At 37.5% G+C, this 72,089-nt stretch overlaps 3 protein-coding genes across 3 annotated transcripts; all 3 read right to left on the bottom strand.

Annotated features, from left to right (window-relative positions):
* Positions 1 to 33,361: 33,361 nt before the first annotated feature.
* Positions 33,362 to 42,919, bottom strand: LOC104228693 (ferritin-like catalase Nec2). The gene is made up of 3 exons (XM_070165500.1): positions 42,592 to 42,919; positions 41,678 to 41,903; positions 33,362 to 33,811 (listed from the first exon to the last, which is right to left on the bottom strand). Exons 1-3 carry the CDS (start codon positions 42,888 to 42,890, stop codon positions 33,434 to 33,436), a joined length of 903 nt encoding a protein of 300 aa, XP_070021601.1. The 5' UTR covers positions 42,891 to 42,919; the 3' UTR covers positions 33,362 to 33,433.
* A 2,587-nt stretch (positions 42,920 to 45,506) lies between these two features.
* On the bottom strand, positions 45,507 to 48,593 carry LOC104228692 (small ribosomal subunit protein eS10z-like). The gene is made up of 5 exons (XM_009781216.2): positions 48,396 to 48,593; positions 48,271 to 48,319; positions 47,910 to 48,189; positions 47,650 to 47,785; positions 45,507 to 45,800 (listed from the first exon to the last, which is right to left on the bottom strand). Exons 1-5 carry the CDS (start codon positions 48,396 to 48,398, stop codon positions 45,723 to 45,725), a joined length of 546 nt encoding a protein of 181 aa, XP_009779518.1. The 5' UTR covers positions 48,399 to 48,593; the 3' UTR covers positions 45,507 to 45,722.
* Positions 48,594 to 60,919: 12,326 nt separating this feature from the next.
* Positions 60,920 to 66,635, bottom strand: LOC138883008 (uncharacterized). The gene is made up of 8 exons (XM_070163662.1): positions 66,326 to 66,635; positions 65,203 to 66,272; positions 64,960 to 65,100; positions 63,786 to 64,139; positions 63,034 to 63,263; positions 62,651 to 62,978; positions 62,387 to 62,485; positions 60,920 to 61,003 (listed from the first exon to the last, which is right to left on the bottom strand). The coding sequence occupies exons 1-8, from the start codon at positions 66,633 to 66,635 to the stop codon at positions 60,920 to 60,922; spliced, it is 2,616 nt and encodes an 871-aa protein (XP_070019763.1).
* Between the last annotated feature and the right edge of the window lie 5,454 nt (positions 66,636 to 72,089).

The raw sequence follows: 72,089 nt of genomic DNA, 5'->3' as shown, positions 1-72,089 counted from the left end.
GATAGCCTTTTTGGCCTCATAATATTCCCAAGGAAAGATGGTAATATTGATTTGAAAGTAGCGGGAGTCGTCAGTACCTTGCAAACCATGGGGAAAAGCACTTTAGCACCTATGATCGTGGCTGATATCTTCCGAGCTCTCACTGCGTGCAAAGCTGGGGGAAAATTTTTTGAGGGATGTAACCTGCTGTTACAAATGTGGATGATTGAGCATTTGTGCCCTCGCCTCAGTTATTGAGTTATGGTTCGGTTGAGAAAACTTGTATAGGTGAATTTTACACAAGAATCAAAGGGGCTAGTCTACCTGAAGGAGTCACGGCCTGGGCATTATTATTTCGGAACCTCAATGCCAGCCAGATACAGTGGGTGCTTGGATGGTTGCCTATCGAAGAAGTCATATATATGCCAGCAGCCCGACCGCATTTTTTGTTGATGGGACTCAAAAGCATCCAGCCCTATGCACCATATCGGGTTCTGAGGCAACTCGGGAGGTATCAATTAGTACCGAGAGATGAAGATTTGAGTACCCAGGTGGTCGAAATTAGTACCTGAATATTAATAATTAAATCCCGTTCTGATTGTCCTTTAAATGGAAAAACTCTTTTACGCCTCTTCCGGGGGTGTAGGTGTAAAAAAGGAGGTGTGACATTGGGTAATGCTTGTAATATGGTTGCCAAAGAAATATGACTACAGGCTCAAAGGTGTTAACTACGATATATAACAATTAGGTGGGTAAAAGCATATAACTGGCTCAACAAAGAGATGCATATATCACTTCCTAGACTGGCCGAAACTACTAATTCGCTTTGCAAACACACGGGGCAAGTTCTATATATCAAATTCAATGCACAAAAAAACACACACACCTCACACACGCATGGCACATTACTCACTCAGGATTGGACTCATCAAGACACTCTAGTCAAAGCAGTTAAACAAAGTTAAGATCATATAATTTAAGGTACTTACACAAGAGTCAAAAACTGAGCATAAGTGTCACAACCAAAGTGCTCATTATTCTCAAGGCATAACAAAGTCAAGAGATTTTACTTTAATTCCAATCATAGCACACTGGCTCCTACTTCTAAAAAAATACAACTAACTACACATGATTCAAACAAAATCCTTGGAAAAAAACCACGGCACAAATAAAAATCAAGGGGTAATTGCTATACTACATACAAAAGAAACTCTTTTTATCTTTTTCCCTTAGACTTAAATACCTCAAAGAAACTGTCTAGGAGATCCATCGTCGGGAAAAGTCCTAATTTTTTGATTTTTTTTTTTGCAATCAAAAACTACTACACTAAGTTAAGATAACACAGAAAATCACCCAGACAATCTCCTCACCCTATACTTAAAATTGTAAAATGTCATCAATACACACTATAAATAACAAGAGGGTAAAAGAGACTACCTTGTAGACCAAAGGCCGAAAAATTAGCAGCTCACAGATACTCAGACTTCTCCCGTGTATGGTTCTTTGTGCGGGCACCCTACACTTAGCTTCAACCACCTGCTCGATTTTTCACACGCCTAATGGCTTTATTCCATGCTCCTACTCCTACAAAACACAAAAACAACACTACAACGATAACAAAAAAATAAAATAAAATTGGGTTGCCTCCCAACAAGCGCCTTATTTATAGTCATGACACGACTTACACTACTTTATCACTTTTCCTTCAACTTTGAGGATATGAATTGCGCCCCCAATTTTGCATCAATTTTTCTGTCACGTTCCTTGGGCAGTGGTGTAAAAATAAAGGTACCAAGCAATAGGTATCACATCTTTAACTTCTTGGCCTTTAAGTGAGGGATGTCGTTTTGTCTCCTTAGCATCACAAATTTCAGAATATAAGCACTTTATTCTCCATTCATTTGACTCCTCCATAGGCTCGAATGGTTCTCATGTCACCAACCAATCACAATGTTGAAAAATAGTTAGAATGAGATCCAATGCGCTCCAACTCTAGAATCGCTTCACTTTTGACATCCTCACTTTTGCACACTTCGTCAACCTTGGCATTATTAATAATATTTTGGTCAAGTAGTTAGAATTCCTTTTTCCACTCCACAAGCTGGCTAGTATCTACAAAAATTGGTTGTAGGACATCAGCCTCAAACTTTTTATTCAATTGAGCCTGCAGGTCATGGACATCTGAGCCAAATTGGTCTATCTCTTGTTTGAGCTCAGTTCTTTCCTCTCTCAGCTATTCTGCCATATTTGAAAGACCATTACGTAGAACCTCATGAAATTTTTTCAGTTGAGCTTGTTCCTCTAGCCAAGATTGGCTCACGATACCTGCTTCTTCAAAGTTATCTTCTTGTGGGAACTCGCTCTCTTCGTCGAGTTGAGGTTCTTCTTGAAAATTGGCCATTAATTCGTTCATTCTAGCATGCAGTCCTTTGATAGCTAAGGCAGTCTTTTTGTGAATTTCATCTTGTTGCTCAGCTACTTGCCTCATCACATCTTGTTGCTCGGCTACTTGCCTCATCACAACTTATTGCTCAGCTGCTTGCCTCATCATGTCCATAATACGAGCAACGGATTCCATATCCTCCACTTCATTGCACCTATCAAACTCATAAACATTATTAGAAACATCATAATAAGAGCTCTGAGAAGAATAACAAGAATTAGGAACATCATCCCAATGGCCACCTTGAGCACCACACACATTACAAATATTCCATGCATAAGATTGAGATTCATATTTTTTCCACAAGTGTGGTCCTCCACAATATGGACAAGGATCAACATAATAAGAATAACCAATATTCGACCATGTCACGACCCTAAACCCGGACCCGGTCGTGATGGCGCCTCTCGTGAAGATAAGGCCAGCCGACACACTCCCAATTCATTTTTAAGCAATTAAATAATAAAACTAAGTTTTTAACATAACAATAGTAATCCTAAAATAAGGTGAATAATACAGTATGCGGAAATAGACATAACCCGGCATCGAGGTGTCACCAGTCATGAGCATCTAGCGTAAAACTACAAATCTGAAAGAGTCTACACAACTATTACATAACTAAAACAGGAGAAAACAAGATAGAGGGACAAGCATTGGGCTGTGAACGCCGGGCAGCTACCTAGTGAATCTCCGGAATCTACTGGAAGCTCTCTCAACCCTCGCAAGCAGGACCTGAAGCGCCTGAATCTGCACACGGGGTGTAGGGAGTAAAATGAGTACTCCAACTCAGTGAGTAATAATAATAAATAAAGACTGAGCGATAAGAAATCATGTAAAAGCACATCAACATGCTATAAAGAAACAGTGTAAAACCAGTAAAAGCAATGAAACAATGAAAATATGTAAAAATACTTAGTTCAGAAGAAGCTTTTTTAAAATACCATTTTTAATGGTTAAGCAAGTACTTGACAGACAGCTAGAAAAAATAAACACATAAAGAACCGCACCTCGGGTACAATACCAACAGAATCAGCCCCTCGAGCAACACATGAAATAATACCAGCCCCTCGGGCTATATCTCATATCACAATGGGTACCCACACTCACTAGGGGTGTGTAGACTCCGGGAGGGGACCCTTACGGTCCAAGCGCAATATCAAGCCATCTCGTGGCATAATCAAACAGGCTCTCGGCCTCATATCAACAAGCCACCTCATGGCGTACAATCTTAGGCCCTCGGCGTCAAAATCATGAATTAGCTCGATAACCTCACAACACAGGCCCTCGGCCTTACTCAGTCAAAATCTCATAAGCCACTCAGGCAACAGTAAAAATATGATGCTCAGCCCAAAATATCATTTAAAATATCATTTCAAGTGTTGAAACAGGGTAAACATGGCTGAGTTATGAAAATAGTAGAATACAGTATGATTGAGTACAAGTATAAAGTCAAAACAATGAGGAAATATCAAGAAAAATCCCATAAGGGCTCAAATAGTTGGCATGAGGCCCAAATATAGCATTCAGCCCAAAACATGATGATAACAAACAGTTTTTAGTCAAATACGCGGTAAAACAGTCATTCGAGATGGAATAAGTCACAATCCCCAACGGTGCACGACCTCACGCTCGTCATCTAGAATGTGCGTCACCTCAATATAGCACAACGATGTGCAATCTGGGGTTTTATACCCTCAGGAGAACATTTACAATCATTACTCACCTCAATCTGGTCCAAACTCTAGCCCGCGACGTCTTTGCCCTTCGAATAGACCTCCACTCGCGTCGAATCTCTCCAAAATCAGAATCACGACGTCAGAATATGCTAGGGGAACGAAGCCCAAGCAAAAATAATCAATTTACAACATAAATCCCGAAATTAACCAAAACCCGACCCCCAGCCCACGTCTCGAAATTCGATAAAATTCACATCAATAGATTCCTTATTTCCCCACGACTTCATACATATCAAAAGTCCCAAAATCCGACCACAAATGACCCCTCAAATCCTCAAGTCTAGGTCTCCAATACCAAGCCTTATATTCCCCAATTTAACCCTTAAATTTCCATAATCATAGCTCTAATCCGTGAAATAATACTATAGGATCGATTATTAGACTCAAAAATCTTACCTCCAAACGATACTCCTTGATTCCCTCTTCAAAATCTCCCTAAAAGCTCCAAAACCGACTTGAAATGGTGAAGAACAACTCAAAAATCGCGAAGGAATACTTTTATAACTTCTGGCCCAGGCTTTTCGCACCTGCGGTCTAGATCTCGCTTCTGCGGTCCCAAACGCGCATCTGTGGTCCTCACTTAAGTGGCCAAAATCCGCATCTACGATGCTCAATCCGCACATGCGCCATCGCAAGTGCGGCTACTTAACCGCTTCTGCGGTTCCTGCCTTCTTGGCACTTTTCGCTTCTGCGACTCTCTTCCGCATCTGCGGGGGTCGCACCTGCGGCCTCCCAACCGCAGATGCGGTTATGACAGCAGTTCCAACACTTCAGCTACCATTTCCAATTTCCATTCTTTCTGTTAACCACCCAAAATCACCCCGAGGCCCCCGGGACCTCAACCAAAAGCACAAACACATCATATACCACCTTCCAAACTTATACCAATCTTCAAAACACCTCAAACAACATCGAATCAACCAAAACTCATTGGATTCAAGCCTAAGAATTCCAAAATCTTCCAAATTACGCTTTTGATCAAAAAGTCTATCAAACCACAACCGAATGACCTGAAATTTTGCACACACATCCCAAATGACACAACAGAATTATTGCAACTTCCGGAATTTCATTCCGACCCCTATATCAAAATCCCACTGATCAATCGGAAAACGCCAAAATTCCAATTTCGCCAATTCAAGCCTAAATCTACTCCGGACCTCCGAAACACATTCCGATCATGCTCCTAAGTCCCAAATCACCTCCCGAAGCTATTCGAACCATCAGAACTTACATCCGATCCCTCTAACGCATAAGTCAACATCCGATTGACTTTTCCAACTTAAGCTTCCTCAAAAGAGACTAAGCGTCTCAAACCTTCTCAAAACCTTTCCGAACCTGATCCAACCAACCCGGTTACATATAGAACCGATAAACAAAGCAATAAGAAGCATAAATGGAGGAAACGGAACGGTAACTCATGAGACGACTGGCCGAATCGTCACAGACCAATTCTCATTCCAAGATTCCATGTCAATAAAGATAATAAAATATTAAACTAAGATAAAAAACTTGAATAGACAAAAAAGTAAAAATCTAATCTAGTAGAATATTTAATTTCTAAGTCCCCCGCAACGGCACCAAAAACTTGTTGCTCCCAAACAGCACAAGCAAGTATACGTGGTCGACAAGTAATATAGGATTGTAAGTCCAGATATCGTACCCACGGGGACTTGTGATTAACTACAACCTAAATTAAACTAAGATAATTAATCTATTAAAGCGATTTTCTAAGTATGAATATTTAACTAAAACTAATCTACAGTAACAAACTATGAGATTAAAGGAACAAATTGGTAATATTAGAGACGAATTCAATGAGAGACGATATTCTAGAGCTATGAGTTATCTAACAATCTCATTGAGTTTTTCACTTAAATTGTCTAATTAATTTATCTAGTTTATTGATTGACAGGGTTAATATTGCTCGTAGCCTTCTCCCGAAGTACAACTTGCCTTTCAAGCTAACCTAACTCCTATATTCCTATGGAACTAGGATTAACAAGAAGACATTTATAATTCCTGTATAATAAACAAGCAAGGCGATTAGGTATATTCCTATCCTAACCGCAAATCCGTTACCGATGCTCGAGGTCAAGATCTCGCTCTACTCAATCTTATTTGCAATCTAAAATTCCTTCTCCCGAGTTCAACCCTAAGTTCGTAGATAGTATTCAATTGATGATTAAGCAATCAAATAATTAAGCGCAAGATTGAATAATAAACCAATATGATAAAATAATAAGAATAATTCAAGCTTCAAACTACAACGTTCATGTAGCAACCAAAACTCTAGAACTAATGAACTATGAAATTAAAGAAAGAAAAGAGAAGAAAAACTAGTTAGAAGCTCCTCCAAGCGTGGTGTGTCCCTAGGTCTAAAGTATGTCAAATGTCCGAAAAATAACGTTTTTTCATGTATTTATACCAAGTAGGGTCGGACCTAGGCGAAATCTCCCTTTTCCTAGCCAAAATAAGAAAACTTGCAAATTTAATGCTTTCCATGCGTCGCATTGTGCGTCTCCCAGTGCGTTGCACTAATGCTTTTTCCTGTCATACCACAAAAAAACCCAGTCTCTGAACTTTGGAAATTTCTCACAAAAATTTACACTAATGTGTCGCACAGTGCCTCGCACTAGTGTATTTCTTCAGCAGTTTTTTTTCCTTGAATTTTGACGTGCAGAATTGATCCTCGACCCGCGAACACGATCCCGGCTTAATCCCTTGAACTTTTATTTAGACTTCAAAGCTCCAAATAGCTCGAATTAGTTCCACAACAGCCACATAACTCGGAATCACTCCTACAAGGCATAAAATACACAGTAAGTGCAAAAGACTAACAATTAAAGCTCAAACACAATTAAAGTGTAGTAAAGTAGAGTGCGATAAGTAAGTAAAATACGAAACTATAGCCTACCATCATTACGATGTGTAGATTTTTACTAAATTAGGTTTATTTACAATAATATGAAATTTTTATAATAAATCTTATATAATAACATGATATAGCAACTTGATATATCCAAACTGCACTAATAATAATATTTTTTGGAAAATTCCTAGGGAAATCGTAGTGCTGCCCTTCGGGTGTGCACTGGGCAATCTGGTCACTGTATAATAGCTTACAAATCACATATGAGATGTAAATTACACTAGACAAGCCTAATATAATGAGCTCTGACTGAAAAAATTATTGGTGAGGAGAATCGATCATATGTTTCCTATGTGAAAAATCACTCAACGAACGAACTCAGCCAACTCTTACGGACAATAACAATTAATTATGTGGTGCGGAGGAGATATAACAAATAAAAATGTAGGTCGGTGTTTGCGCGTCCTTAAACTAAATCTTGTCAAGCCAGTTGTATCTCTCGATGTGTTGCTAATAAAATATGCACCCAAAAAAAAAAGTCATGAATGATTAACATATTGATTTTAATCAAATACCCGCAGTAAAGACAACCTTAAAATCGACACAAAGTCAAAAACACAAGTCTCTCTAATTTTCCTCTCTTCCATTCGAATCTTTGTCACTTCCCGCAACTTTATTCAAGTAAAGGAAAGACATTCCCCAACGATTGTCATTATTCCTCTACATTCATCAAGTACGCTTCCTTCACGGTTCACCGGGCCTGCCAACCAAGTGGTGTTCCATTAACCCAAAAATATGAAAAATAAAAAGTCTAATTAAATGGAGAACCATCCATCATAAATGAGGCACAATGGTCAATCAGACGAAATTGTTGTTCCATTCACAGTTCGTAGAGAAGCAAATATTTAACTTTTACCAAGTTCTTCCTTTCCACTTTATTCTGAGTGTCTCCCCTATAGGAAAAAAGAAAAAAAGAAAGAAATTCGTACAGCATTTGAATTTAGATATTTCGATTTTAACTACTACATCCAGAAATTATTGGCTGATTTTCGAAATTAACATTATCTATTTATCCTTTAAGTGAGTTAGTACTGTCTTTTAATAAATTTGTCACGACCCAAAATCACACCATAATCGTAATGACACCTAATCTAACACCAGGTAAGCTAACATTCATAATCAACTAAAGCAATACAAATAAGGGATACTCTGCTGCCACAATATAGATGAAACGTTAATAAGTCTCAAATTATAAACCAAATACGGAAAAGACTATAATAATCTCCCAAAATCCGACAGCATGGAGCCATGAGCTATTTAGATGAAATATAATAGTGCCGTCTGATTTAAGATAATCAATATGAAAAAAAAAAAAAAAGGAACTCCATAAGCTACGAACCAAGTACAACAACTCACTGCGAAGTTTCCAAATCTAGTTACTAAGTGCCCTCCTGAACGACGTTGGAATAGATATCAGGACGTGCACAAAATTTGCAGAAATATAGTATGAGTACAAAAATTAATGTGTACTTAGTAAATATCAAGTCTAATCTCGAAAAACTAATGACGAAATTTTTGATTAAAATATGATATTCACTTTCACAATTTAAACAATTCATAATAGCATGGAGTCACAAAAATTGACCAAGAACAACATATATAATAATAAGGTGCTCAAACCAGAAATAGGATAAGTATGTTTCTCAAAATAAGAGAACAAAAATATAATTTAATTTTCATGCCAATGCACCAAGTAGCACCTACAAGAATGCTTCTACATCAGTCTAGGATATTCATGCTTGCTCAAGACTCAATCATAAACACTACCCAGCATATCTCATATGCTCCAACATGATCTACCACATCACGTATGATCCAACATGATACGTATATCACCTGCACTAACAACGCCAATATAACATAGGTGATCACTTAACTTCGGAGGGATGGATACATATTCAAGCACTACGGAAAACTCATCGTGTCATAATATATCAATCTACTCATAGTATCCCAATTTGCCATAATTATATCAATTCGTATCAAGAAATAACCAACAAGATGTAAATGGACAGAACAAATAGAGATGTGGATGTGTGCTCATGATATAAAGTATGACTACAGCTAAAATCAAGCATATCAACATTTCAAGAATAGCCCATTATGCCGAAATAAGATGTCATAAGTCTAAGCATGATCTCTAGCATGAACAAATAAGCTCACATATCAAACAATCAAATAAAACATAAGTCAAGAAGAGCATACAATCAACTAAGCATAAAGAAGCATAAAACTATCGCAAACATGGTAAAGCCTTAGTATATGTATATATACATTTATTACCTCGCATATACAACACCTCTAAATCACGTAGCTTGTAACACATAAGACTAATTTTTGAGAAGATTTCTTTCTTACATTGTTAGACACTACTTACCTTCTTCCGGAACAACTTTAATCCTCAAATACCATTTTTTTCTTAGAAATTTTCTCCAAATATTTCAAATCTATCCAAACAACACTTAAAGAAGTCAACCAATACCTTATGAATCAATCTCAATCCAAAAAAAACTTTAATCTTTAATGAATTTAGAAAAAGTCAACAAAAGTCAAACCGGATGCACGTGCCGAAAATCTAAAATTGAATAAAATATTTGATTACTCACGACTTCCCGAGTCCAAATAAGCACTTTATTTCCAATCTCAACCTCAAATTGGTGTTCAAAATTTTAAAAAGAAATCTCTTCTGGTGAAACCCATTATTTTTCTTCAAAATTAATAGATTTAAATGTAGAAATCCATGGATATACAATATCTTAAGTCAAATCCAAGTTAGAATTACTAACCTTTAAAGTTTGGTGAAACTCTCCTCAAATATTGCCTTTTTCGAAGTCTAAATCTCAAAAATAGTTAAAACGGTAAAAATCCTTAAATATGGACCTTAAATACCACTAGATCTTGTTCCTAATACGCGATCGTGAAGGTTAACTGGCCTGGCTCCTACGCGATTGCGACCTTCTTCATGTGACTCTATGCACAATCTATCAACACTACACGATCGCAAACCTCCTCCACGCGTTTTGAAGCACAAAATCTCCCCCGATCCTATTTCATCTATGTGATCGCGAGACTTAGCTCCGTGATTGTGATGCACTATCATGCACCAAAAATCCAACAGTTTTATCATGTTCCAAATTCTCTTTTGAAGCTTTTCATATATGTATTTATGGTTTTATGACATTGTGGGGATGGTTAGTTTTGTTTCAGGATAGTGCTGGAATGATTTAGATCTTTTGGTTCTTAGTTTAGAAGCTTAAGTTGGAAATGTAGACCGTGATTTAACTTTTGTGAAAATGACACCAGAATGATTTTTTGAAGATTCCAATGGATTCTTATAGTGATATTGAACTTAGGTGTATACCCGGAATTGGATTCGGAGGTTCCTAGGTCGATTTGGCTTTTTTTGCCGAAGGTTGGCAATATGAAGATTTAGAAATTTCTTAAGTTTGACCGTAGGTTGATTTTATGGCTATCGGAATCGGATTTTTGTTTCAGAACTAGGAATAGGTCCATTTTGTCATTTGAAACTTGTCTGCAAAGTTTGGTATTTTTCTGGGTTGATTTGGTTGGAATCAGGCGCATGGTTGTGTTTCTAGCGATTCTTGAGTTTATTGTAAATTTCTATGCATTTTGGTGTCTAATTTATAGTTCTGGATATTATTTTGATATTTTGATCGCGCGAGCGAGTTCCTATGATATTTTAGACTTATGTGGATGTTTGGTGTGGAGCTGGTGAGTTTCGAACATGTTTCAGATTGGTTGAACTTGTTCCAGGTAGCTAGTGTACTGGCGTTGCAATTTTCGCAATTGCGAGAACCTGAATTATAATTGCGAATAGGGCAGTGGAGGTTCAGATGTCGCAAATGCGATGCCCTTATTGTGTTTGCGAAGTTAGTATTGAGATGGACCAAGTCGCAATTGCGACCATTTAGTCGCTTTTGCGAAGTAGGTTGCAATGGCAATTGTGAAGCCTTTGTCGTAATTGCAACATCCGTGTGGGCTGTCAAGGTTCACTTTTACGATCCCTATGCCGCAATTGCAAGGGATTGCAATTGTGAACCCAGGTTACATTTGGGACACCCGCAGCTGAACAAAAGGATGGGATTTCGAGACTTAGCTTCATTTATCACAATTTTGAACTCTAGACTCGGTGGGAGACGATTTTTAGGATAGATTTTCATACCAAACTATTAGGTAAACTTTGATCCATTTTTGATTATATAACATGATTGTATTTGAGATTTAACATCTAAATCATGAGAATTGAAGAGACTTTTTTGGAAATTTTTAATATGTTTTTAAAAATAAAAAATTGAGATTTTAGGCCGGACGAGCTTGGGATTGACTTTTATTGACTTTTGGAAAATTGTGTAAAGATCTTAACTTTATTAATCGAAATTGGTTTCTCTTGCATTGTTAGATATTATTAAGTTATTTTTGGTTAGATTTGAGCCATGCAGAGGTGAATTTTAAAGGAAAATCTATTTTTGAGTGTTGATTTGGCCTAATTGAGGTAAGTATCTTGCCTACCTTTGTATCGAAAAAGTTTTTCATAAGATTTGGTCTAATTGCATTATTTGAATTATGTGAAATACGTGTACATGAGATGAAGAGTGTGTGCACGAGCTTACAACAACAATAACAACAGCAACAACAACAGCAACAACAACATAGTAGTAGTGGGATTTGTGGAGGGTAGAGTGTACGCAGACCTTACTCCTATCCCGAAGGGATAGAAAGGTTATTTCCGAGATATCCTCAGCTCAAAAATAATAGATTCGTAACACCAACAGAAACCAAAAAAGAGTGTATGCACGAGTTTATATGTGGTAAATGACCGGTTTAGACTCTTAGGCTATTATTGTGACTTGAATTGAAGTTGTTTTTAAATGGAACAAATTTCACTGTTGAGTTATTTCCCGTTTCATTGTGTTGTTAAAATTCTTGTACACATTATTATATTTGAGTTGTGGGCTATGTGTTATCGTGATATTGGTATTGTTGCTTGGGCAATGTTGTGGCATATGTGCATGTGTGGTGCAAGTTGATTTTTGTATTGAGATGAGATGCACATGCTGCGACATAAAGGTGGTATTATTGATGTGCATGCAGAAAGATAAGGGGGTTTATGCGCGTTCGCTAGTACGGGGAATTACTTTATTTTGAAGCACACGCGGTGTGATAAGGGGGCTTATGCGCGTGAAGGTTTTTCGGGAAAAATATTTTAAAAATGTGAGGCTCACGCGACGTTATTAGGAAGATTTATGATTTGTGACTTGTGAATTGTGGTTATGAGGTATGGTACCTCGAGGTGATTCTTATTGTAAATTCTGTGTTGGAACGACTTGATTATTCGAACAATTATTGTTTTTCCTAATTTATGTCACTTGCATTTTAAACTGTGTTTTGGTTATTTTGTTGTTTTATTACATGTTCACTCTTTGTTTCCATTTATTAATTTTGTTTCCGTTTGTTAGATTTACACTTATATTATGCACAAGTTTTTATGTCTAGCAAATGTCTTGAAATGAACCTTATCACCACTCTACCGAGGTTAGTCTTTATAGTTACTGGGTATCGATTGTGGCGTACTCATACTATGCGTTTGCACTTTTTTGTCGAGATCCAAGTACCTCTGAGTGTGACGGTAGTTAGTGAGTTGCTTGAGATTGCCGAGGAGACTTCAAGGTATACCTGTCATTCAGCTCGCAGGCCTCAGAGTCACCTTCTGTTGTCTTTCATTTATACTATCATTTGAATTCCAGAACAATGTTGTATTTAGAGATTTTTAGTGTATTTCAGTAGAGCTTATGACTTCGTACTACCGGATTTTGGAGGATGTATGATCATTATTCAGTTTCAACTATGTTATGTCAGTTGTCTGCTTTATATTTAATAGTTAAGTTGGTTATTTCTTCCAAATCTCATCATGTGTTAGGCGTACCTAGTCTTAGAGACTAGGTGCCAATGTGGGAAGGTCCCTACCGAATTTCAGCTACCACCGGGAAAGATTCATACGAGTTGGAGAACCAGAATGGAGACAAGTTGCCTACCAATTGGAACGTGTCGCACCTCAAAAGATATTATTGCTGATGAACATTATTCAACCAGAAATTATGTGTTGCACTCTTTTTCCCTTCGTTCAGTTTTTGTCCCAATTGGGTTTTTCTAGCAAGGTTTTTAACGAGGTAGTGACAAAAAGCACACTACGAAGACAGCAACAATAAGACCTTTAATAGCAAGGCAAACAAGCAAGTTTCCACTTGGGGACGGTTAGATAATCTTTGGCTCGATTGCAAATTCCCACTAGGAAGTTAAGTTTGCTACCGAGCAAAGGTTACCGACCGTTCGCGAGCACTAACCATAAGAGGATTGTTATAGTCTTTTGCTCGATAGCATAGATTTCTAAGGGGAGGTAAGGTGTGTTACCGAGTTAAGGATTATCTAGCAATTCATTGGTGGAATCTTTGAAGGCACAAGACTTTCAGCGTTCTAATTCGTATTCTTTGCATTCGAACACTGGGGGGAATAATATGAGGATACGACAATAATGACTATCACGTCGACCGGGAAACGAATATCCGGAAATATAAATATGTCATCGGGACTGGGACTGCGCAACCAGCTCTCTAGAAACAAGTTGTACAAGATAGCCACAAGTAATGGCAATTTCTTTTTAGAATAGCAAATGCTTGTGTACTTTTGAAAATAGAAGGAATTAAATAAAATCCTTTTATTTTTATTTTGTTTCTTGTCTAAACGAACTAACTTTGTCACTTGAAAGTTAAACAAGTACTTCAAATACTAGTGCCGTAATGAATAGAAGATGTCCTTTTCAAGAGCACCGTAAACATAAGAGGGCTCTCTCTTATGAAAACCCTCACGTTAAAGGGTTGGTTTCAAAAGAAATTATGCCCGGAATAAAAATGCCTTCGGGGAAAAATGCACCCGAAGATGTACACGAAAGGATGTAAAAAGTAAATTTGTGCAAAAACTTATAGAAACCCTCACATAAAAGGGTTAATGCTCGGAACCAAAGTATTTCGAGGAAAGTGCATCCGAGACTACATATAATAAAGTGCAAACAAAAAAAACGTGCGTAGAATTCTTAAGCAAATGCAAGGTTAAAGATTTGCATGGATATTCAAATAAAAGTGAGACCCGAAGAGTACTTGAGCAAAAGATATGTTTTTATTTACAAAAACGTGCCAAAACGGCAAAGGTACAAGAATGGAAAAAGGGAAAAAAGCTAAATTACAGCATCTCCAGAACTAGGAGGAAGAGAAGTGTCCGCGTCCCCGGGAGAAATAGATGGATCCACCGATGGCCTGACGTTTTCCCCAGTTTGGTCTTCAGCATCATCATCCTCCGATTCCTCATCAGTTCTCGAGAACTCAGAATTGGAACCAGAAGGACCAAGAGCATGAGACTGCACTAGGAGCCCATTTTTAGAATCTAACTTAAGCTCACGGGCCTTAGCAATTTCGGCATCAAAATCAATGATACCTGCTTTGGCCTCTTCCAAGATTTTTTCCTCATGATGTACATGGCGTAAGTTTTCTCAATAACGAGGGAAGCCGCTTGGCACTTAAGTTCCTCTTTGAGTTGGGTTACCTCGGCAGAAAAGGCTTTCCCGGGCGGGCCTAACAGATCTGAGGCTAACACCAAGGTCACGGATAGTTGAACTAAAGAGCCTATTATGTTCGATAGTTTGCTTGTACTTCTCTTATAACTGGGCATGTTTCGCCCCCGCAGCAACAAGCTCTTCGATTTTGGAGTTCAAGGTTGCCTCTAAGTCAGCCATTATTTCAACAGTGGCAGCCTCGCGCTCAGTTGCAGCGAGAATGGCGTCATGGACTTCAGCCCATTTGGCATTGGATTCATCAAATCTAACCCTCAGCGGGCCAATGTCTTGGCTAAGGGTTGCCACCTCTTGCTTACTTTACTGCAAACGAGCCTCCAATGCAACAGCCTCAGCAGCTTTAGCTTCCAATTTCGAAAGGTGAGCGACAGTTTGCTCCCGCTCTGCCAAAAGCTAGTCCCGAGCAGAAGAAAGTTCTTCCTTATCATGAATCAACCTCTGAAGGCCCTCAGACGCAAGAAAGTTGGCCTACAAAACAAGAAAGGTAAAACTCAGAATACATAAAAGTAGAAGAAATAACAAAGGAAGAAAGGAACGTACCGCTGCGGCATTATGCATGGCATAGTTCAATAGACACTCACCCGAGAGTACCCGAACCTTTTCTCAATCATTCTCTGAAGCTAAAGGTTTCAGATAATTAGCAATCTCCACCACCGAGAAAGCAGATTGCACCCTGTAGAGACCAAAAGGGTAACATTCCTCCTCCTTTGTGGATCTTCAGAAGGGGCAGCATAATTTTGCCCCAAATTCCCATGAACTGGGGACTGGGGAAGAGGAACACCCTCTTCATGGTTAGGTGCGGCCAATGAAGATGATGTAGCAGTTGCTGGTGGAAGAGTGGATGAAGATGGAACTAATGTAGTAGTTGCTGGTGTTGGTGAAGATGGAGATGAAACTGATAGTCAAAGGGTGAGAAGCAACTACATTAAATACAGTGCTGGTAGTTGGATGCTCGCCAACCAAAGACGGCAAGGACTCGGTACTCAGCCCCGTAGTAATGGGTGCAGTAGTTGGGACCCAATAGCAGGGGTTGGAATTTACAACTAAATCAAACTCCCCCCCCCCCTAAAGCGTCGAGGCGTCATCCTCAGTTGGTGTAACTAACTCAACAGATTGAGAATTCTGTTGAGTTGATGATAAATGTCACCTTCTATGTAGAGAAGCCCCATCATAACCAACTTCTCCATAATCATCAATTATCATGGCGTCTATGACCGGCCCGAGAGAACGGTTAGTGATCACGACTTCTGAAGATGACTCGGGGGAAATAGTTGACGCCCTCTTATTCTTTTCACCGGCCACAAAAGAACGCCTTCTTTTTGGTTGCTTGTTCTCCGGCCGGGGACTCCATGGTAAAACATATGTGTCCAAAGTAGGCCCGGAGATACATGTTCGTGTCACGACCCAAACTGATGGGCCGCGACGGGCACCCAGTACCTTACTTGACTGAGTACCAACGTAACGTATCTTTCTTATTACATTATCATATACACATGACATATGGACCTAATAGGCCAACGTGATCCTTTATAAACTCAAAACATAGGCCGACAAGGCCGTACAATCTTTTATATATACGACATATGTCTACAAGCCTCTAAGAGTACATGAATGTCATAAAGGTCGGAATAGAGTCCCGCCATACCAAACAATAGACGTCTAAATCATACTAACCAAATACGCAGCTCCGAAGCAAATGGAGCGCACCAATATCTTCCGCCGAGCTGATAGCCTACTTGGAAGGCTCTCGACCTGTCTATCAGGACCTGCGGGCATGAAACGCAGTGTCCCCGGGCAAAAGGGACGTCAGTACGAATAATGTACCGAGTATGTAAGGCACATAAATAAATACATAGGAGACATGGAAGACATATATAGTACATGACTCAACCGGTACGTCTGAATAACTTTGTAAATCATAAATTACTTTCAGCATCATGCATATGCGTATGAATGTCATGTCGTGCATAGGTATATGTTTCATAACATCATCAGCCTCTGAGGGCATCCCATCATATCATATCGGCCACTGTGAGCAAAATCATCATCGTATATCAGCTGATCAGGTGGTGGTGCGTATATAACGCCATAACCTTTCCCATATCCCATATACATATATATACATACATATATACGCGTAAATAATGCCGTTTGAATACATACATATATATATATGCGTATATAATGCCGTTTGAATCATATTTCAACCACTGTGGGCAACATCATCATCATATACCAGTTGATCAGGTGGTGGTGCGTCTATAACGCCATAACTTTTTCCCATATCCCATATACATATATTTACATATATACGCGTATATAACGCCATCTGGTCATGGGTCAATGCACGTGGATGCAATGCATGAAAAGTACGTCAATAAAACCATTCAGAATGTCATAAGACCATTTTGCCCCTTGAGCAATATCACAAAGTAACATCCTTTCAACTTTCGTATTTTTCTGAGACCCATGAACAGATGATAAAATATTATGACACCTGGAAATTAAAGAACATAGATATTTCTATTACTTCTATGAGTAGAGTCACTTTTGGAATTTGTGCATTTGCACGTTTCGTTCATATCGTAGGGATCATGCCAAAAGAAAGAAGGGATAGCCTTAACATACCTTATCGTTAACATATTTAGCCCAAAACCGAGCCATGACTCCTTCATGGGGATCAGTCAAAAGAAATGGATTCAGTGGCCATGTCTTGTCGACGTATTCACGATGACCAGGGATTCACAGACTGGCTTTTTACGAAGGATTAGCACAGGAAGTTTTCTTGTGAATTGGATTGAATTTCAGAAGCAAAGGACTTTTGTTGGACATGTCTTCTTCTATGTATTCATAAGTCATTCCTTTTAGCTTTAGTGCCAATATTACTTTGTATGTGGAAAAAAAACGGAAAGGAGTTCTTATTAACTTCACTGTTTCCGTTTTTAAAGGGTGGAATTCAGTGGAAAATTGAAGGGTGAAAATCTTACTTGTTGTAGTATTTTTGTAATTACTTAGGAAAGGAATGGTTGTTTTTTAAAAGCAAGAAAAATAACGTTTGTCATACATTAGGCTTCCTCTATAACAATTCATTAGCCAAATGAGACAACAAAAGTCTTTAGTCAAATGAGATAAAGTACTTATCTCTTTAAAAGTTGCCATCTTGCAAATTAATTAATGAGTCACTTTCCTTCATTTCTCTTCTTGCCACGTGATGTTCTTACCAATCATTTTAGATAATTACTAATTTAACCATATAATTAAGAATTAACACAAATTACTTAAAATACCACTCGCTTTTAATATACTTTATACACCTTACTATAATATATTTTAGTATCATGATCATGTAGTACCTTGTATTGTACTAGTCCATAAAGATCGAGTATTTTAGCTTGAGCCCTATTTTATCCCAACATGACAAGCTTGGACGAAAGTTCATTTCCTTTGACTTGCTTCCCCTTTCACCTTTACGAATTTACTTTTTACTTGTTTGAAATAGCATAATCCTTATAATTTCCAAATAATCTTTTCCTTGGACTGCTGTCAGTTACCTTATGACAAATTCAACGCATAACACTACATGGTACAACATCGTCGTAATGTAGTACTACGGGACGTGATATCTCACTTCCGGGCTCTCATTAATTTATTTATGGTGTATTTTACATGTACGAAAATATGGGGTGTAACATCATTCCCTCCTTTGGAACATTCATCCTCGAATGTTGACTGATGCGCTTATCATTCTCATATCCTATAGCTCTTGCGAATACTTTAGTAGTCCTTTTGCCAACTTGGCAACTGTTCTGTGAATAAGTCCAAAGGCCAGGGCATTCCTCTCTTGAGGCCTCTTTCCCACGTAATGACTTGTGATCGAATTCCTTCCACTCTTGTAACTGTTGTTACCTTCCATTATGCAGCTTCTACGATACTGACCTTGTAAGTATGCCTAATCTCGTCTCACACTTTATAACTTTTATCCATCCATTGTTGATTCACCTCAATTTCGATCCTTAATCTACCCCTGATAACTTAACCTTTTATGTAATATTGCTACTAGGATTCACGTTTTATCGGGAAATATCTTAAATGATTAGATTGGTCCACCTGGGCGATACCCTACTTTCATAATCGTATCTCACGGCATCCCAATGTGATTCACCTTGCGTGAGTATTTTAATCATGTCTAATTCATGAGATCCCTTTCTTTTATTTGTCAGATCGTTACTCAATCGAAGGCCCAAATGTTTTTTTATAATAATTACACCCTCGTTCTATTAACAGGCAATATTCCATCTCTTCTGAATGTTATTAGCCTTATACTCCTTTGCGTTCATTCAGGTTATACTAAATTTTCTATAACTTAGAGAAATCATTAGCTCTCTTGTATTCATGGGCTTAATCCTGAGGACTTATCCATTTTTGCCACCTTCTCGTTTGCTTATTTCTTATCCTTATTCTTGTTTTCCTAAAACTCTGTTGCTTTACCATACTTTAGCTTGGGACTTACACATATCTATTTATACTACTCGCAACCTTCCTTCAACTTGTTTACACCATATATTTCTTTATATTATTCTAGAACATCAAGTGGGACATCACATAGTCTCTAACTCTTCTTTACTTTCTTAAATAGGCCTCTCGATATCTAGAAACCATAGGCTGGAAGGTATGCCAACTGACGACGCTGCTATCATTCCTGGATATTGAATCCCCGCATTGCTAGCCTTTTACCGAAGTATGGACTATTCACAACCTTCTGCATTTGAGTGTCTCGTATGTTGTTTACTTTTACCTTACTTACCTTAAAATCTCACACCATATCTTCTATCTCTTTCATGACCTCTCTTCCATATAGGTATAATTCACATCTATAACTTGAACATCCATCATAATACTTGCACCTTTTTACATGGTTCGGTTAGAGCTTCGTATTGACTTCTTACGAGGCCGGTACTCTTCTAACTGGCCTCATTGTATAGCAGTTATAAAATATGGCTATTGTACCATCTCTCTTGCACCTCTGATTTTAAGAGCGATTCTGCAATGTTCTCAATCATAATGTCCATAATTTTCTGGGTGCAATAATCAGATTCCTAATTTACTTCGGTGATGTAATTCTTTAGTTCCCTCTTCCTTCTGATCAACCATTACATAGGATTAAGCTATCTTCCGATCTGTGGCTCATGGTATCAGTTTCCTTATCCTTTCATAGGAGTTATGGAATATCCATGATATAATCTTCTTAACAATTCAATCCTTTATCTATGCCCTGGGCTCAATTCTTTCTTTTAACTTATATTAGAGTCTTTTATGGTTGTATGATTATCAACAAACATGCTGCCTAGATAATGCTCCAATATCTTGAGTGTATCCATAACGTGCTAATTCTGGATCATTAGTCGAATAATTCCTTTCGTTCCATCTCAGCTTTCTTTAAACGTGTGCAATTACTTTTTCTGGTCTTTTTTCCCCTTGTTGCGTCTATACTTAACTTATCTTAGTGACCACACTTGCCAGAGTTTTCATACAACTCATATGATCTCGAATATTACTTTTAATTCTTACTTTCTGTTCATTAGCCACGGTAGGTGCCACTTTCCTTTGGAATGCTTACAATGTTATTGCAAGATTGTTGTTACACGACCATTTCCTCTTTAGGTCATTGTGCTTATTGAAGCCTTCTTTCTTATCTCCTCAGCTAGTCTTTTGTTGTAGTATTTAGGGAGAACCCTTGACTATCGTAAAGTTGTGAGCTTATTACGGACCTTTTTGATGTCCTTACTTGCTTGTAATCTTCCGTAGTTGCTTACTTCCATGACCTTGTGTTTGTATGGTTGCTTCTGAACTGATATTTTGACTGCCCTCCCAGTGGCACTTTCTTTTATTCCTGTAACACTCATACAACACATTTAACTACCCCGGCTCTTGTTTGAATATATCTCAAGTATTATAATGATATTCTTCGAGGCTGAACTCTCCATGATGTGTTCTACTATGTTTATCTTACACGATCTGATTACTCGTCTGTAACCTCCTCTTTAGCCATAATTGGGATCTTCTTGGCCAATTACTAACTACTCGTTTGCCCATTCTCATATCAATATTCCTTGTAATCTTTCTCGGTTTATTGACTTTGTCTTAAATTACGTCTCGCACTGGCTCTTTATTTATCCATAACATTCGGGGCAAGAACGCCTCACTTCTTTTCCTTGACGTTGTATTTGCATAATGTTCTAGGATCGTAGCCTATCTGTAGGCTTTGAATAGTGCACTCTCATTCCTTTCTTATTTTTAATGCATTCTTCCTTCACCATTTTGTAGCTACTAGAACCACTTAATTCTTACTTAACACCATATCACTCCATACTCCCCCCTTTAGGGGAGTACTAAGAATTAAAGCCACGAGGATCTACCTATAGATGTTTTACATCTTCATCGTTGGCGTCGTTCCTCAAAATCAATGATCCTTACTCGCCTTGCGGCAATCCTTCTGTACCAAGTGACAAATTCCCTTACTCGCGAGGGTGACACTTGATGTAACTGGTACATATAGTCCTTTAAGCTTAACTTTGCTGACATTGCTTGCTTTAGGGAAGCGTCTCCCTGAATGAATATTTTCTAAATTCATCGTAAATTTTCTTCTGTGGTCCCTTCTATTACCGCCAGAATGAAATCTGAAATTCCCATGATGTCGAGTATTTTCCATTCATTCAGTCCCTAATTTATATTTAGTTTATCTTGTTTACCAGTCCATACTGATTTCTGTTACTTTGAGGATTATCTCTCCTCTCTGGTAGTCGTGTTGGAGTCACGAACTTATTTCTCGAAATGAGGATATAACCTTATGGCCTATACTCTTTCGTTGTCTTAAGGCACATCACCTTTCATCTCTTCCTTCATTTAACTATAGGTTTTGTAATACCCTACTGTTTTTCATCCATGTATCACACCATATTCATAATGCTTCCTTATCTCTCTTCTCATTACTCTGCTAATATTTCTGCATATCCTTTTTCTTGTGAAAACTTCAATACGACATTCTTTCGCTTTTAGCTTCCTTTTGCTCCATCCAATGGCTCTTTGGTTTGCTCTACTAGGGATGAGAGCCACACTTAAGGTAATATTTATCCCATCCAGGCTTTCAGTGCCTATCTTCTGAATGCTAGTATTCACATCTAATCGTAATATTCTAGGGTGTACCATCTGGGTATCTCACAAGAACATCTATTGTCACATTTGTAAAACCCTTTGGAAATGCTAACAAATGAAAGTAATCCATTTCGCAATTTGGGTTACTTTAACTCCAGCTGGATCTTGATATCCCATCCTTCTCTTAACTATACCTGTTAGCCCCCATAGGGCATAACTGAAATGGGTGTGACCAATTGTACATACCTCTGATACTGTTGAATATAACTCAAAAAGCTTATGTTCCTCTGCCTCAATTATAAGCGTTATTAACCTTCATTAACTGGGTACCTCATATCCTTTATCACCTTGCTCCTTTTACTTGCTGAAACATGTACTTATCTTCTTAATCTCTCATTGTCCTTTACCATAAAAATGGATATGCATTCTTACCTTAAAGCTTCTTATCAGGAAGCTTACAAATTTCAGTACATCCATGATCTGCTAAAGACCTCATATTTACTTATCGTAGGCATCATACAGAAATCCAATTCCTCTAACTCAGCTCTTCCACAACTATATCTCTTATCGATCATCTTTCTGAACGTAGGCATCATTTTATTACGAATAAAACAATATAGAAGTTCGGGACATGAATTCTTATAAGTGAGCTCTACCACACGATCTAAAGTAAGAAGAAAGAGTGACAATCCTAAATGCCCTGTAGCCTCCTGCTTATAAGTGTGGTGCATGACACACCCATAAACAAGACTCTACTAGACATGGCTTGTAGACTCCCTAGGATAGAACTGCTCTGATACCACTTTTGTCACAACCCAAACCGATGGGCCGCGACGAGCACCCAGTACCTTACTTTGACTGAGTACCAACGTAATGTATCTTTCTTATTACATTATCATATACACATGACATATGGTCCTAATAGGCGAACATGATCCTTTATAAACTCAAAACATAGGCCGACAAGGCCGTACAATCTTTTATATATACGACATATGTCTACAAGTCTCTAAGAGTACATGAATATCATAAAGGTTGGAACAGAGTCCTGCCAACAATAGACGTCTAAATCATACTAACCAAATACGCAGCTCCGAAGCAAATGGAGCGCACCAACATCTTCCGCTGAGCTGATAGCCTACTTGGAAGGCTCTCGACCTGTCTATCAGGACCTACGGGCATGAAACGCATTGTCCCCAGGCAAAAGGGACGTCAGTACGAATAATGTACCGAGTATGTAAGGCACATAAATAAATACATAGGATACATGGAAGACATATGGAGTACATGACTCAACCCGTACGTCTGAATAACTTTGTAAATCATAAATTACTTTCAGCGTAATGCATATGCGTATGAATGTCATGTCGTGCATAGGTATATGTTTCATAACATCATCAGCCTCTGAGGGCATCCCATCATATCATATCGTCCACTGTGGGCAAAATCATCATCGTATACCAGCTGATCAGGTGGTGGTGCGTATATAACGCCATAACCTTTCCCATATCCCATATACATATATATATACATACATATATACGCGTAAATAACGCTGTTTGAATACATACATATATATGCGTATATAACGCCATTTGAATACATACCATATATGCGTATATAACATCGTTTGAATCATATTTCAGCCGCTGTGGGCAACATCATCATCATATACCAACTGATCAGGTGGTGGTGCGTATATAACGCCATAACCTTTTCCCATATCCCATATACATATATTTACATATATACGCGTATATAACGCCATCTGGTCATGGGTCAATGCACGTGGATGCAATGCATGAAAAGTACGTCAATAAAACCATTCAGAATGTCATAAGACCATTTTGCCCCTTGAGCAATATCACAAAGTAACATCCTTTCAACTTTCGTATTTTTCTGAGACCCATGAACAGATGATAAAATATTATGACACCTGGAAATTAAAGAACATAGATATTTCTATTACTTCTATGAGTAGAGTCACTTTTGGAATTTGTGCATTTGCACGTTTCGTTCATATCGCAGGAATCATGCCAAAAGAAAGAAGGGATAGCCTTAACATACCTTATCGTTAACATATTTAGCCCAAAACCGAGCCATGACTCCTTCATGGGGATCAGTCAAAAGAAATGGATTCAGTGGCCATGTCTTGTCGACGTACTCACGATGACCAGGGATTCACAGACTGACTTTTTACGAAGGATTAGCACATTATTTTTTCTTGTGAATTGGATTGTATTTCAGAAGCAAAGGACTTTTGTTGGACATGTCTTCTTCTATGTATTCATAAGTCATTCCTTTTATCTTTAGTGCCAAAATTACTTTGTATGTGGAAAAAAAACGGAAAGGAGTTCTTATTAACTTCACTGTTTCCGTTTTTAAAGGGTGGAATTCAGTGGAAAATTGAAGGGTGAAAATCTTACTTGTTGTAGTATTTTTGTAATTACCTAGGAAAGGAATGGTTGTTTTCTAAAAGCAAGAAAAACAACGTTTGCCATACATTAGGCTTCCTCCATAACAAATCATTAGCCAAATGAGACAACAAAAGTCTTTAGTCAAATGAGATAAAGTACTTATCTCTTTAAAAGTTGCCATCTTGCAAATTAATTAATGAGTCACTTTCCTTCATTTCTCTTCTTGCCACGTGATGTTCTTACCAATCATTTTAGATAATTACTAATTTAACCATATAATTAAGAATTAACACAAATTACTTAAAATACCACTCGCTTTTAATATACTTTATACACCTTACTATAATATACTTTAGTATCATGATCATGTAGTACCTTGTATTGTACTAGTCCATAAAGATCGAGTATTTTAGCTTGAGCCCTATTTTATCCCAACATGACAAGCTTGGATGAAAGTTCATTTCCTTTGACTTGCTTCCCCTTTCACCTTTACGAATTTACTTATTACTTGTTTGAAATAGCATAATCCTTATAATTTCCAAATAATCTTTTCCTTGGACTGCTGTCAGTTACCTTATGATAAATTCAACGCACAACACTACATGGTGCAACATCGTCGTAATGTAGTACTACGGGACGTGACATCTCACTTTCGGGCTCTCATTAATTTATTTATGGTGTATTTTACATGTACGAAAATATGGGGTGTAACAGTTCGAATAAGTGCCTCCTGAAGCAGCCTCACTGTATCAGCAGGATCAGCCAAGACGTCCTCCTCGAGGACAATAACAAAGCCCATGGGTAGACCTAATTTCATGAGCAAGTCAGAAGGGAGCAACCAAGTTCTTCACATAAAAAATGGAATCAAGTTATGTTTAAATTACCATGAGTTTTGGCCTTCCACCCGTATTTAAGGGCCAGTTCTTTCCACAAATGAGTTTTGGGTATCGTAACGTCCAAGATCTTCTAAACCCACCTATCCAAGCCTTCCACCACCGGTGGGATCCATTGAGCTGCTGCAACATGCCAAGGGTGAACAGTCAATACGGCCATAGAGGAATATTTAGTAAAAAGAAATATTAATTGAAGACTTTACAATTGCGGTTCCAAGCTGCCAGAAAGGATGAAGCCGTTATTAAAATGATATCATTGGTGGCAACAGCAACGAACTGTTCTATCCACCCACGGTCGTTATCAGCATTGATGATTGTCAATAGAGCATGGTGGCCTTGTTTGCAGAGGTTTATCATTCCCCTGCAAAAAATCTTGGGAGAGTAGAGATTCATCATACGAGCTAGGGTTAGCTCTTCTCCAGTCTCCTAGCACAAACGCCAAAGGCAGACGAGCGTCCTCCATACAGAAGGACTTACTTGTGCCAAACACACTTGGTTGAGGAGGCAAAACTCTGCAATCATGGAATCTAGCTCTCCGCTTAAAGAAAACGCACCTAAAGTAAAGGGATATATGTAAAATATGTAAAACCTTCCTTAGGAAGGGTCACTCGCTCCGATAGATCAGAAGCAATAATGTCTAACTCATGGCACCGGCAGTCTTCCTTCACAGCAGAAATACTGGAAGGATGAATGGAAGAAGGGTACCTACTGACAACCCATGTACGAGGGTTAGTTGTGGGGAATTTGTCTTCGAAGTCTTTTGTGGTATTAAGACTTCTAGGGATGATGGAGCCCACCGCTGGAGGAGCATAGTCTTCAGCTTTATTCTTGCTCTTTGAAGAACTGGCACGCTTTGAAGAAGAAGCCATTGAATGGAAGAAGGAAATATTTTTTGTTTGAAGAGAGTTATAGAGAAGATGGGAAACAAATGTGCAAATCAGAAGCTTGGAAACTTATGGAGTACAAGGGAAAAAGGATGATGCGTATAAGTAAAATTTTAGCGGCTAAATTCATGGACATGATTACCTCGATACTCGGCAAAAGTTGTGCTGACTTGTGGGATGACGCGTGTTCGGGGCATTAAATGTGGAGAGACGTGCGTCTAATCAACCGTCAAAAACCTTTAGAGGGAGTTATAATCATTCCCGCCAAAAGAGTGTTTCTACCAACTTTCTGGTAACACAAAGTTATGTCATCGGAAAGCAGGGGAACTATCTGTATAGGGTAAAATATGAAATGACACGTGGTCATCTAAAGGAAGGAAACGTGGAACCCAAGACAGGGATGGCCAAAGACCGAACGCAGCTATTATGCTTGTCGCCGTAAGGGATAACGTTCATAAAGGTGTATTAAATGCTCTGCGTCTGGTAGCATTTAATAAAGAATATTCTGCAGTATTAAAAGCGATGGCCCATTTCAGGGAATTTGGCATTTATGTCCACTGTTACACATTAATGGCCCTCATAATTAACATTAAAGGAGGGAACAATCCTAGGAACTCTTTCCCTAGACACAACTATAAATAGTAAGCTCAGTTATCATTGTAATGGACACGAATTTTCTAGAAAACTTACACTATATTTTATACAAATCTTAGTACAATTTTACTTTCTCGCTTCTTGATTTCAATATCGTTGTTCCCGGAAGCCCTGTTCCTGGACTGTCACTTCTACTGTTTCATCTATATTTTAAGGCTAAGTATTGCATAATTCTTCAATTATTTTATTATTTTTAGGATCAAGTTAGTTCATTTGTCTAGAAAATACTTATAAATTTAACTGTATTATTTTACGGGTGAAAAAAATACAAGTGCAAACAACAAGATGAAGTGAACTTGATTGCGCTTATTTGGATAAGTAAAAGTAAAATGAAACTAGAAATGGTGTGCATTGTATTCAACTTAATAAAATTACCATATGGAAGCAGAAAAGGTTTCTGTATAGGTCAAAATCTGATCAAAGAAATTCTACTTAAGGAAGAATGACCAAGAGTCAACCAAGACGAAATCACATACAAGAAGCAATATATATGCGAATGATTTAGCTACGGTCGAGGTCGAGCACTTAGTTCGGCCTGAATAGCTAGTTCAACACTTAGACATTTCAGAGGAATACTCTAGAGGATATTCCAAGAACTTGGGTACTCCAGTTAAGGACCGCTGGGTAACGGAAGTATTTTGTATAAATATCATGAGAGAGAATAACAAAGGGGGGGGCGATGGGAACACATACATACACATGCATCCCTCAGAAGGAGAGGATGTTCCATCCTCCCAGACTCTTCTCCAAAAGGGGGATAAATCTCAGGATCCTAGCATTTATATGTAGTTTAACTTTGTCAAATGTACGGAGGTCTATCTTGTTCAAGAATGGTGATTCTTTTCCTTTATGTATTCTTCTTTATCATTTGATATTATTGAATCCATCTTCCTTTTCTTACATTATGGAATCCAATCGCGACTGTAATCAAATTTTACGTTCAGTTATGCTTGTTTATTCATGTCTTCTATCTCAGATCTAGAATAAATTATCTCTGGCTAGGATTTACCTCATATCTTCTTATTCAATTAGTTTAATAAAAAAAGGCTTGAAACTTTTTGGTCAAATAATTTGGCGTCGTCTGTGGGGATTTCCTAGCAAAAGTTTTAGTTTCCCCTAGATCTAAACTCGGTTCTACTTCTACTTCACGTTAGTTGTAACATCATCATTTTGCATGTGTGCTTGTGGTGCGGCTTATATTTTCGTATCTTCACGCACTTAGGACTGGATCAGATTGGGACTTGAACTCGAAGATCCCAACGGGCGAAGTAAGTCATCAACCCACAAGTTGCCCAGATTCGACTAACGTCGAAGCCAAGTACGAGGCTGAGATCAGATTTGAAGCTAGCACTCTCAGTTCATTGCCAATCAGACTGAAGGGACTTTCCAGACCCAATAAGCAAAGACGGCAAAAACACCAAGCCAAAGACCCATAAGATGTCATCCGAGTTCGGTGGATATTAGCTCAACCAATGATAGCAGCTACGAAGCATAGCTAAATAAGGGAACATGGTCGCTCCCTTCCACTCGTCAACCAATCAGTCGAGGTAACAAACGATTTCGTTTGGCTTTAACTTGCTATTTCTTTTCAGAGTGGGACAGGAATAGGGGCATCCTCACCGACACGCAAACAGGGAACAAACGCCATCAAAATAGCACACCAAGAAAATACTCCATGCCATATCATCCTGCAGGCAACGGTCAAGCAACCCCCCCCCCTTAATAAGTTGGGTACTCAACGCCATAAAGGAAAAGTTTGTATAGATTGGGACTAGGTCACCAGCCCGGAAAACATAAGAATCTCTCTAACATGCAGATAGAACACAAGTGCGTAAAACCCACCCACGTGCTCGCCAAAGACACTATGCGACGACACAAATAGCTAAAATTCGATCTCGTAGATACATTGAGACGTCCCAAAGATTGAGTGAGACATTCATCGCCCTGCCTATCAACTACCTCTCCAGGCCGAGCGATGAAGGAACTAGATAGACAGGGACTCCTTGAATGTATGTATGGATCATACAACAACATGTAGTATTCTCAAGAAAATTAGTAAGCGAAGCAGCATACAGAATTCTTACACAACTCCACCAAGTTTACACATCACGCCAACACAAGAAATGTACATTCGACCTCATTCGAATTTACAACAAGACAAATTCGACCTCGCTCGAATTAGCAAGACAAATTCGACCTCGTTCGAATTAGCAAGTCAAATTCGACCTCACTCGAATTAGCAAGTCAACTTCGACCTCGCTCGAATTAACAAGTCAAATTCGACCTCCAAATTAGCAAGACAAATTCGAATTCGTCCGAATTAACAAGTCAAACTCGACCTCACACAAATTAGCAAGTCAAATTTGACCTCGATCGAATTAACAAGTCAAATTCGACGTCGCTCAAATTAGCAAGACAAATTAGACCTTGCTCAAATTAGCAAGTCAAATTCGACCTCGCTCGAATTAGCAAGACAAATTCGACCTCGCTCGAATTAGCAAGACAAAATCGACCTCGTTCGAATTAAATATCGAAAGTCAGGGACTTATTGCAAAAAGATCCAAGGAATTCGAAAAGAAAAAAGAAGGAAAGGCCAAAGACATACAATCAAGGACAAATCAACTATTCCATTCAAAGGAAAAATAGCATCTTACAAAGGGCCAAAAAGGGCCCCCCACCCAACTAACTAAGTACAGAAAAACTAAATGCAGGAGGAAAAATTAAGTACAAAAGCTTTACTCAACATTATCCCCATCCATGATAGCATCTCTCTCCCCGCTTGGTTTAGCGGCTTTACCTCCACCGTCACCATCTCCATCAGAATGTTCATCATCAAAGGTAAGCCCGTCCTCAGCCTCATCATCTCCACCGGCCTTCGGTGTCGCGGGATTATAGCTGCAGGCAAGCCGGGCCTCACCCGCTTTAACACGAACTTCTTTGAAAGAGGCTTCAGGAACATTCCTCGCTGTCAACAAGCCCTTATATATATTCCGCTGAGCCTCAGTGTGGATCCATATCTCATACAAAGGGTGAGGAATGTCAACAGAGACGGACACAGGAGGAATCGAAGCCAATAATTGCTCCCTCTCAGGCTCGAGACGTCTCTCTCAAGCTAGCCAATTCGCTCATCAAGCCGCGCGTCCCTCAGGCTACCGTTTCCATCTCAGTTGCACGTTTAGACCTGAGAACGAAGATAGAATCTTCTAATGCCACAGCCCTCGCCAAGGCCGCTATTCGGGCTCCCTCAGCCCTCTCGAGCTCGGTCGCCTTCCTTTCCAACTCGGTCACCTTCTTTGCCAATTCAACACTTAGATCGGTGACTCTAGTGGCACTCTGCTCAAGCTCCGCCCACAGGATCACCACCTTCGCCTGAAGATCAACACACTCAGATGCAACCTCTTTTGCCACCTCGATCTCTTCTTCTTTAGCCCTAAGCAGCCCCTCGAGTTCGTTGCATTTGCCAATAGACCACACCCAGGTCCTCGTCCTTCTGCTCCAATTCCTCTCTAAGGGACTGAAGATTGTTGCCTGCCCTGAGTCGTGCATGCATCTCGCGGCACTTGCCACGGTATCGGTGGTACTTTGAAACCATTTTCTGAAAAGCGGCAGCCCGCCTCTCCTCGCAGCAGATACTCTCAGTCTCCAAAATGGAAGTATGAAGAAAGAAGAGAGAATAGAAAGATAAAGTCAGCAAGAGTGGAAGACGTAAAACGAAGAAAGCAATAAACTCACCCTCAAAGCAATTCCAGTTACGCCCCATGATAAACCAGCATCGCTGATCTCCTAAAGGGCCATGCTTTTGGTAGAGGAACAAACAAAGGCAAATCGGGGAACCAGGATCACCGTGTCCTCCAACAAATCATAATTCGAAGAAATCTCGATCATGCGAGAGGAATCATCCGTTGATGCCTCCACCCGAGTGAACCCCGCCTCAAACATGCTTATGTCCTCGGGGTCAATATCTAAACCGGATTCATAGTCATCTATAACCATGCCCTTTGCCCTCTTACTGGACGGAGAGGGAGCATGGGCATGTTATGAAGTCGATGGACCACTCGAAATGATTGCAGCGACCTCCAAGCTCTTCCCCCTACCACGGTAGACTCCCCCACACCAGAAATAGGCACCACCTTCATGCCCGAGGGTCTCCTCATCTAAATCAACATCACCAGCAGGCTCAGACACTACCAACACGGGATCGCCCCTCGAAGTCCCCTCGATCATGGGTACCCCATCAGCCCTTATTCTCCGCCTCTTTAATGGAGCTTCTCGTCATCGTCCTGAGACGATTCATCCACCAAATGAACTGCTGGAATTAGAGCCTGATGAGCAACCTCACGACGGCCAAGTCCGAGAGGGGACGTAGTCTGTAAAGTAACAGCGGCCTGAATGCTCTCACTTGCAGCCGCAATCGGTTCAGGTCTGATTGAGAGACTCGACTGACGGAAAGCAGGTATGGGAGCCTCGCCCTCCTCATGACCCGCTGACCTACCAACGAGAGAAGCTTAAACCAAAGAGGAAATATGGGGAGGAAAATACAGAACAAAAGGCAAAGTGACCAAGGGCGAGATGAGAGGACTCACCAGCGAAGGTCTACACCAAAATCTCTCATGGAACAGCAAACATTCACGAATGCCCATCGTATGGGGCAAAACCTGGCTCACCCACTCGCGAATATTAGCAACTTGCCGAGGAGGTTCCTTCTCGGCTGCAAAATAGAGAAAAATGGAAAAAGAAGAACAATCAGATCACCGAAAGGGGACAACGAGAAACCGTTTGAGAAAAAATTAAAAATTTATGGGCATAATTCCACTCCTCAAAAAATTCATTAGGATTTGACACCACGTGCTCCATCCTCACAAATAAGAAGTTCTCCCAAAAGTGGTGATTGCTCTTATCATATATCTTCACCATCAAGCCCTTGGTCCCGCAGTGACGAAGATTCATTATAGTACCCTGTAAAAATTGGGTACAAAGAGGTGAAGCAAGTGACGGAGAGAAATCCCTCGGCTGGCCAGTTCCGCATACTTGGTAAGCATGAGGAAGAGCTTGTATATATACGGAGAGAGCTGAGTGGGGCATACCCCATAATAGCGACAGAAGTCCTCCGCCAGGGAAGGAAAGGGAAGTGTGTAACCGATGACAAACAGGTACGCATAAAATGCACAATACCCCGGGTGATGTATCTGCACGACGTCGTTACCTACAGGAATGAGCTCAACATGGTCAGGAATCCTCCACTTAGTCTTAAGCGCAGCAAGCACCGCAGCATCCATTATGAAAATGACAGGCTCAGGATCGGCGTCAGGTAAGTTCTTGAAATCAGTCTTGGCTTTCCCTGAACGTGGAATTATCTCATCCACAGTGGGAAAATTCTCATCTTCTACAATGGTTGTCCCTTCTTCATGGGAGGGCATATCCGTTTCCGACGCAACGGTACCGGTGACTCTACCTGAGTTAGAAGGTGCACTAGCCATGTTTTCTTTGGTTACATAGATGATAAGTGCTAAGGTGGAGGGGATAACAATGGCAAGAAACTTCAAAAGAAGAGAGATGGAGACGTAAGAATTTGAAGAGGGAGGAAAGAAAAGCCTGGAGTTTTTCGAATAATTTATAGGAAACATAGCAACCCAATGGAGAAGTTCTCTTCTCTATTTATAAGAATACAAGCACCCTGAGCGGGAAAACCAAACGCCGCCACATCAACTCCAAAACAGAAGAGGCACAGGAAACGACATAACGTATAGGGAACGTGTGCCATAATGACGCATGACAATTTGACGTCATTTCAAACTGACGTAACGGTTAGGTATGGCTCTCGAAGCATCACGTCGTCATCTTGCTATGAAGGGTTCACCCCTCGACCCAGATGCTCAGATTTCTCAACTCGCAAACTGGCGTAGTCTACTCATCAAGCTCGTCCAAAGGCGACCCCGACAGGTGGAGGGACTAACTGTATAGGTCAAAATCTAATCAAAGGAATTCTACTTAAGGAAGAACGACCAGGAGTCAACCAAGCCGAAGTCACGTACATGAAGCAATATATCAGCGAATGATTCAGCTACGATCGAGGTCGAGCACTCAGTTCGGCCCGAACGACTAGTTTGACACTTAGACATTTCAAAGGAATACTCTAGAGGATATTCCAAGAACTTAGGTACTCCGTTTAAGGACTGCTGGTAAGGGAAGTGTTTTGTATAAATATCATGAGAGGGAATAACAGAAGGGGGGGGGGCTGATGGGAACACATACATACACATACATCCCTCAGAAGGAGAGGATGTTCCATCCCCCAGGCTCTTCGCCAAAAGGGGGATAAATCTCAGGATCCTGGCATTTATCTGTAGTTCAACTTTGTCAAATGTATGAAGGTCTATCTTGTTCAAGAATGGTGATTCCTTTCCTTTATGTATTCGTTATCATTTGATATTATTGAAGCCATCTTCCTTTTCTTACATTATGAAATCCAATCACGATTGTGATCAAATTTTACGTTCAGTTATGTTTGTTTATTTTTGTCTTCTATCTCAGATCTAGAATAAATTATCTCTGGCTAGGATTCACTCCATATCATCTTATTCAATTAATTTAATAAAAAGGCTTGAAACTTTTTGGTCAAACAGTTTCTATATCAGTTCTATTTATTGATTTATCATACAAGTGAAAGGCAAATGATGATTCGTATCACGTGATATTTCATATCATGGATCTTGAAGCAATTCTCTGGCAATCCTCCCATTAGCGCCGTGGGGATAGAATCCACCAGGCATATGCTCACTACCCGTGCTGTGTACAATCCTGAGAATCTCTTGCGGAGTTCTTGGGTAAGAGAGGGAATAATAGTCAGCAGATAAGACGTTACTTTCTGTTCGATTTTCAGCTCCAAGTTCTAAAGGGACATAAATGCCTTCATCTTTGATTCCGCACATTCCCAATCGGTTTCTTAAATTTGAAATGCGATCTGTAAAGTAGGCCACAGTGTATTCATAAGGCCATACTACTTCATCAGCTCTTTCATAAAGGTACATACGAATCACTGCATCTTGCCCTGCTTCAACTCCCAATAGTCCTGCCACAAGCTGTAAAGAGAAAAAGCATGCATGGATTAAGATTTTTGATAATCTACTTTGGCCAAATATAAGAATTTAGAGAACGTGATCAAAGAAACCTTAAATTGCCTAACTGATGCAATGGCCATTTAGAAAAATAGACTAACGAGGTCAGCATATAGCTAACGTGTTCCATTGTGCTCTGTTTTTACCTAAGTAGGTGCTCCTATAATTCTATCTTCTATATATATATCTATATACTATATTAAAAGCACGAAGGCCCTTAGCGAAACGTCGTTCGCTTTTTTTACCCTTTTAAAACTAGAGTTCAGACTAGACAAAATAGTCTTTTAAATATTATCCTAATATTTAAAACTTTTATTTAATTATCTCCCTAATATTTAGGAATTGACATTTAATTGTTTCCTTTATATTTAGGAATAATCATTTAATTATTTTCTTAATATTTAGGACTTCGAAATTAATTAAAATTTTAGATATTAAATCACTCCTTATTCAAACTATATACAAAACTTCTATAATCGAAGAATTTAAAATAAAGAAAAAATTTAGCTTTATAAATTCTTTCCTTTTAAAATTCATTACTTCTAACACCAAAGATTTAAGCAATAACTCTTAGCTAAATATTAAAAACGATTTTACTTAAATATTCTCTTGCCAAATATTTGGAAGTTTGACCCTAGATGTCGTATCAATTTAAAATCTAAGAACTAAAATAAATTCAATTTAAGGAATTTATTTAATAACAAGACAATACTTTAGAATGGAAAAGAATGATTTTCTTAACATAATTTTCTATTATATTTTGATTAAATTAAGTAATATGATATCTTATTTATTAAATGCAAACTGAGATATATTATTCTTAATTTCTTAAGGATTATACAAAGTTCAACCAAGATATTATCATAGTTGGGTAAATACTTACTCAGACCATGTGTTTACACCAAACTATATTAACTCACTATGGTTAATTAATTTAATTAGATGAGAATGAATATAATTTACTATGGTTAAATGATTGAAATCCATATGCAAGACACATGTCATGTATCTATTGGTTAGGTGTAAACATCCGGTGCAGGTAATAATAATATATTTTTAATTATTTTATTACTTTCATATTAAATTAAAATTAAGAAATACAAATTATGAGGAATAATTGGGGTCATTACTTATTTTCCTGAGTAAAATATATGACTTATTGGGGTCTCAAATTAATAAAAATTTATTTATTAGATTTTTTTCTCACTTAAACTATGTAGGAAATTATTTATCTATCTATGCTATATTAAAAGCACGAAATCCCTATTGAAATATTTTTTTTACTATTTAAAAGCTAATTTTACTATAGATAAAATAATCATTTAATTATTTTCCTAATTTAGGACTTCAAATCAACTAGAATTTTACTTACGAAGATCCTAACAATTAGGACTTCAAATTGAATTAAATTTTAACTTATTAAATCATTCCTTATTTGATCAGTTTTTTATAAATATTCTTTTGAAGTTTAGTACATTCCATTAAAGTTATTTTAATTCTTAGCCTATGAGGTATATAATAATATGTTTCTCTCTCTAAATTATCAATAATTGATTGCCTAAAATATGAAACATCCATCAACAATGCATGTTCGCCTTTTTCCTGTTAACATTTAAGAGTTTTGATTATCTCAACTTTAAATTTCTAGAAGATTGAACTAAAATAATGTTAATTTAGAAATAAATTAAGCTACAGTCATACTATGCGAATTTGTAACTACATTTCATTTTTTAAACTTAAGATAAACTAATGCATTTGGAACTCTTGAAATAGCTATATATTTGTCATCCTCCCCCCAATCCCCCCCCCCCCCCATAATTTTAGAAAATTGACCTCAATAATGTGAACTCTTGAAATTTCAAAGTTGTCAATAGCATAGTGCATTTAGAGTGAGTTTAGGATAGTATTAACTTTTATTTGGTGTTGGATAAACGTGCAAAGTAGGGAATTTAGACTTAGATCAATAAGAATCTAGATAATTTGTTTACACAAGAAGAGGTTCATTTGGCTTGTCTATAATTTTGATTAACTTTGAATGAACAATTATTATTTTTATATAATAACATTATGAACGTAGAGTTTACAAAGAGTTGTTAGATGAAATAACAACCTATCATATTTGTATCTTATATAATTAAATATTTATAATTATAAATACTATAGAACTAATTACATTAAATTCTTTCAGAAATGTTGAATTCAACTATATATTGCATCAATGTACTAATATTTATTTTCATCATTTAAACATATATTGCATTGAATTTAACCTTCATCGTTATATTTCTATAATTCATATATATTTTATATTGACTAACGTGATGCACACGTGCAACGCACGTACATTAAAACTATACTATATTAAAAGCACGAAGCCCCTTAGCGAAATGTTGTTCACCTTTTTTATCCTTTAAAAATAGATTTTATATTGGACAAAATAGTAATTAAATAATTTTTTTGATTTTTAAGGCTTTGAAATCAACTAAAATTCTCTTTCCTTATTTGAATTAGGTAGAAACTACTAATATTTAAGACTTTTAACTCAACTAAATTTTACTTAATAATTCCTTCCTTATTTGAAATTACCCATATTTCCTAGAACGTCCAACAAAGTAAATGTTGATTAGTTAGGATTCTAAAGTTTTAGAAGTGATTTAAACCACTTTTTTATTTGTCCTCATTGAAATTAATAACTAAATTTTTATAAACAGTTATAATGCAAAAATCCTATCAACTCAATCAAAATTATCGAAGTCATTATGTAGAGCTCCTTTTTATTTATTTTTATATAATTTTTTAAGGAGTATTTGTTCTAAAGTTCACCTTTAGCTATTGCCTTTTGCTTTCACATAACAAATATTTGTTTGCAAGAAACTATTTTGTCATCTATCATAATATGTTGATGAACTCTGTTTATTTTCAACCTTTGTATATGTTTAAATTTCTTCTTCTGTTAAATTTCGAGCATCCAGATATTTATTGGGGTTCTTTGAATAAAATTTTATATTGGATAAAATTATAATCTAAGTTAATCTTTTTAATATTTAGAACTTTATAATCAACCGAGATTTTCTTACTAAATTATTTCTTACTTGAACTAACATAACCTTAATAAAAGAATGTTACTATATTAGTTTATGGTGCACGTTACAAATTTAGTGATAATATTGCTTCTCTTCATGTTTTCTCCATGCACACGTTGTGTTTTATCTATATTTTCTTTTTCATTAGTTTTAATTAATTATTTTAGACTAAATTAGATTAAAATAAATTTGTTGGTGATAAATATATATGCAATTATAAGAAACAAACATATCAGCATAAATATGCATTGCATATATATAACTATAATTTTCATTAATATTTTAAATGTTGGATATTACAATTTATTTTTAAATATTGAATTAGCTAATATTTTTATTCTATGTATTTTAATTATCTTAGTAAAAAAAAGACTAAGTACGAACTATAACTAAAGCTGATAATTCGTTGCCACTCCTTCTCAATTAAAAATTTATAACTGGTAATACAATTAAAATCAATTAATTTTATATGACTTAATTATCTTAGCAAAAATAAAAAATAAAAAGAAAGAAAGACTATTTATGAAAAAGCATGTTTGATCCTCAGGTTATATAATAGTATGTCCATTGCCTTTTAATCAAATCTATAAATTTTATGTACTAAAATTTAAATACACATTCTAATAGATATTATTATTTGATATAAATTATTTCAATATCCATAATTATCTTACTCTTTAATTCAATATAAAATTCTAAAAATATTTTGGAAATGATACTTAACAATTGTACATAGTTTAATAATTTTTATATGATTAGTAAAGTTTTATACTAATTAATATGAGATATATGCGCAAAGTACAAAGCCCTTTAGTGAAATTGTCTTTTTTATCCTTTAAAAATAGATTTCACGTTAGATAAATTTATAATTTTAAGTTGCTTTTCTAATTTTTAGGTAGAAAATCCCAATATCTAACACATTAAATTTGTTTAACTTTTTACCATATATGAATTTCCTTATTTGAAGTCCCTTATTATTAAAGCTATCTTAAACTATACGATTTTCTTACTTTTAGAAACTTTAAAGTAGTCTATTTAACTATTTGAAATAGGAGTCAAACATGCTTTCTATTTTAAAATCATTGTGCTTTCTATTTTGACTCCTACTTTATTAAAGCACAATGATTTTCTTAGTCAAAAGCACAATGATTCCTGAAGCACAACAATTCAAAATTGACATACTATTTAACTATTTGAAAGTAGAATTTTTATTGAATAAAATTATAATTATAATAAGTATTTAAATTTGGGATGAGCGAATTCAAAATATTGAGAACAAATAATTAAGTCGTTAAATTAACTGATTAGCAAAAGAATTCGATGTAACTATTTTTAAATTCATCGTATAAGTAAAAACAAATTTCAAGTTGATAAAACTCTTAAGGTACATAAATTAATGGTGAAAAAAGTAAAAAAAATTGATTATAATATTAAACTAAGAGTCAAATCGATAACAATGCAAATTTAAAGCAATAAGGACGAAATAGCAGAGGATAAAATGTATTTAAAATGAGTTACCATTTGTTTTTTTCCTTTCTTAAATTCAGTCCAATAGGTGACATATATATATATATATTATAATACATTTTATCCTCTATTTCTTATATATACTAAATATGAGTAATTTATTATAAAATATTATTCAAAATTAGTTATTCTTTAAACCTTACATTATCACTATCAACTTTTAGGAGGTATAGCGCCAATTTTTTCATCCTAAATTTCTAGAAGACCAAAAGATTGAATTTTAATTTTGAAATTCTGATAAGTCCTTTTTAAATGACAAATAAGGCATCTGGAAATTTTTGTAGTATATGGCATCTTTATTTATTGATCTATCTAACTGGGAATAATATTTGTCATTTTCAATTTTTTTTAACTTTTAGTTTATATTTTTACGTAATTTTTAAAAAATTATATATTCGTTGATACGGGTATACGCGCAAAGCACATACCCTAAGACTAGTATATTTTAAAAGTGTGAAGCCCAAAACTAAAAAGTTAATTTACTAAAATATCTTTCTAAATAATTTAGATATTTTACTTATATCAATTTTTTTTTAAAATAAAAAAACTTACCCTATAAAAATCCACAAAATAATGCTTCATACCCCTTCATTAATGGTCACAACCATTGAATTTACAAATCCAAATGAAACAAATCACCACTTCCCAGAGCTAAAGAAACAAATCGTCACTTTCCAAAACTTTAAAAAAAAAAAATCTCATTTTCCATTCTTTTGATTGCTTTCTATAGAATATCCATAAAATTATTTATTATTTTGATAACACCAATATACTAGCAAAAGCAACACATAAATAATCATATGCTTTAAGATTCCTACCTATTATTTTAGAAATGCATGCACTGAATATATTTTTCCACAAGTAAGTATGGATGAACTTTTAAAAAAAAAAAAAAAAATCTCCTTGTCATGGTTTTCTTGTTTCACCTTGGATGCACGATGCTTATGATGTGACTTATTAATTTATAGGATTAGTTTGGTGTTGTTTGTGGTTGATAAAGATGCAGCGGTATAATTTTTTTCAAGCCAATAACTTTGTATTATTTTTTATTATTCACTACTTTTCATGTGTAATACATTAAAAAAACTTTTGTTACTTGGTATACAATAAAGCACACGCTGTTAAAAAACATTTCCTTGCATATGTTTGTTTAGTTTAACATCCACATATTACTACCATAATAACCAATTTTTGTTTCTGTCATTTGACTATTTTTGAGATTAATAAAGATAGATTAATATCATCTTTATGTTGTTTTTTCATGCATTTGCTCACGTGAGGAAAGTACCTGCCATTTTAAATGTACAAACAAAACAATAGAAAGAAATCTATTGTTATGATTGATAGAAAAGCGTCCCTTAATATATTTTATGAAAGAATAATGTAAATGCAATAGAATTAAAAATCTCATAATAAAATATTCTTATAAAAATAAACAAGTCGAGTATTTTCATATAATATCTAAAAATATTTTTAAAACTACGAACAATAAATATAGGTTTTTGATGAAGTCAGGTATTGCTTTTAAAAGATCCCTACTTAAATAAGAATCGATTGTATAAAACAATATAAATAACAAAATAGATGTTTGATGAGGCCAGATTTACTTTTAAAAGATCCCTATTTAAATGAGAGCAGATAATAGACACACTCAAAAACTAAATCATCTTTCAGGATAGCTTCAACGAATAAATTCTAAATTTTTATTTTAATATGAATTTCATATTTTCTATCATTTTAGGATAGGCTTAAGTCTTAACATATTTAGAATCCATCAATGCCAGGTGATTCAAGTATAATCACAGATTTCCGCTTAGAAAAAGGACAATATCTAATGCATTGTTATGTTCTTGGATAGAGGTTATTTGTAAAACAAAGAAAAAAATTACATAGATTAATCAAAATGTAAATGCTGGATTCTGACTTTTCTAATATGTTTAAGATAATTCCGATAGTATTTTTTATAGATTAAATAACTAATATATTTTTTTGTTCGCCGAGAAAAAAGTCATCTTCTCTTAGTTAGTTGATGATGTTTGTGTATTTAAAAATAAATTATAAATAGCTTTCCAAAAGAAGTCACAAGGGCTTTTAACTCTGCAAAGGTTACTAGTGTTATTGCTAACTAGTAAGGAAGCATGATAACTTGTGAAATTGAATTGATGAAATTATAAATTATGAATAAACTTTAAATTTACTATATTGACGGCTAAAAGGCCAAATGTGGCTAAAAACAAAAAGAAGAGATCAAGGAGAGGGAGCTCCTCGAAAAATAATTTCTTTCTTTATATTATTTTATTATTTAAAATAATAGAAAAAGTCGAACCTTACTAAGGAGTGGCTTTCACCGCCTCCCCCTTCTTTCATTCAAGACTTCCAAGGTAGAGTTTTGTTCATTATCCAGTTGGCTAAAAAGAATCAAATAATTATTTTCTTGTACTTAGACATTTGTCTTTCATTTTTATTTTATGGCTCAAACAAAATTTTTTATATATAATATTTTTATGATTTAAACAAAAATCACTCATAGACTCTACACGCACTTTTTTCCATCTCTATAAGTAGAATTTTTGTTTAAATCATAAAAAGATTTTATATAAAAAGATTTTGTGTGTATTCTGCGTCAAAAATATTGAATTATATGATCCTATTGCGGAAGACCAACATACTAGTGGTAACAAATCTACTTTGACTTGGTAACTTAGCCTTGACCAATTATTAGATTTCAGAGAACATGATGAAAGAGAGCTAAATTGCTTAACTTCTCAAATTGAAACTGTAGACGCTTCGCCGGAGATTAGGGTGAATATCATGGCCATAAATAAAAATATATTAACGACGTCAGCATATATCGAACTGTTCCATTGTGCTTTATTGATGCATAACTAGGCACCAGAGGCGATCCCAGATCTAAAGTTGATGGGTTCCATCCTTAAGGTTCTTAGCACTGAATTCATTGTACTTTTAAAATTATGAAAATCTAATATTTATAGAAAATTTTAGTGTATTTATATATACATACAAAAAAAAATCCACGTAAAAAATTATTGGGTTCGATGAACCCATTATATTGTAGAAGAGCTCCATCGGCCGCCGGGGCGGCGGTAGCTAGCCGGTAGGTGTACTCATGCATAAAAAATTATAGAGAAGAAGTAATTTTTTTTCACTTTTTTCGAATATAGAGTGGTGGGGATTATGCAGATTCTTAATTAGAACTCACATGTTTTGCGGCATAGCCTTTGAGCTGTGGATTCATGCCAACATAGCCATTCATTCCAACATATGGAATAACATAGCAAGATAGCATGTAGCTCAAGCTGTCCCTGTAGGGATCAAATGGGGGCTCCAGTTCGTATCCAATTGCTTCATCAAATAATTTTGCGAAGTTTTCACGGCTAAGATCCATCAAAGGTCTTGGAATACCGCCCACTGTTTTGTCAATTGCCCTAAAAACCCACAAATTAAAATAAAAGTTAATCGCATATATCCGCACTTTGAAAAAGGAAAAAAAAAATATGAATCCGGTGACTAGGAGCGGCAAACGGACAGATCGGATCGGATATGGTTCGGGTCGAAAACGGATAATGAAAAAACGGATCAATTATCCGACCTGACCCATATTTAATACGGATAAAAAACAGGTTAACCGGCGTATAATATGGGTAACCATATTATCCATGAATTCTTGCATATGGATCACTTTTGGGAGAATTCTTAGTCTCACTAATTTGAGGAACCCCCAATTTGAGGCTTTACAAATGTAAAAGTTAGACTCATTGGTTACGTTATCCATTTTCTGAATGGATAATATGGTTCTTATCCATATTTGACCCATTTTAAAAAGTTCATTATCCAACCCATTTTTTCGTGGATAATATGGGTGGTTAATTGTTTTCTTTTAACTATTTTACCACCCCTACCGCTGATTAGGAGAGAGGGCATTAATAAAATACAGATATTATCATTTTTAGCCCGCGGCAGAAACTATTTACATTCAGTAACTAGAAAAATATATAAAAATGGTATAATTTTTGTATATAACATATGTAGTGTATATATATACAAAGAATATGCAAAAATATATTTTTTTTCGGCTATTATTTTGAGAGCGGGTATACAGTGGCATTTTCCCACCTTAGATGACCAATTTCTTGGTAGGCAAATTCCTCGATAATCCTGTATGTGAGACTATCAAGATTTGCTTTTTGGGCACCAATGGGAGGAGGTCCTCCTTTGGTTAAATATGGTGCCATTACATCAATACCATGTCCCTTGGAAGCCCACAAAAAATATTCTGCTTCCAAGAACTCCAAGTTCTGTGCAAAATGCACGTTGTCTCTGTCTTCTTTGTACACTGGGATCTCATATTTAGGATAAATTGGTTGACAAACTGGATTGGATTGACAGACAAAAACAAGCTCACTAAAAACCATGGAAATGACAAAGGCTGAAACAAAAGCCATTAATTCTTCGTATGTGTTGATACTCGGTTTTGATTCCATAGACTATTTATAACTGCCTTTTGCCAACAGAAAACGTTGAAATGTCGCTCAGTCATTATTGTTTTGAAGCTGAAGGTTGGCTGATGAAACGTCGCTCTGTCCCTACTACACTTTTTCTTCTATATGCATGGTATGATATTCATTTTTGAGAAACTAGCACTACGTGGGTTATCAAAACTAACTAAATTTGGATCATCATTGAACAGAAAGGGTTAACATTCTCACCATATGCATGTTGCTGAACATCTAAGCTATGCATCTGTTTTTCATTTTTGTTAAAATTTCGCTAAACATTTACCCATGTCTAACATCAATTTGCTACTAATGTTTTGTAGTGTATTGACATGTGCTATGTTAGACAAATTGGAAGTAATCACCTTTTCAAGGAATTTCATTAATCTTCTAGTATCTTAATTAAGGTCAATAAGTTGTAAACCAAATTGCCTTTAGTTATGTAAAACGTGTAGCATATGTAAGTTTTCGTTCGTGATCTGGAAGTTTTTATATTACATTACTGCTGTTTAGCAAGTTTTTCATAGAAAAATGTGTAACAATATCTTTTGCACTTGAAATATAAGGAGATCAAGGACCTCAAATTTCATCGATGTGGGACAACTCAACAACATTATTCATTATTTAGTATTTTTACATTTTTATGTGACCTTTTTGTAACGACCCGACCGGTTGTTTTGAGTATTTAACCTTATTTTTCCTATTTGATGCTTTACATATGTGTATTTATGGTTACATCACTTGCGGGGATTAACCAAGTTATTATCGTTATCCCATCCACCACTATGAAGAATGTAGACATGATAATTTCCATTGCAAGAAAAAAAGGTGAAATTTAAAATTTTTGTGTGTTTTCTTACTTTATCTCGAATAATCTATGTATAAAGTCGACTTCTTTGTTGATTTTTCTTCTAAATCACGAACTTTTAGATTTTTCTTTCCTTGTTAATTTCTCTGCTAAATCAGAAACTTAGAGCAAAATTTTGCTAGTTGGAACTTGGAGAAGAGATTGTAGGGTTTTCAACTAGCATCGCATCTTTTTGCGTTTTTTTAACTGGAATAGAAATGTATAAACTTGGGAAAAAGAAGAAGAAAATCACGAAAATTTTGCTCCTGAAGATCCAAAATAAAAAAAAGGCATTAATGCTCGTTTTTTTCCTGATCTGGCCTACTGATTTTGGGCTACAAATTTGCAAACTTGTAAATGATCCATTCGGTTGCAATGTAGCTGGTAGGCTGTATTATTATGTAATTCTCTCTTTTTTATTCACCTTTTGCCTACTAAATATATGCGTAAGGGGCTCTAACTAACCTTGTTGAAGAAGGTTTTTTTAGGAAAAAGAAAAATCAAGGAAATGTGGAATCTACTACGACAATCATGATATTAAAAGTCGTGCATTAGTTGATAGGTTTAGTGTGGTAGTTTGCATGATGCATTTCAGGAGTAATACATTAATGTTGCAGACATTTATCTTCAAATGTTAAGGTATGTAACAAGTTGCTAAAATATAAGCAACTAGTTAAGGTATGTAAGTGAGAACTAGTGAAATTGAGTCGAGAATAGAAAATCTTGCAAATACGAGTACCAAATTGGACATTAAGCCAAACTAAAAATTGATAGTATGGTTTTGGAGTTACCATTCTACACTAAAAAGGTACGCCATAAAAATATTTGATGCAAATTCATTCTTGTCCACCAAGGGGTCGTTTAGTTTGAATACAAGTTATGCTAGGATTAGTTATGCCAGACTTAGTTATCCTGATATTGTTTTTTATCCACTGTTTGGTACGTTATACTCCCTCCGTTCCAATTTATGTGAATCTGTTTGACTGGACACGAAGTTTAAGAAAAAATGAAGACTTTTAGAATTTGTGGTCCTAAACAAGTCAAAAAGGGACCCAGAGTATTTGTGTGATTATAAAAGTTTCTAACTAAGGATAGAATTGTAAGTTTAAGCTAAATTGTTACCAAGTTTAGAAAGAGGTCATTCTTTTTGGAATGGACCAAAAAAGAAATAGGTTCACAAAAATTGGAACAGAGAGAGTATTAAAAATGACATTTGCATAATTTCCAAGAAAGTATAAGTTATCCCGGCACTAATTAACCCATCCCTACAAGGTATAAGTTATCTCGGTACTAATTTTCATATATGGAGAAAACTTATCCCAAGTTTGCTAACCAAACAAAGTAGTACGGTGGTATTAAATTTTTATCCCAACATTATTTCTACTTATATCTCGTACCAAACAACCCCTAAAGATATGCACGCGAAACAAAGGATTCGGAGCAATTATTATAATAAGCTAGAAATACTTGCAGTAGTAAATATTGCAATATGCTAGCAGTAGCATTAAACTATACCTGTTTCCCCTCACATAGTCACAATCTCACAGTTAGGTTTTACAACGAAGTAAATCGATAAGGATCATGCAAGAACATGATGCAATAAGAAATAAAACATCCATGTAATCAGATATAAGTTTTCTGACCTCGTCCAAGTCAGTTTTATCAGTAAAGGATGAAAATTATAATCATTTTCGGAGAAGTATAGTCAAATTACTGTGAAAAAACATATACTACTAATATTTCTCATACCAAACATAAACAATACATGCAAAATTAGTTCTCTAAAAATCCAATAAAGAAGTTTATGCCCAATTGAACCAAGTGCTTTCGACTGCTGCAAGTCAATTCCAGCATGTGATTATCAAAATTGCATAAAAACTAGCTACAATAAAGATAAGATCAATCTAAGAGAAGCTTGAGCTAGGGGGTGCACCACCGAAACCTCCTGCCCCACGCCCGAATCCAGGTCTTCCACCACCACCCTACAGGTTATAGAATGATAGGTTAGATTGAATTTACTGTTAGAGTTTTTGTAACAAGGTAGACAGCATAATCAATCATGAGTAATAGAACAAAATCCAAATTTTAGTCCTAAGCCTAACAAAGGAAAGATACAACCAAGTGACCCCAAAAAAAAGAAAGGTAGGATTATGAAGCTTTCGTGAATACTAATAATACATGGTTTACATTACCAAACAGCCAAAAGGATTTGTTATCTACTATTAAACGGAAACGGGCCAAAAATACGCTTAACGTATTGAAAATGGTTCAAAAATATCTTTTATTAACCGTTGGGACCAGAAATCCCCTCCGTGTTTGTTTTTCGACTCAAATCTACCCCAGCGATTAACGGACCAACCTGAGTCATTTTTCGGACTCAAAATAGACACGTGGTACGTCATTAGGATGCCACTTGTATATATCAGGAAACAAGTAAAACCCACCAAGCTTCTTAGAAATTACCCAATGAGCCACTGACCTAAAACCCCACCCGGCTCTTCTTCAACATTTATCATGATATTGGTGGTTAAGTCTAAACATATAAATATATAAAACCGAACATTCCAAAATTTCTTCTCAACTCTTTTACGGCCATGGCTTTGAATCATTCTTGCACTATTTTAAATATGAATAGCTAAATTTGAAAATTAAAGAGGAGTCATTATTTAGTCTAGAAAGGTTTTTCTTTGGTGATCGTACTCCTACTTCATTTCTATTTTTCTTCGTGTCTTTTTTATCTGTGCAGCTAATGATCTCCCATTGCTAGCAATTGCAATTTTCCTGGTAGTTTGATTGGTATTTTTTTGATTAACTTGTGATTTGCACGGAATTGGATGATGAACTGTAGCATTCTCTTTATGATTTCTTCGAGACAAGGGGAATAAATGATGAAGTTTGTGTATCTTACATCAACACGGGACGAAGAAAGATTGTGTTTATTGGCTGGATGGAAAACCCAAAATCGTTCATGGAGAGGAAAGAGACAGAGAGACTGGTTTTTGGATCAGCAGGTTGTTGGATAATTTTTAAGAAAATGGGTGGGTTTTATTTGTTTAGTAATATATACATGTAGCATGCTTATAGCATGCCACGTGTCCTTGTGTTTAAAGGTCCAACTTGGTCCATTAATCTCAGGGGCAGATTTGAGCCGAAAAACAAATTTGAAGAGTATTTTTGGTCCCAAAGTTTAACGAAGGGCATTTTGAGCTATTTTCAATACATTAAGGGCATTTGTGGCCCTTTTCTGACTATTAAAATTACCACAAACTCTTAGATAATCACCTATACTACGGACTCTAAAGGCGTAACTTGACTAAAGGAGTGCTTAGTATGGGTGCATCTTCCACTAAAACTTATCATGCAGTACATGAGCATAAGCAGTCAGTACTGCAGAATGCAATGTATGAATTGGGAATACAGAATCTCATAGGACAGCTGTGAGGTGAAGTGTAGAAGAAGCTTAAAAAGTCAAGTCAAATGAGGAACAATAATTAAACACGATGCAATAAGCTTGGGATCATTTTTATTCATAGTATCAGTGCAATAATGTGAGTCACAATAGGTGAAAAATCAAATGCATTAGGTGAAACAAGATAGATCACAAGAATTTCATGGAACAGAAAATTTTCACAGTCTAGAACTGAGAATATCCTTTCCCTCTTACTACTAGTGCTAATATATGATCTACTCAAATAAGAAGTGAAAGTGGAACTTCAGCAATGCAGATAAAACGCAGAAATAGTGTTGCTAGTTCCAATAGATCTATCAAAAACACTTCAATTGAACAGAAAGATATGAAAAATGACAGGGTATAGGTAAAAGAGTAATTACCCTGAATGCAGGCTGGTAGTCAGCTGGAGCTCCACCCTTCTCACCTCCAAAATCACCGGGTGGACCTCTTGGACCAGCACGATAACCTTCCCTGTCACCAAACCTTGGCCTATCTCCCTCAAACCTAGGTGGTCCACTGCAAATCCATCAATACCCCAATGTCAATCCAATTTGTTTGGCATAGTACATAGTAACTATAGAATCCAAGAAAGAAAAAAACATAAAACTTTAGACACATAAGCTATATATAAGTAAATTACCGGGGACGGTCGCCAGGAGGTCCACCCATGGGACGACCAAGAGGCTTAGCAGATTTTTTGAGAGTAGCAGGGACAATTTCAGAAGGAAGATTGAGGTAAGTCCTGAGGAACTCAATGCCGTCATTGGTAAGATACCAATAGTAGTGCATCCAAGCAAAAGTCTCACGCACGTATTCCTTCGACTTGAAACTCTGCATCAATTTTATCACCTGTAGGTTCGGCACATCGATATTCGGATGTTTTGCCAAGTTGTAATCTTTCTTTGCAAAGCATACTCCCTCTAATACAAATAATTTCCATAATTACATACATTTATAAACAGACAACAATAAAAAAAAAGGAAAAAGTAGAGCATACTAACCTTGGAAGAGGTACTTGGAGATCTCTCTCCGGTTCTTCTCTGGGATAATCTGAAAACACAAAATCGATTAAAAAAGACTGACAAAAATGTATTATGATAGATATTTGAAAGGAGAAGAATGATACCATAGCTGCTCGAAGAAAATTGAGGAGAGGTGGGAAATCAACTGAAGCCTCCACCAAAATGCAGCAGTAAAGGGGCGGACTATCTGTGAACCCTAGAAAGCGCACGTCTTATATCTGACATTTGTGTCACATGGGCTTTTACTGCTTGGAAAATGAAGTCTCAAGCCCGAATAGCCCTTTTTGGCCCAATAATATCACAACAATTGTCAATCCGCTACCCACTACCTCAAAACATTCAAAGATTTTGGGAAAATTACCGGAACAGCCCAAAATAGTCATTTTAATCATTTAATTTTTGCCACAAAAGTTATCAATAATATATAATATTCAAAAAAAATTAGGAAAATTAAGCATTTTTTGAAAGAGTATAGTTGGAATTCATTGAAAACACATAGACAAGACAATATACAAAATTTGAGTAAGATTAGAGGTGATTTAGATTAGTTTGGAGTCAAAATTCACAGTTGAAATTGAGTTGAAATTTTTTTGTGCGACACATGTGTCTCACATGAATCTCATACACAGGTATATATGGATATAAAAGATATATACAATGGATATATATAGAAATACAAGTGACACACGGGAAATACATATGGGATACATGTCACAATTCAAATTGACATGACAAGCACCCGACACACTACTCAATCAGAGCGAACCAACCTATATATTAAAATCAAATATAATTGCAGAAGCCAATTAAAAATCATGTATATTTTCAAATCAAGTCATAGAATATTTTTCATGTCCAACATCATATGTGTATATTTTATAAAATAATATAATCAAATTAAATAATTATTCCTTTATGCATGACGTCCACAATAATATTTTTACAATCCAACACAATTATCTATGGAGTCTACACTAAAAAATAGAACCAACACTTGGAATAATTCCGACAAAAGAATATAAGAAATAACATGATAGCTACTACAAGGTAAAAGTGATATTTTACCATACCTCGGAAAGAGAGTCATCCTAGCTCTGTTATATCATGTGTCATACCTCATCCTGAAATACATAAAGTAAGCGGGACCCTGGATAGGGGCCTCTAAGGGTTGAGTACACACCACAGTACTCATTAAGTATCATATGCTCTCTCTAACTCAAGTTTCTGGGACAAGGCTTTAAGAAAATAATGCAACTAACATTTAATTTAAAACGATAAAAATTATATAAATTCATGTTCTTTATCATTTTAAATAAAAAACGAGTAAAATATAACCCATGATATAAGTTTTTCAATATTTATATTATAACATGACTGTAATAAAAATCATATAAAGCGATTTCAATTGCATTAAGTCATTAAAATAACTTTCGACTCCTTAGGCCTAAATATAAGAAAATCATTCTTTACCTTTCATTGGGAGTATTATACAATCACCGACGCAAGAAAGTCAACTAGGTTATGTACATAGCGGAAAGTACCATATATCATACTTACTCAGGTCATCTCATCTTAGTGCCATACGAATCGACTCAGCCATGTTAATAATCACATAAAATTGTATCCCCTCGAGAGTGTAATGACTTGCCCGGTCATTTTGTGTATTATAGCTCAGTTTCCCTATTTATTGCTTCTCTTAGATTCATTTGTAGGTATGTGACTTGTCGGGGTAGTTGGAGTGGTTTCGAGGAGGTTTCAGAGTGAATTTGGACGCTTAGTCACAAGGTTGGAAGCTTAAGTTAAAAGAATTGACCGGAGTTTAACTTTTGTGTAGACAACTCCTAAATGAAGTTTTAATGGTCCCAAAAGATTCGTATAGGCATTTTGACTTAGGCGTATGTTCGGATATTGATTTGGAGGTCCGTAGTTTGGTTTGATGCTTTTTGGCGAAAGTTGAAAAGTTAAAGGTTTGACCGAAAATTGACTTTATTGTTACCGGATTTGGATTTTGGTTCCGGGAGTTAAAATAGGCACGTTGTGTCATTTGGGACTAGTGTACAAAATTTAAAGTCATTCGGAGTTGATATGATATAGTTCGGCATTGATTTTAGAAGTTGGAAGTTCATTAGTTTCATTAGGCTTGAATTGGGGTGCGATTCGTAATTTTGATGTTGTTTAATATGATTTGAGGCTTCAATTAAGTTCATATTGTGTTTTAGGACCTGTATGTTGGATGGGGTCTCGGGAGACTCAAGTGTGATTTAGATTGAAATTGGATTCATATTTGGACTTAAGGAATTGCTGAAGCTTCAAGTCTGGTGCATCGCACCTGCGTGAATTTGGTTGCGGGTGCGAACAGCAGAAGAGACCCTAGAGCCGCAAAAGCATATATGGATGGAGCTAAGAAGACGCACAAGTGCGAGGGATTTTTTGCACCTGCAAGCTCGTAGGTGCGGGTAGATGAGCGCAGAAGCGAAGAGGAGTAGAGGCATGGGTTTCCGCAAATGCACATGCGCAAAACACATATTGGGCCGCAGAAAAGGAATCTTAAGTGCAGGTGCGATGTCTTTTCCGCAGAAGTGGATGTTTGGGAGTTAATGAAATTCTGCACCTACAATGATTTTGACCGCAGGCACGGTGCCGCATGTGTGATGGATGGAGGCGCGGGTGCGAAAAGCCTGGGCAAAATGAGGGTTTGGTCTAAACTCTCTCTTAAACTTGTCCTGGATTCTATCTCGACCTCGACCCTTGGTCGGTACCAAATGTCCAAGTTGATTGTCTTCTATCCTTATTTTTGACTCATAATATTTGCCCCTGTGGTTCTTGAAACTCGAGCAGACTCTCCTTCAATTTTTGGGAGGCATCAGAACTCATCGGGTTTAGACCCTTCGTGAATGCCTCAGTTGCCCACTTATCTGGAACTGCCGGCAGCAGCATCCTTTCCTTCTGGAATCGGATCACAAATTCTCGCAGTAGCTCGGATTTGCCTTAGGAAATTCTGAATGTGTCAGCCTTTCTGGCTTGAACCTTTCTAGCTCCAGCATGGGCCTTAATGAACGAGTCTGCAGACATCTCAAAAGAATCAATTGAATGTGCAGGTAGGAGAGAGTACCATGTCAGGGTCCATTTTGTGAGGGTTTCACCAAACTTCTTCAATAGAACCGACTTTATCTCATGTTGAGCAAAGTTGTTTCCCTTCACTGCCATGGTGTAGGTTGTGATGTGCTCCCGCCGATGCGAAGTCCCATCATATTTTGGTATGTCTGGCATCTTGAATCTCTTCGAAATTAGTTCTGGTGTTGCACTTGGCTTAAACGGCAATTGTGTATATTTTTTGAATTTGGAAACTTTAGCAGCAGCGGTGGCGGCTACGGAATTTGATCCATCCGAGCGTGAAACTCCTTCACATTCCGATCAATCAGTTCATTCATTTTCCTCAAGAATCTCAGGAGCTCAGCTTTGAAAGGAGCGCTCCCATTGTTATTCTCAAATCTGCTACCGGTCCCTCCGGCTTCGTCGAAACCAACTTCACCCTTTGGGGTGTTGTTGTCGACTCTCTGAGCCATTTGATTTGCAGGAACACTGGGAAGAATCGGGCCCCTTCTGTTCGCGTTATTGGAGGCGCCCAACAATGCTTGCTTTAACCCGGTCATCACTCCATCCTGCCTTGAGAGGTGATTCATGATTGCTTTATGCTATTTCCTTAGGAGTTTGACCGTTTCCACGACATGTTCCTCCTCTGCATCATCAGAAGTTGATTCCTGCACATGCTGAGGGTACTGACCTTCTCGAACCGGGGTCGTCTCATCCCCTTCGTTTTGAGTCTCACTGATTGAGTCATCATGTTGGGATAATTCTTTGTGTGCCTTAACGTTGTGTGTGTTGTTGAGATCATTAGCTGACATACCTGGTTTTTTTTAAGGAAAGAACCAAAACTAGTTAGTAATAAACGAATGAATCAAAACAATTGTGCAACTATCTATGCCCCATGGTGGGCGCCAAACTGTTTACCCATAAAATAGTACAGTTAAATTTGTTACGTGGTTTATAGACAAGCAAATTAATTTGATCCACAAATGATAAAGACATAGGATCAAAATTAAGATCTGACGACTGAAATTAAAGAAGATAACAAGCCTGATTCCGAACTCATCCTTCCGAGAGCAAAGGCGAAAATGATAAATAAAAAAAGCGATGATAAAGTTGTTAAATTGAGAAAGCAATAGTAAAGTCTAGCTTTTTGTGTAGAATGTTTCATGTTCCTACAATGGCTGCTAACTCCCCTATTTATAGCTTTACCTACGGAAACAAGATCCTAGGATCAAGCTCCTCTTAAATTATAATAAAGGAGTCATTGATGAACATGTAACATCAGGCTTTGAATGCGAATATTTTCTGCAATGGTCGCTCATTTAATGTTAGCGAATATTTCCTCATTGAATGCTATCTGACGGCAAACCTTTGATCTCCTACCGTCGACTACATTCTCTTTGGAATTTATCCAGTACCGGTCACACCCATTGTATCCGGTATTGGTGGTTTCCCGACTCATTCTTTGTCTATCTTCGATTCCACGTGTCATGTTATCATTTGAACATGTGTTATCAATCAATTTTACCCATACAAGAAGCATATAAGAAAGGCATTTTTGCGACGTCCTTTTCTTGTTGGCTATTGCTTATTTTTAAAGAGATGTAAAGATTATCTTAGAAGGATTAGAAGGGAATTGTATGTGCGGTATTGTTGAAAATGTTTCTTTAATGAAATTATTTTTTGTGTTTGATTAATTTAAATTGTTGAAAATACGTTGTGTCAAAAGAGGAAAAATGACGTTTTCTTCATTTTCGTGCTTAAGTCAAATTTCCTCCGCAAATTGCTGAAGATTTACCTCTTACCACTTCAATCAACACTTATATTTTATTCTTTTAATATTTTTTTCACCATTGTTATTCTTAACATTTAATACTCAAAAATATCACCAAAGTTATATCCTTATATTTTATAGTGCTCCTGGTATACGGCATTATTGTATATTACTTCCTGTTATATCCAACTAAACATGGGAAATATTCAGAAAATAATTCTTAAAGAAATTCTTTTTCTAGGAACATTTTCCATATAAAATGCACAAAAACAAGAAAAAAAGGAAAAAAGAAAAAGCAAAGAGTTGGAGATGAGGAGAAAATAGGAAAAATATGTAAAAAGGAAAAGGACACTAAGGACCCGTTTGGCCTTAGAGTTTGCCAAAATTTATTTGGGGTTTTTTGGCAAATACATATTTGTTCATAAATTTTATCCATATTTGACAAATTCCCAAAACTCAAAACCCAAACTTTTGTATTTTATAAAAAAGTCCATCATTTATTATTTTATAACAATGCTGCTTCGTCTTCTCGGTCATCTATGTAATTCATTAAAAAAATTGTATCAAATTTATTTATGTTCAGGACTATGGTTCGCGATAATATAATGAATGTTATTGATGAAGGTATTGTTGGGTATTTATGATAGTTTTTAGAACTTGTGGGTATAAATCATGTTTTATATTTTTTCAAAAAAAAAAGGTGAAATATGTTTGAAAAATGATGTCCAAACACATTTTCATCTTCAAACCAAATTTCACCCAAATCAAATTTTTCAAAACAAATTTGGAAATCTATGGTCAAATGCTAGCTAAACCGTGGGATCCATCCCCATAAATAAAACAAAGAAAAAAGGAGATTGTGGGGTCCATCCCCATAGCGAAGAAGAAAATGATTGTGGGGTCCATCCCCATAATGAAGAAGAAAAATTTGCAAGATGCCAAAATTAGTGGTAGGCACCTAAACACGTTTTTGACCAAAATTGGTTTTGGTTATGACACTTCTTCCTATAAATAGAAGCCTTCAGCTTCTCATTTTACACACCAATCTCCAAGAAAAAATATATCTGAGAGTTAGAAAGAAAGAGTGAGGTTTCACAGAGAGAGTATAAGAAAATAGTCTCTAAGAAAAATAGAGAGTGATCGATATTGTAGTGAGTTGAGAATATCAAAAAGGATTATTTCTTTTGAGTGTTGTAGTGGTCTTTGGAGTATTTACTCAGACCTACAAAGTGTAAAATTCCTTACTATAGTGATATCAGTTGCTCCTCTCGGGGCCATAGTTTTTTTTCCTTATTTAAAAGATTTTTTCACGTAAAATTTTTGGTGTCGTTATTACTTTTTTATTCTTGTTAATTATTGTATCTCGGTTCTACATTATTATTTCGCTTTTATTACCGTAAATATTATTTTTGTAGGGGATTTATTCCCAACAACTGGTATCAGAGTACAGGTTCTGCTCGTTCACAGAAATACTATTCACTGTCGGTAGTACTATACTCGATGAAAAATAAAAATGCCCGGAGTAAAGTACGAGGTAGAAAAATTCAACGAGATAACGGTTTTTCAACATGGCAAAGAAGGATGAGGGATCTGCTCATCCAACAAGGATTACACAAAGTACTAGATGCTGATGTCAAAAAGTCTCATACCATGAAAGTTGAGGATTAGGCTGACTTGGATGAAAGGCCTGCTAGTACAATCAGGTTGAACTTATCAGGTGATGTGGTAAATAACATCATTGATGAAGACACCGCATGTGATATTTGAACAAGGTTAGAAAGCCTATACATGTCCAAAATGCTGACAAATAAATTTTATCTGAAGAAGCAACTATACGCCCTACACATGGGTGAAGGTACGAATTTTTTGTCACATTTAAATGTATTTAACGGACTAATCAACATAGCTCGCCAACCTCGAAGTGAAAATCGAGGAAGAAGATAAAGCGATCTTGCTATTGAAATCATTGCCATCTTCGTACGATAATTTGGCAACAACCATCATGCACGGTAAGACTACCATTGAGTTAAAAGATGTCACGTCGGCTCTTCTACTTAATGAGAAGATGAGACAGAAACCTGAAAATCAAGGACATGCTCTCATCACATAAGGTAGAGGCATGAGTTATCAAAGGAGCTCGAGCAACTATGGTAGATCTGGAGCTCGTGGGAAGTCTAAGAACCGATCCAAGTCAAGAGCCAGAAATTGCTACAATTATGATCAACCAGGTCACTTCAAAAGAGATTGCCCAAATTCAAGGAAGGGCAAAGGTGAAAGCAGTGGACAAAAGAATGATGACAACACAACCACCATGGTGCAAAACAATGATAATGTTGTCCTCTTTATAAATGAGGAAGAGGAATGCATGCACTTGTAAGGTCCATATTCGGAAGGCCACACCGGTAAGATATCTTTTTGTAGATATGTAGCAGGTGATTTCGGCACTGCGAGAATGGGTGACACAAGTTATCCGCTCTAACCCTACACCACTATATAATGGCAAGGAGTTTCGATGCAGTTTTTACCCAAAAGGGCGGGATCGATTTCCACAGGGAGTTAATATTGGTTGGGAATTGAGTTTCTATCTAATCTAGCTATGTATGTTGCTTTTAAATGCACTTCTAACCATGTTTGAGTTTGTTACTATTCTACTTTTAATGCTATTGTATGCTGAAAATAAACTAAGTACAATATTTTTGTAAAGTTTTCTCAAGTGATAAAAAGCACTAGGAAAGTGACTTACACCTAGGTGAGTATCTAATGAGATCTAAAATTTAGGACAAACTTGTTATATTAAGGGTCGTGATATAACCTTTACACAAAATTGCTCACTCTATACCTCTCAGTAGTTTGAGTGACTTTGTCCTAATTGGATTTCTCAATCCCAATTGGTTGTTCAAATAATACAAGTAAAATTGGCTCAAGTTTGGATATTACTATTTCTAGATTTAACCCTTTAATTAGTGCTATCAATCTCTTGAGTGCACTCCAATTCCTTGTTAGCCTAATTTTTCTAGACTTAGTCTCTCTTTCTCAAGAAGAGTCTAAGTCATAAAGGCATAAAATAGTGTTTGCAACCACCAATATACAATTAAAGCATGAATCAAGCTAAAAATCACTAACCCATAAACAATTAAGCCCTAAAATAGAAGACCCATTAAATACCCATACTAGGGTTGGGTCACAACACTAGCTAATGGGTTAGCTACTTATAATAAAGGTAGAAATCAAAGATGAAGATGAAATATAAGCCATAAAAGTTGATTACAAGAATAAAATCTAAGATTAATAGCTAAAGTTGCTCTAAAATTACTCTAAGTAGTAAAATATAGTTGTTCACGAGCTCCTCAAAGCAAAAGATCACCTAAAAATGTGAAAAAGATATATTTATACACAACTGAAATTACTCAGCAAAAATACCCCTACGGAGGTTCCGCTGTCAGCGGAATACTGGGCGCCTCAGCGTAGAGACTTTCGTGGCCGCGCAAAAGAAAGCACGGACCGCGTTTCTTCCATTTTGGATTGGGGTTGGTCTTGATTTTGCTGGGCACGTAAAAGAGACCGCCTCAGCGTTGTCTTCAACTGCGGCCGCGTAAAATGTTCGCAGACCGCGCTCTTTATTTAAGCTCAAATTTCCAGACCTCTGAATCTTTATTTCGCCCTCAGCGGAATTAGCACTGCGACCGCGTCAAGTATTTCGCGACCGTGCTATTTCATCGCGGTCAACGGTCCATGTCTGCATCCAAGACACCTTGCATGAACCTCGATTTCACTGTCAGCGTAATTGTGGTTGCCTCAGCGGTGAACCTTTCGCGCCCGCTCTTTTTGTTTGCTGTTAGCGATTTTATCTCAGCTTTGAACTTGGATAGGTTGAACTCCTTTATGAGTTGGTTATGACTTTCTTGCTTCATTTTGACCAAACCCTGCAAACAAGCACAATAAATTAGTTTTCGAGAATACTTTTACACATTTTTTATCCAAAACCTAAGCAAAAGAGAGCATAAGACAGGCTAGAATCCGTAGTTATCAACTCCCCCAAACTTAAGCTTTTGCTTGTCTTCAAGCAAACAAAGTAATTTCTACCTCCACAAGGTAAAAGAAAGAAGAATTTCAGTTGTTCTAATATGACTTCAACAAGAATCAATTGGGACTAACAATTACCCTCAACACAAATGTATTATCAAGAACACACAACCTTTTTAGCACCATGGCTCTAGGGCGACACAAGAGCATCAAGAGTTAACTTAACTCATCAAAGAAGCTCGCTCTACTACGTAGGTCGTTGTGGAACCCAAACTCTTTCTCCTCAACTCTCCATAAGCAAAATCTCACTTAAGAATTGAAACACTCAAAACAAGGATTGTGAAGAAGCATACTTGTCTCTCACAAGGGAATGTCACAAGTCCGGCTCTAAGTACCATAAGCTTGCCCCTCATGTGAATCACCACTAATGTAAGATCACTCAACTCGAAATCATATAGGGCTTTTGCAGGAATTTAATGAAGGCTTTAGGTTCAAGGTAAGATATATCGGTCTATAAAGGTTTCATCTTTCCTTAAGCACTTTATTTTCTCATTTCGGCTCACACTTTCTCGACTCTTTGAGTCACTTTCTTCTTCCTTAGGGGACTAGAGTGACATACTGTCACTCTTTCTTGTTCATGAAAATTATTATTCTCCTTTCTAATCATTCCAAGCCTTTCATCATTGCTTGTATTGAATCCCTTCATTTTTCTACATTGTTCACTCTCTTTTTGACTTTTTGGCTTTTCTTTCCTTTTATTTTGCCTTCCCTTTTCTTCATTTTGTACCTTTTATCACTTTTGTATTCCTCGTCTCTCCCCTCAAACTTATGCTTTTGCCAATTGTGCTAAGGAAAGATCGGGTGCCAAGAGAAGGTCATTTTAGAATGGATAAAGGCTTATATCATGATTATTGAAAGAACAAGGGCTTCAGATCAACGGGGTTGACTAGGGATATCATATTTGATGGGCTATGGATGCTTTCAAGTTCCAATTTGGATCAAAGAGAGCCTGTAATCATTTCTCAAGTCGAGCTTTACTTAGAATTTCACCTAGACAAACATTCAGGGCAAGTTCTAGACTTATTGGCACGGTACTTGGACTTGCAAATCAATACCTCACCCCACAAACTATTGGATTGCTAAAGAGAATAGAGTCAAGGGCCCACAACAACCTTATCTAAGATTGAGCAATACAAATGTTCCCGAAAAATCACTCGATGATTGTTTAGTCAACACAATAGTCTAAAGGTCAAAACTAGCACCATTCTTTTCAAATCAACTTGTTTCTAACCATAAGGTCAAAGGTAAATGTGTTAGACCAAGTGAAGCTTTGCCTGAGACACTTTTATTCTTTACTACTATTTACACAAAAATATAAAGAAAATGGACTCAGACCCTTAAGAAGGTTGTTATACCATCCATCCTCGAGAAGAGCCACCCGGTTCACACAAATTCCACCTTTGAAAAAAATCGTGGCATTAAAAAAACTAAAGGCTTATTGATCACGAAAACTTGAAAAAGTAAGAAGCTACAATTTGAAAAAGACACTACTAAATAAAAATAAGAAGCTATGCTATTAAGGAAAATTGCAAAAGAAGTTAAAAAAATAAAATACGGAAAGTAAACTAAATATGTACAATAGAGGATTGAGACGAATATATATAAAAGGGGAATGAATATATACATGGAAAGATAACTTTATATACATACCAAAAGTATGAAAATAAAGTACGATAAGTAAAATAAATAAATAAAAGAAATAGTATCAAAGTTATTACAAACCAATATCTACATCATCACCAAATCAAAGTAAGGCCACCTCCCCCCCCCAAATAAAAAGTAGCATTGTCCTTAATGCTACCAGCAAAAATAGAATAGGGGAAGGGTAGAGAGTAAAGAAGAAACTCCCTATGGTGCCTCTGTCTGCATGGGGTCACTGGCTGGGTCCTGTGGATGGCCTGAGTCACCTCCCTCGGGATCCTCCAGCTCAATCTCCAAGTTATCAGCATGGGGAATCACCCCTCTCCTCACGGGCTCTCTATCAGCCTCCTGCTCTGGTGCCTGTGCTGCCTGAGCTACTGGAGCTGGCTCCTCCAATAGTAGGTCCAATGGGATGTCGCCAGCCGATCTAATCTTTTCCACCTCCTTCCTCAGAAGCTTTACCGACTCCTTGGAAGCCCGAGTCTTCTTCATTTTCTTTGTTTGCTTGCTCAGGTCCGTGATTGCTTTCCCTATGCCTCCAAAGTGGCCATAATCAACTTCTGGTATCCAGGAGCTTCTTCTGGTTGTCTAGAAGCTCCTTAAGTGATTCCTCTACTGAAACAAGCACCTGAGGTTGTGCTGGAGCTGACTGTGCTGCCACTGTGCTGGATAGGATAGAAAATCTTTGATGTAGCTGCTTGCATCCAGTTATTGATGCTGGACAGAGTCTGGTTAACCCTAAATGCAATTAGAGGGTATGCTGATGAAGAAGGCACCAAAGAGGGCATGAAAGTAGATGATCCGGAGGGCAGATGTGGTATGACAGTGGGAAGCTTGAAACTAGTGGGCACCACCCCTAGCTCTTCAGACTGGCCAGTGGAAGTGGAGGCTTTGCCCTTGGACTTGGGGTTGTCTGAACCCTGAAGGCTGTACCAGGAGAATGGTCTCTTTGGTTTCACCTTGGTGTCAAAGTCCCTTCCTTCGACTTCCTGATCCTCCAGGTGCATGGTGAGAAGGTTCAAGAAAGGGTATGAACTCTCATTCTTGTTAACCACTCTGGTGATTACCCTGGACATAACATTCTTGATGTTGATTGGGTAACCCTCCATGATGGCCCCCACTATAATAGCTCGGGAGACCGACATATCACTGTCATGTGTAGTGGGGTCTAATCGCCTGCACACAAAAGTCTCCCAACCCTTAGCCTCGAAGCTCAAAGTGTTCCTACAGATTGGGACCCCAAGTGTCAGCCAAGCTGGAGTAGTCCCCGGGAGAGCAATCACTGATGCTAGCCATGGGCGGGCTAACTCATCCATAACCACCATCTCCAAATACAAGGACTCATCCTCGTCATTGAACCCAGCATAGTCATTCAGCGTTTTGCCATCAAATCTGATCTTCCGGTTCCGCATCTTGGTCACATAGGTACCCTTTTTATGTGGGCTACGTTGGTATAGAACTCTTTGACTAAATGCTCCCGACAACTTGCTTGTAAAGAATTTCCACCCTACTCTTTCATCAAATTGCCTCTTCACATTGGGGTTGTGGGGAAGAAGATCCCTTTCTATGAATTGACTCTCATGTGTGAGTGACCTCTGAGGACACCACTCCCGAAACTTGTGGTAGGCTTTCTCACTGACAAATCTTTCTTGCCATACTATCGAATTCCTTGTTCTTTCCAATCCTCCTGTCTGGGTATCACCACCCCTCCCGTCGTCAGGGATCTCAACATCTACATTAATAGGTTCCTGTTTAGGTGGAGAAGCTGTAGGAGAGGCTGATGCTGAAGACTCACTACTTTCCTCTGAGCCATCAGATGACTCAGAAGAAGCAGGAGAGGTAGGGGGTGTAGGCTAGTCCCGTAACTGGAATCTCCCTTGGAAATCTACTGGCTATGGGTTGGCACTGAATCTCCCTCCGAAACTTCCCGGGAAGGGACATATTCACTACCCTCAGAATGTGATATGGCTCTGTCCACAGCTTTGATTGTTTTACTCAACTTCCTATCGATTTCTGGGCTGCTAGTGATAATTTGGTCCTTCATTGTCCTCCTCTTCCCCTGCCTTGGGAAGATTCAGCCCTCCTTTTTTGTGTATCACCAGCACCTCTAGAACGGACCATTGTCTGTAGACAAAATCAGTAAAAGATCATTAGCATTGTTGTCATAAGAATCATCAAAGAAAAACAGATGAAAAGTTGATAGTGTTTCACAAGCACAGGTCCGTTGATAGCAGAAAAAGGAGAGCGGCCGCGAAATGGGTACCGCTGACAGTGGAAAAAGTGTCGCGGCCATGAAAGACTGGGGATTAGACTACCTGCTCTCTGAATCTAAGGTACCACTAAGAGCAGAATTTTGGGCGTGGCCGCAAAAACTGCACCGCTGTCCGTGTAAAAACAAACGTGACCGCGGGCCCAATTCCACCATTCTCTGAACTTGGAATCCGCTGTCCGCGAAAAAGAAAGCGCGGCTGCTGTCAGCAGAATTTCAATAACTGATCGTAGAATTCAAACCAATTTTAATCCCACACAGCATGAACACGGACATCGAAATTTGGACTGCTGTTCGCGGAATTCTATGACTAGACAGGCATTTTTGGCTTTCTTAGACCTAGGGTTTCACTTTTTTAGTTATTAACAAGTATCATGAACACCATTAACCCCTACTAAGCATGCACAACAAGTTTCTTTTTCAATTTTTAGCATCAACTAATTAACAACTACTTAACCCTAGTTAAAACTAAAAGAAAAGAGGAAGAAGTTAAAACCAAAAGAAAAGAAAAACAAAATTGTAGATGCAATGCTATGATTTGAACATACCAGTTGTTTGAATTTGTGTTGGAAACTGACTTCTAATTAGTGTTATGCAAATGGATCAGATTAGGGCTGATGAACAATAGAAATTTTCTTTGGAGAGTTTAAATTGCGAAAAGAGTAAAAGAAGGAGGGCCCTCCTATTTATACTAAAAACCCTAGGACCCATACCGACCTACCTAGTGCGTCCGCAAAATTCCACTGCGGTCCGCGCTTTGGCTGTTCTAAAAAGTTGAAGAATCATCATTACCGCTGAGAGCGGAAAAGCGGACACGGCCACGGAACAAGTTCGCTGACCGCGAAAAAGCAACCGCGGACACGGTTGAAACTTCAGAGAGGTCTTATTTTGGACTTTTCAAGTCCACGTTCGCTACCAAATCACGCCCCAGCGAAAGGCTTCCGCTGACCGTGGACTTTTGAGCGCAGTCAATGGTCCAATTACATACTTAGCCAAATTTTTCCAGTGTTAGTCCTGCACTGCATAAAAAATTCCTACAATAGTTTCACAGGCAGTTAGTCCAAAACAAATCCTACACTAAGAAAAAAAATGAAAAACACATAGGTTGCCTCCTAAGAAGCGCCTGATTTAACATCACGGCACGACGTATGTTACCATAATCATTTGAAATTGATCAAGGCCACCACATGGCTGTCATCAAATTTTTTCAGGTAGTGTTTGACTAGTTTCCCATTAACTCTGAAAAATTCACCAATTTTATTCTTCAAATCAAGAGCACCAAATGGAGTCACATGTACCACTTCAAAAGGGCCACTCCATTTTGACTTGAGCTTTCCCTGAAATAGTCATAACCGAGAGTTGAATAAGAGAAACAAGTCACCCTACTTGAATTCCTTGCTCCGAGCATATTTGTCATGTAAGTACTTCATCTTGTCCTTATACAAGGATGAGCTGGAATAGGCATGAAATCGAAGCTCATCAAGTTCATTGAGTTTCTCTACCCGGAGATTTGCTGCAACATCCCACTCAAGATTTAACCTCTTCAGTGCCCATATGGACTTGTGTTCTAACTCAACCGGAAGATGGCATGCCTTCCCAAATACTAATAGGTATGGAGACATACCAATTGGAGTCTTATAATCAGTCCTGTAAGCCCACAAAACATCATCCATTTTCCTTGACCAGTCAGTCCTATTTGCATTGACAATTTTTGACAATATGCTCTTTATCTCCTTGTTGGAGACCTCAACTTGTCCACTTGCCTGAGGATGATAAGGGGTTGATACCTTGTGATTGACACCATACTTTGCAAGCAAAGTGTCAAATACCCTATTACAGAAATGAGAACTCCCAATCACTGATGATCGCCCGAGGCGTGCCAAACCTTGTGAAGATATTTTTCTTGAGAAATGCCACCACACTTCGGGCTTCATTGTTGGGAAAAGACAAGGCCTCAACCCACTTGGAAACATAATCAACGGCCCCCAGAATATAAGTGTTGCCACACAAACTCACAAAAGGCACCATGAAGTCTATGCCCCACATGTCAAAAATGTCAACCTCAAGAATAGTAGTGAGAGGCATTTCATCCTTCTTGGAAATTTCACCTGCTCTCTAACACTCATCACATCTCTTGACAAGCTCACAAGCATATTTATACAGAGTAGGCCAATAAAAACTATAGCTAAGAACCTTTGAAGCAGTTCTCGCCCCACCATGATGACCACCATAAGGCGAGAAATGACAAGCATCAAGAATACTCATTTGCTCCTCTTCCGAAACACATCTCCGGATCACACCATCATTAAAAATATTGAAAAGATAAGGCTCATCCCAGTAATAATTCAAGCTATCCCGTTTAAGCTTCTTCTTTTGGTTAGAATCTCACTTAGAACAATGCCGGTCACAAGAAAATTGGCTACATCAGCGAACCAAGGCATACTATTCAAAGATACTGAGAGGAGTTGTTCATCCGGGAATGCATCATTAATTTCGAGACCATCTTTGGGTCTCCCCTCCTCCTCCAAGTGGGACAAGTGGTCCGCCACTTGGTTTTCACTTCCTTTTCGATCAACAATCTCTAGGTCAAATTCTTGAAGCAACAAAACCCATCTCATCAATCTAGCTTTAGAGTACTTTTTTGGTTATCAAGTAACGGAGTGTCGCGTGATCAGTGTGAACAATCACTTTGGCACCCATGAGATAAAGCCTAAACTTCTCCATTGCAAACACAATTGCTAGCAACTCTTTCTTCGTCATTGTATAATTAACCTGGGTATCATTCATAGTTTTGCTTGCATAGTATACTGGATGAAACATCTTGTTCACTTTTTGCCCCAAGACCTCTCCCACCGCAACGCTACTAGCATCACACATGAGCTCAAATGGCAAGCTCCAATTGGGCGTGGTAATGATAGGAGTAGTAGTCAATCTATACTTGAGAAGCTCAAAAGGTTTCATGCACTCATTATTAAACACAAACTTTGCATCCTTTTCCAACAATTTTCACAAAGGATTCACCATCATAGAGAAGTCCTTGATGAACATTCGGTAGAACCCCGCATGCCCAAGAAAGCTCCTCACTCCTTTGACGGAAGTAGGAAGGAAGGAGTTTTGAAATCACTTCAATCTTCGCTTTGTCCACTTTGATACCATTGTTTGAGATCTTGTGGCTGAGGACAATGCCCTCCTCAACATAAAGTGTCACTTTTCCCAATTAAGCACTAGATTTTTCTCCTCACATCGGGACAACACTTTGTCAAGATTACCCAAACATTCTTAAAAAGAGTCACCCACAACACTGAAATCATCCATGAACACTTCCAAGAAGTCCTCCACCATGTCAGTAAATATAGTCATCATACACCGCTGAAAGGTAGCTGGTGCATTACACAATCCAAATGGTATCCGGGAAAATGCAAAGGTGCCATATAGACATGTGAATGTGGTTTTGTCCTGGTCCTCTGGTGCAATCATAATCTAGTTGTAGCCTGAGTACCCATCCAAAAAGCAATAGTAGGAACGCCCAGCAAGTCTATCCAGCATTTGGTCAAGAAAGGGCAATGGAAAATAATCTTTGCAGGTCACTTTGTTCAGCTTTCGGTAGTCCATGCATACCCTCCATCCGGTGACAGTCCTAGTGGGGATCAACTCATTCTGGTCATTTGTGACCACAGTCATACCCCCTTTTTCGGAACACATTATACTGGTAAAGTCCATGAACTATCCGAGATGGGGTACACAACTCCTGCATCTATCCACTTGATAACTTCCTTCTTGACGACCTCTTGCATGGCCTCGTTCAACCTACTTTGATGTTCCAAGGAGGGTTTGCATCCTCCTCAAGTATAATCTTGTGCATGCAAAAGGTAGGGCTTATCCCCTGAATATCAGCTAGAGTCCATCCAATTGCCCTCTTCCTTCTTTGAAGCACCTCAAGGGTGGCATCTACCTATGCGTTAGTAAGGCAAGAAGAAAGAATAACAGGTAAATTTGAACAAGGGCCCAAGAATTCATACATGAGGTATGGAGGAAAAGGCTTCAGCTCCAATACGGGAGGTTCCTCGATTGAGGGCTTTGTTGGTGGAGTCTTTCTGGTCTCAAGATCCAAGGAAAGTTTACGGGGCTCATAGGAGTAAGAACTCATTCCTTGCAAGGCATTGACATACTCTACCAAGCCTTCATCTTCGGTCACATCATGGTTTAGCAATACAGCTTCCAAAGGATCCTCTACATTAATCATGGCACTCATGTCATCAACTATCACCTCTGTCACCAGGTCCACAAAAGAATAAATCTCAATACTATTTGGCTGCTTCATTGATTTGCACACGTGGAAGACAACTTTTTCGTCACCCACCCGAAAATTGAGCTCCCCTACTTCCACATCAACCAATGCCTTCCTTATTGCTAGGAAAGGTCTTCCCAAGATTATCAACACTTCATAGTCGGCTTCGCAGTCGAGAATCACAAAATTAGCAGGCAAAATAAACTTGTCAACCCGGACAAGAACATCATCAATAATACCAAGCAGTCTCTTCATTATTCTATCTGCCATTTGCAATCTCATTGAAATAGCTCTCAGTTGACCAATACCCAAAGTTTTGAATACGGAGTAAGGCATCAAATATATACTTTCTCCCAAATCACACAAGGCCTTTGCAAAATCCGCACTCCCAATAGTAAATTGAATGGTAAATGCGTCGGGATCTTCAAGCTTTGCAGCCATCGAATGCACAATGGCACTCACTTGGTGAGTCATTTTGATGGTCTCGCAATCCATGGATCTCTTTTTAGTCACCAAGTCTTTCATAAACTTGGCATATTCCGGCATTTGCTCAAGAGCTTCCACCAAGGGCATATTGATTGACAAACTTTTCATCATCTCAATGAACTTCTTGAACTGATTTTCATTCTTTTGCTTTGCAGGTCGTTGAGGGTAAGGTGGATGAGGCCTTGGCAGAGGAGTCTTGGCTTTAGGCATTACTGTTTCCGTCATGTCTATCACGTGTTCCCTAGACGGGTTCACGTCATTTTGAGTCTCCTCCTCATTGTCATGAATATCAATTCTCACCTCACCATCCAACTTCTCTTCATTCACTTGCTCAACAACTATAGGATCATCTTCATTTGTACTTCAACATCATCACTCACAACTTCTTTTTGCTTGGAGGTACTTGCTTCACCACCTCTACCGCTCTTTATGCTCACCACCATTGCATGGCTGGTATTGTTCCCACCCTTCGGGTTTACTACCGTGTCATTAGGTAGTGCCCCCTTAGGGCGAGTGTTTAAAGCTTGCAAAATCTGACCAAGTTGGACCTCTAGGTTGCGGATAAAGGTATTATGGGATGCCAATTGAGCATCGGAGTCGGCGTTCTTTTTCATCATTTGCTTAAACATCGACTCAATCCTTCCTATCTCATTGTTTGACGAGCTAGGACCTTGGGATGGAAATGGAGGCGGATTGTTTGGTTGTTGAAACATTGGAGGCCTTTGAAAACCCGGACCCCGATTACCTTGATTACCATTATTCCAACCCCCTTGGTTGTTGTTGCCACCTCAATTTCTATAGTTACCCCAATTCTGATTGTTGTTCCCCCAATTATTGGAGTTGTTGTTGTTATTCCAATTTCCTTGGCCTTGGTTTCCCCAATTCTGATTATTCCCTTATGATCTCCATTGTTGATTTAGAGCATTACCTCTTTGTCTTTGATAGTTGTTGGCATACAAAACCTCTGCACTTTGCTCACAATACCCATCATCCTGGTTCTAACCACTACTACCTTGCTCATATTGATCTTGATTGCCTTGTATTTGTTGCCCATGCTGTCTCCTATTGTTTACCAATAGATTAACGCATTCCATTGCGTTTACTTGCTTTGGTTCCCAAATCTGCTGAAGTTGTGCTTTGACTAACTGGTTCATGGTTGTTGTCAACTCAGCTATGGCTTGTCCGTGATCTTGAAGTTCCTTGTGAAGGTTTATGACATGAGGGTTCCCTTGAGGAACATTTGCCCGACTCCGCTAGGCTGAGAAAGTGTCATCCATCTCATCAATAATCTCATAGGCCTCAACATAAGGCAGCTTCATAAAATTACCCCCTGCTAACAGGTTTACCACACATTGATTGGTCGTGTTAATACCCTGATAAAATGTTTGTTAGATCATTGCTTCAGTCATATCATTGTTGGGGCATTTCTTGACCATAGTTCTATATTTATCTCAGATTTCATGAAGGGGTTCATTTGGTTCCTGTTTAAACGCTAAGATCTCATCCCTTAATACAACCATATATCTCGGGAGAAAAACTTGGCTATAAACTTGTCAGCTAACTCATCCCACGTAGTGATGGAATGGTTGGGGAGAGACGGTCCAAAGATTTCCCTCTAAGTGAAAAAGGTAACAATCTCAGTCATAGTGCATCCTCCGACACATTTGTTTGTTTGCTACCCCAGCAGGTATCCACAAAGCCCTTTAGATGTTTATATGCATTCTGATGGGGAGCACCTGTGAAGTACCCTCTTTGCTCCAATAAGGTCAGCATGACATTTGTAATTTGGAAATTGCCCGCCCGGATCCGAGGTGGGACAATTGCACTTGCATACCCTTTATTTGGAAGCACCCGAGGAGCTACTCGCGGAGGAGTTAGGGGAGGGTCTGAAATATTTTCATTGGCCTGGCGACCTTTTCTTTGAGCTTGAGGTACTATAGGCACCTCATCTTCACCATTATCATCTATCTCCTCCCCCGAGATAACATTTCCGTTAAGATCATTATTTGCCATTTTGTACCTGAATCGATTAACTCGCACACGTTAGTAAAATAGAAGGAAAGAAAAACAAGACATACAACTAGTCAGATAGATAGCCAAAATCGTTTAACTCCCCGCATCGGCGCCAAAAAGTGATCGGCTCCACCCCTACACCACTATAAAATGTCAAGAAGTGGTCGATGCAGCTTTTACCCGAAAGGTCGTGATCGATTTCCACATTGAGTTAATATTGGTTGGGAAATGGGTTTCTATCCAATTTAGCTATGCGTGTTGCTTTTAATTCACTTCTAACCATGTTTGAGTTTGTTAATATTCTATTTTTAATGCTATTGAATGCTGAAAATAAACTAAGTACAATGTTTTTGTAAAGTTTTCTCAAGTGATAAAAAGCACTATGGAAGTGACTTACACTTAGGTGCATATCTCTTGAGATCTAAAATTTAGGACAAACTTGTTATATTAGGGGTCGTGATATAACCTTTACACAAAATTACTCACTCTATACCTCTCGGTAGTTTGAGTGACTTTGCCCTAATTGGCTTTCTCAAACCCAATTGGGTGTTCAAACAATACAAGTAAAATTGACTCAAGTCGAGTATTACTATCTCTAGGTTTAACCCTTTAATTGGGGCTATCAGTCTCTTGAGTGCACCTCAATTCCTTGTTAGTCTGATTTTTCTAGACTTAGTCTCTCTTTCTCAAGAAGAGTCTAAGTCATAAAGGCATGTATCAGTGTTAGCAACCACCAATTCTACAATTAAAGCATGAATCAAGCTAAATATCACTAACTCATAAACAATTAAGCCCCAAAATAGAAGACCTATTAAATACCCATACTAGGGTTGAGTCACAACCCTAGCTAATAGGTTTAGTTACACATAATAAAGGTAGAAATCAAAGATGAAGATGAAATATAAGCCATAAAAGTTGATTACACGAATAAAATCTAAGATTAATAGCTAAAGCTACTCTAAAATTACTCTAAGTAGTAAAATACGGCTGTTCATGAGCTCCTCAAAGCAAAAGATCACCTAAAAATGTGAAAAGATATATTTATACACCGTTGAAATTACCGGACAAAAATACCCCTATGGAGGTTCCGCGGTCAGCGAAATACTAGCGCCTCAATGTAGAGACTTTCGTGGCCACGCAAAAGCAAGCATGGACCGTGTTTCTTCCAATTTGAACTGGGGCTGGGCTTGATTTTGCTGGGCGCATATAAGAGACCGCCTCAACGTTGTCTTTAACCGCGGCCGCGTAAAATGTTCGCGGATTGCGCTCTTCATTTAGGCTCAAATTTCAGGACCTCTGAATCTTTATTTCGCCCTCAGCGAAATTAGCATCGCGGACGCGTTAGGTATTCCGCGACCGCACTATTTCATCGCAGCCAGCGGTCCCTGTCTGCATCCAAAACACCTTCTCTGAACTTCAATTTCGTTGTCAGCGTAATTGTGGCCGCCTCAACGGTGAACCTTCCGCGACCGCTCTTTTCGTTTGTTGTTAGCGCTTTTGTCTCAGCTTTGAACTTGTGTAGGTTTAACTCCTTTATGAGCTGGTTATGACTTTCTTGCTTCAGTTTGACCAAACCCTGCAAACAAGCACAATGAGTTAGTTTTTGGGAATACTTTTACACATTTTTTATCCAAAACCTAAGCAAAAGAGAGCATAAGACATGCTAGAATCCGTAGTTATTAACAAGTTACTCAAAGATTGTAGGGATTTGTGACTTTTGTATCAAGACAAATGTCGGATGCACATTGGTTCTAAAAGACGTGCGGCAGTACCTGATTTTCGGATGAACTTGATCTCGGGAATTACTTTAGACCGAGATGGATATGAGAACTATTTTGGAAATCAAAGTGGAGACTCACCAAGGGATCATTGATGATTGCAAAGGAAATTGCTTGTGGCACGTTGTACAGGACAAATGCAAAAATATGCCGAGGTTAATTGAACGCGGTACAAGATGAGATTTCTTCAGATTTGTGGCACAAAATAATGGGTCATATGAGTGAGAAGGGATTGCAGATTATTGCCAAGAAATCACTCATTTCTTATGCCAAAGGTACAACGGTAAAACTTTTGTGACTACTGTTTATTTGGTAAGCAGCATAGAGTCTCATTTCAGACATCGTTTGAAAGAAAATTGAATATACTTGATTTAGTATATTTTGATGTTTGTGGTCCAATGAAAATTGAATCGATGGGCGGTATTAAATATTTTGTTACTTTTATTAATAATGCTTCACGAAAATTATGGGTTTATATTTTGAAAACCAAAGATCAGGTGTTTCAAGTTTTCCAGAAGTTTCATGCTCTGGTAGAAAGGGAGACGGTCGAAAGCTAAAGTGTCTTCGAAGTGACAATGGAGGTGAGTACACTTTAAGGGAATTTGACGAGTACTGTTCAAGTCATAGGATCAGACATGAAAAGACAGTTCCTAGAACCCCACAGCATAATAGCGTAGCCGAGAGGATGAACCGCACTATTGTTGAGAAGGTGAGAAGCATGCTCAGAATGGCTAAACTGCCTAAGTCATTCTGGGGTGAAGCATTTCAGACAACCTGTTGCCTAATCAATAGGAGTCCATCAGTTTCATTGGTGTCTGACGTCCCAGAGAGAGTTTTGACCAACAAGGAGGTGTCTTATTCGCATATGAAGGTGTTTAGTTGCAGAACTTTTGCACATGTACCAAATAAGTAAAGAATAAAGAACAAAGTTGGATGATAAATCTATTTTTTGCATATTTATTAGATATGGAGATAAGGAGTTCGGGCATAGATTGTGGGATCCTGTAAAGAAGATGGTCATTAGAAGCAGAGATGTAATCTTTCGAGAAAGTGAAGTTGCAGTTGTAGATGAGTCAGAGAAGACAAAGAATGGTATAATCCCTAACCTTGTTACTATTCCTTCTTCTTCTAACTATCCCACAAGTGCAGAAAGTACGACCGACGAGGTTGCTGAGCAGGGGGAGCAACCTAGTGAGGTTATTAAGTAGGGGGAGCAACTTGATGATGGTGTCGAGCAAGTGGAGTACCCTACTTAGGGAGAAGAAGAATCTCAACCTCTGAGGAGATCATAAAGGCCAAGGGTATAGTCATGCAGGTACCCTTCCACAGAGTATGTCCTCATCAGTGGTGGGGGGGGGGGCAGAAAGTCTTAAAAAGGTGCTATCCTATTCAGAAAAGAACCAGTGGACGAAAGCCATGCAAGAAGAGATAGAATCTCTGCAGAAAAATGGCACGTACAAGCTGGTTTAACTTCTAAAGGGTAAAAGACCAACTCAAATGTAAATGGGTCTTTAAACTCAAGAAAGATGGAAATGGAAAGCTGGTCAGATACAAAGCTCGATTGGTGGTTCGAACAAAAGAAAGGTATTGATTTTGATGAAATTTTCTCACCTGTTGTCAAAATGACTTCTATTCGAATAATTTTGAGCTTAGCAGCAAGCCTAGATCTTTAAGTGGAGCAGTTGGATGTGAAGACTATAGACATGTGATTTTTGACCCTCCCCAAGATTTTTCATATTTTAGCGTAAAATATTTAATTTAGGCATAATATAGATATTTTAAGTAATTTTGACTCTTTTACTTTATTTTATTACAAGAAATCAAAAATTACAAAAATAGGTTCATTAATGTTTTGTAGTCATTTTTAATCTTAAAAAATATATACAAACAATAGTATCGTATTTTTATTTTAATATGATATTTGAAAATACCAAAAATAGATTTGTTTTAATGGTTAGTTTTATTTTAATAATTATTTGAATAGTAGGAATAATTAATAAATGAGCCCGTATTTTTAATCTCGTTTGCAGGGAAAGAATAGAACTTGGGCTCGAGCAACCCAATTTTAGGCCTAATTTTGAATCTAGCCCATAATTTTCAAGCCCGTAATTCCTAGGCATATACCCCTTAACCTAAAAAACCCTAAAATCTACAATGTAAAAAGCTGAAGAACGAAAAGAACAAAGGGGGCTGAAATCGAAAAGCTAACGGAAAAAGGCTGCGCAATACACAAAGCCCACCCCCCTAAATGTCGTCTTCTCCAAACGAACCCCCCCATACGATTTGAATTCTCTCAAAAAAAGGAAGCAGCCATTTTTTCTGAGTTTCAACAATCTAACCATGGCTGCACCTTAACCAAGACCAAACGACCCTCCG

Source organism: Nicotiana sylvestris, chromosome 12 (assembly GCF_000393655.2).
Source record: "Nicotiana sylvestris chromosome 12, ASM39365v2, whole genome shotgun sequence".
Lineage (NCBI taxonomy): Eukaryota > Viridiplantae > Streptophyta > Magnoliopsida > Solanales > Solanaceae > Nicotiana > Nicotiana sylvestris.
This window is presented reverse-complemented; position numbering and strand designations above follow the sequence as displayed.

Bases quoted from the DNA above. Each gene is read 5' to 3' on its own strand.
- LOC138883008 (XM_070163662.1), bottom strand. From the start codon at position 66,635: ATGTTTCAACAACCAAACAATCCGCCTCCATTTCCATCCCAAGGTCCT. The intron at 64,140-64,959 runs GTAGGTTGAACG...TTGTTGGAAAAG, and splicing joins ACCCTCCTTGGAACATCAAA to GATGCAAAGTTTGTGTTTAA. The intron at 61,004-62,386 runs GTTAATGGGAAA...TTTTGTCTACAG, and splicing joins AAATTGGTGAATTTTTCAGA to ACAATGGTCCGTTCTAGAGG.
- LOC104228692 (XM_009781216.2), bottom strand. The intron at 48,190-48,270 runs GTTAGTATGCTC...TATTTGTATTAG, and splicing joins CTCCAAGTACCTCTTCCAAG to AGGGAGTATGCTTTGCAAAG. The intron at 45,801-47,649 runs GTAATTACTCTT...TATAACCTGTAG, and splicing joins ACTACCAGCCTGCATTCAGG to GGTGGTGGTGGAAGACCTGG.
- LOC104228693 (XM_070165500.1), bottom strand. From the start codon at position 42,890: ATGGTTTTTAGTGAGCTTGTTTTTGTCTGTCAATCCAATCCAGTTTGT. The intron at 41,904-42,591 runs GTGGGAAAATGC...GTGGGTTTTTAG, and splicing joins CAAGAAATTGGTCATCTAAG to GGCAATTGACAAAACAGTGG. The intron at 33,812-41,677 runs GTGAGTTCTAAT...TTCTCTTTACAG, and splicing joins AAGGCTATGCCGCAAAACAT to CTTGTGGCAGGACTATTGGG.